Raw genomic sequence first — 57,553 nt, forward strand, 5'->3', positions numbered from 1 at the left:
ACACTTTACTACACTACAAGTTTCTTTCTTCCCCTTGTACTCTATTTCTCTCCAGACTGGGAAGTTTCCCGTCCTCTTTGTTACCTTCATACACATTTACAGTGTCTGCAAACCAACCATTAATCCATGAGGCCAAGTGCTAAGTGGACATTTTGCTGAGGAAATACTCAAAGTTTAAATGTCACCTCAGCAGGGCAGGAATGTTTTGCCATCCGTGTGCTCTGCAGCTGCAGTGGAACAAAAGCCCTCATATTAATGAGACCTCTCCCTTTCATAGGCATTTTCATATTTGTCTTTACCGGCTCACGCAAACACACACTAACATACGCACGTACAGTATGCACACACAAACACGCACTCCCTGTCTCTGGCTTCTAGCTCTCTCCTCATCGCAGAGCCAGATCAAAGCCCTGCCTTGTCTTTGTGAATACAGCACTACCTTGCTTTATTTATTTATATCCCGCCTGGCCTGTCTTGAACCTTTTAATCAAAAAGCGGCGAGAAAAGGTGTATTAAAAGGATTTTCCGGCTACCGCCAGTAATAAGAGGGGTCACCTCACCTCATCTTCCCTGCGAGGAGCCTTGTCTTTGAAGTCTGATATCACTAACATTAAGGAAACAATGGACCAGCAATATGAAAGTGTTGTAGATATTCATTGATCCTGGCTAAATTCCCCCACTGGTAGTGCTCTGGCTGACAAAGTGTCATCAAAAAGCAGATTAAGAATGAATTTGTGCTCCGCAGGCTTGGTCCAGATGGCTGATGGTGATTGTATTTCATAATTAATCAGGAATACTCCCAAAAGATTGCAGCTCAGTGAATTTTCACATGTTTTAAGGAAGTATTTTCCAATTTAAGGGTCTGGACCATAAATTGTAGCTACTCCGCTTCCTCCCACTATCCAGAAATGATGCAGAAATATCCCGGTTACTAACGCTGCCATTTTGAGCAGAATTCTGCGCAGTACCAATTGGTGGACGGAGCCGCAGCATCAAGGTCCTGCCGATACACATTGTCGAAACAAAAACTCAAAACTTACTAAAAACAAACTTACAAAGTGCCTAAATGACAGAAACCATCTTTGACTTTTTGGTTTGGTCCATTTCCCATCTGCTAACATGGAGGAGGCAGGATTTATGTACTATTCTGGAGCCAGCCAACAGATGGCGAACAAGACACTTTTGCTTAATTTTTTGGGAGCAGTCATGTTGTCCATTTTTATATACAGTCTATATACTGGACCCTATGGGTCAATAGATAAAAGGGGTTATGGGATTAAACAAAAATCGGAATAAAAGTTGTATTTAAAAAAAATATATGTATTTTTGAGATATTCTGAGATATTTGTCCTTAGAAATAACATCAACACCTGCACTCAGACATTTTCCTGCTGTATTCTTACATAATTTCCGAAAGATGTCCAGAGCAGAGTCAGTGTGAGAGAAGAAAATCTCTGACTTGAATTGCTACCAACTGAAAGATGATGACGGGAAGTAGATACCACTTCATATTGAGGGTTCACAAGCAGAAAAGGCTGCTAACCTGTTTTCAGGAGGTTTTGATTCACTGAGAGGAGTTGTTGCCCTGTTTTCTCAGAGATCACCAGACCAACAGGCAACATATCGATGTCTGAACGTGACTGATATATGGACAGGATCAGTTTATGTGTCCATTGGCTTCTATTGATTATCTCAGTCAATACTGTTCTGGTCTTGGCACTCTGCTGGTAGAGTAAAATCCAATCCAGTCGCCTGCCCCCCCCTCCCCCCGAATCCATATAAGGTCGGACCTTGCAAAAGAAACCTTTTTTTAAAAAGTGTAATAAAGCACTTACTGTGCATTCTATCGATATTATTTCTTCCATTTGCAGCAAATTCCTAGCTGTTATTTTCATGAAGCAGCTCACGCTAACATTTCTCAACAAAGTGTGAGCAATCAACTGAGTGGCGTCACTGATTGTGAAGAACAGCATCTTTAAATGTTAAGCTGTTAGAGTCGCCTGCAGTTCCTGCCAACACAGGATAGAAGTGGTTGAAATTGTTTTCTGGTGCCCTTTTAAAGTAATTAATAATTGTTAGTGCTGCATTGTGTCTCTCAGACGTGTTCACAATGACAGCCGGGGAGGGGTGTTCCCCTCAAAGGTCACGTTATGGGCCTCCAAGGATACTGAAATGTGATGGTTTACTGTCTTTTGCACTCTATTGCAGTACAGATGCTCTACTGTACATATTTATATTTTTCTTACCTTGCATAAAAAAATTGTCTTTCAGTGACGCAGATATTGGAGGTTTCCCTTTAATGTTTACCTAAGCACGCTTGAATATCTGCAAAGGTTATAGCATGAACAGACATTTGAAGAATATTGACAGCGTTTTTTATCTGCCATGTTAGTTATGCTCCTCATTTCTATTCGTGCTTTGAACATCTGCTGGTGTACGCCCCGCATAGACAGAGTGATACAGAACTGTTAACAGTTTGCTGCCGGTCATTGCTGCTGTCACATGGCTGTATATTTCCGGAGCTAAATACAGGCATAGAACATGACCATCATTATTTCATTCTTGATGGGTGTACGAACATTACGCCCTACATGCTCTACTTATTGTCAGGACGAGTGTATGCCAGGAAATAATAACTCACAAACACCGAAGCAAATTCACTTGAGCAAACTTCTCATTCTCCACACTCATCTCCAACACCAACTTTTCTCAACATATTGCTGCTGGAGGCGAAACATGTAACATTTGACCCATGACATACGAATTTTATAGATCATATGTGAAGCTATATGTTAAACTGGGACACAGAGGACTCAAGTGCTGAGACACAAGGTTAAGTTAAAAAACTGTACTTGGAAAAAGGAAGTCAACCTCTGAGGCAAAAGACGAGGTTGGAATTCAAAGCTCGGTCACAGATGGAGACAAGGTTGCCACATCCTTCGGAGGCTGCATTTGAGGACCGACTGCGTCACCGCACCGCAACTAGACTGTCCCATTTCGAAAGCTACTTCGAATGCGGCCAACAAATGTGTCCTTCCATCCCAGAGAAACCAAGGCTACAACGGGTGGATCTTTACCGGCCCAAACTATCCCAGAATTCATTGTGATTCAGTGACCATGTTTGAGCCGTGTTTCAAAGAGGTAATGGCGCCGGAAACTGATGAGATGTCAGCGTGTGCCGACACTGCCGAGAAAGACATCTGGAGATGCTTTAAAAAAATACATGCATGGTTCATATTCGTGTACACCATCACAACAAGCATGCATAAAGACAGACACAGGAATCCGGCTGATTATTACCGCAATGCCTAAAACTGTCACTTACTGACAAAATTATCGGACATTAAGGCATCGTGCGGCAAAATTAAATGCGATAATTATCAAACATCTGGCAAGGCTGTAGGCGGGGTAGGTAATCAATGGGGAGCGGAAAAACAGACAATGGCAGGAAGTAAAACAATCTTAAATGAGAGACAAGGGTAAGTGACAAAATAAAACAGGAAGTAACTAAAAATAAATGTATTTGTTTGTGTATTAATCAAGCAAAGGAAGCTCAGATTTGATATGTGATACATCAAAAGTAGCTATCAAAGCTCTGTTTTTGTCGTCCCACATTACAGTGAGTTTCTTCACACACCTCTGGAGCTGATATATCTCTGGCTAATCTTTGGTGCTCCTCAGTGGGGGTGGAAAGATGCATGTTGACAATCTCCCTCCGAGCTCCAAATCCTGGAACGAGCTCAGACGAACCTTTCACGTGCGCAGTCGCAATCAGCAACCTGTCACTCTAATATCTGTAAAGCAGCACGGTACTTGCATGAGTCTGGGCATCAAACTGCAACAAACAGACCATCAGCAGATCTGTGACACGTCAAGTTTCTTTCTTCCCAAACAGTCAAGCTGCATCAGGCCTCAGAAAACTCAACTGCCATAAATAAATAAACATGAAAAGCATGTGGCACTGAGAGACTCAGTCTCCGTCTACTTTGCTAACGTTTCTCAACAGCTTCAGATAAATGACTATTTTTGGATGTTAAGTACTCACTATTCCCTGATTCAGACTGAGCACCAGTACTAGAGAAGAGGAAGTCTGTAAGTGAGTGTTTTATAGGGGCGGAGTAGTAATGGCACAGTTGCAAACAAAACTAGATGTACCGTTATAATGTTATAAAGGAATAATTTGGCATATTATGATTAGAAATATGCTTATATTCTCACTTGATGAAATATTTGTCTGGTAAATATGAGGCTACCGCTCTTCCTCTCTACCACACTAAGAACATTTTGGATCAAATTTGTCTGATGGTTTGTCGGGGACAGAATCAGACAGCATATTTTCTTTTGAAGATAGAATATCAACCTGTGTTGAGTATGAAAAAAAATGATGAAGGCTGTAGCCACGCTCTTCTGTATTTATTAACAGAGATAAATCATCTTTTTTCCAGCTTCAAAAATCCCACTGCAATGTGTGTTCTCACCTTCATTCATGTGTGCAGCTGTGGGTGTATTTGTGTGTGTACTGCACACTGCACTGCATCCAGCTCAAGCTCTTCAGCCCTATTATTATCATGCCAAGGTCAGAGGAGTGGGAAACATAGCAGAGGAAGACAGATAAGACTGATAGTACGGTTAGAGAAATCAGATTACTGCATTTCCACTGACTGATAGCCAGCGGAGCCGAAATGTAAAAGCCCAAGTTATGTCAGTATTGAATAAAATCATGTGTTGTTTCTCCGTCGTGCCTGAACCCTGCACTTCTGAATCCCTTTACATCAGCCGAACGCGGCCGTGAGACGCGAAGCAGAGCTCTGCATGATGATACACAGCTGCAAGAACACATCAGCTGACGGCCATAAAGAACAACCACACACGTCTGGGGAGATAAACCCATTAACCACTAAATAGCTTTTAGGCGACTCTCATGTACAGTGTGTATGCATGTGTGACCTGGAGGAAATGAGGGAGAGAGAGAGAGAGAGAAGGGGGTGGGTATTGATAAATGAAGCCAAACTGCAATTGAAACACATGCACTTCCAAGAAACATTACAGAACTCGTTCTCGCATGGCAATTTTGCACATTTGGTGCCTCTGATCAACTGTATGGACATGAAGAAATACTGATAAAATTGTGATTCTTTCCCTTTTTCATCTCTTGCCTGTTCTCCTCTTTCGTCTCTTCAGCTGAGGAATGTGAAGAGGAAAAAAAGACACAACAATACAACAACCAGTACAACAATCTCTTACCTATGTTGCTTTGTTAGTTCCAATCAACAGAACCGGGATCTCAGCAGAGGTGTGCTTGTTGGGATTTTTATCTGGATGACACAATAGTTTGCTTCTGTTTTAAAATGAATGTTGTATTGCCCACCTTTTTTTTTACTTCTTGTATTCCTATTATTTTTTTGCCATGAATCGTAACTTCGAAGCAATAAATTTGCATCTGTGAAAATAATAATATATTTCTGACTTCAGTTCTATGAATATGCATCTTGAACTGTCTGAGTGAATAGTTTCTTGTTAATCAAGAGGTATATGCATTCGGAGGATATTTTTTTTCTTATCATTATACATTTTCTGATAGAGACAGTGCTCATCTGTTGTCCCGAGCCTGTTCTCACAAGGCAACTTGAAATATTAAAATATAATTACAAATATCTATGGATAGTTCGTATGCATTATACATACCATCCAAACTAACGGCACAACAAACCCATGATTGAAATGCTATGGTCTATTTAAAAAACAAACAAACAAGTTTATAACCCATGATAAAAATGCATTATCAAAGTCAATCAATATAATGCAAACTCATCGCATATTTGCAAACACGTCCATCTCCAGATTTTTCTCATGTGACAGCAGCAGCTGCCACCTGCTGTACTTAAATACTTTGGATGGCTTCTAGATGAACTACCTGACTTCTAAGAAGTGCTAAATTATTTACCATTTTTGCAAGAGTAGCTTCAAGATGTGATATAAACAATATTGCAGTTTCTCTTAGCCCTATGAATCCTGGATGGATTATGCAGCCGTGGATATCACAGTTTCTCTGATCTCTGAAAATCCTGAAGGATTATACAGCTGGCATACGAGGCTTCAAAGAATATAGGAGAGCTTTAAAAACTGCGACGCAGCAACTTGTGTGATGTGCCATCAAAGACTAACTGAATTAGACTTGTGCAGTTTTGCGATGTAATGAAATTAAAAGGGACGTACCTGAGACCAGACATTAAATTGTTGATATTTGTTGTAAACCACAAATTATATCCTTAAATTAAGTATCAGTGCTGCATGTGACACTTTGTGCACCATTAAGATTCATCTTTCTCTCTGTCATCTGGCTCGGCTTTTAACGTTATCGCGATTAAAAGGCGAAACACCTGATGACGCCATGGTACAACTGAAGATTATTATTTTCATCATAACAACCAGTCTGACAGAGCTTAAATATGATGGTTACCTCTCCCTTTTTTGTGGGGGACTTTTAGGAACCTTTAATGTCTTAGACAGTTGCAAAGGTGATAGATTTGATTTCACCTTTTTCAAGCGGGACGCCAGTCTCTCTCTCTCTCTCTCTCTCTCTCTCTCTCTCTCTCTCTCTCTCTCTCTCTCTCTCTCTCTCTCTCTCTCTCTCTCTCTCTCTCTCTCTCTCTCTCTCTCTCTCTCTCTCTCTCTCTCTCTCTCTCTCTCTCTCTCTCTCTCTCTCTCTCTCTGACACAGTCTCTGGACCCGGAAGGAAGTACGACACATTCAAAATTTCTAGGGAGGAATTTTCTAGGTATTATTACTAAGCTGTTTGTTCAGTATGTATCGTGCATAGAGTGCAGCAGTGTGTTTGAAGTTATAGTACATTCTTTCAGGCATAATGGCATTCAAATCAATATCCTCCCCTCTAACACACACACACCTTTTTTGTAGTTTCATAAACGTGTCGGAGATGGACCTCCATTAACCGTGACAAATAACAGTTTTTAATGTCCTTTCCTTTGTCGATATATTCCCTTGGAAGCTGATTGGCCGCGAGTCACAACAAGGGCGGGCTCATACCTTGTCTGCCGTCGGTGATTGGTTGTTTCACGGTGGAAGGAAGACGGATCTACGTTCCTCATTGGGGAGAATCATCAGACGGCCCTTCGCCGGATTGGTCCGTACAGCTGGCGGGAGAAGTTTCCCTCAAAGTTTTGAATTTTCAAACTGGGTTCTTGATTCGCCACCGACCTGCAGGCGGCTGTTGTTCGGAGTTAGCACCGAGCCGGTGATACAAGTAGTTTAATACGCGTTTTTCGGTAAAAAAACAAGAAGAATGTCGGACCCACTGAAGGTAACTACGCTCATGTTTGTATTTTGCTGCTCGCGCACGGTGAAGCTAGCTAACAGCTAGTTCTAGTGCTGGCCGAACGATTAACTCCATGCTAACGGACAAAGATAGCTAGCTGAAGTCGTACAGTAGCTTAAAGCATGGACGTAATTACTGTTGTCGATGTTTTAGAAAAGCAAATATAGACCATGTAAAATGCACCGGTCAAAAAAACTGCATTTCTCCATGTGTGCATTGAGGAAAGAAGAGTCGTCCTCTCCCAGACATGTGGTCAAAGCAAATGATTTACATTAAGCAGCTAGTTAGCTAACGCCACAGGTATATATTACATTACATTTCATTTAGCTAACGCCACGGGTATATATTGATGTACTTGGATTTCTACTGCGTGTCAACAACGTCTTTGCTCAGCGGTGTTTACAAACTGGTGCAAATGGTGCTTGTTACTGTAATGTACAGTTATAACAAGCGAAATAAAAACCTAATTCTATTTCCCCTTCTGTTGTGGCAGTGAGCAACTCGATGAATCAGATCCCAGCAGACTGCGCATGGATTATTATTTGCGTTTACCTAATGGCCTGAGTTTTCCTCCATGTCCACATTAACATTGAAGATTCAAATAATTGATAGGAGACGGTTTGAGCATTGTCTGACACTGCAGATGTTGTTTTGTTAACACAGATAGAATTTAAAAAACAGGAAATTCACATCGCATTTCACTGTCACTTGCAGCAAACGTTCTTTGAGAACAAGCCGCTGGAAAAGACAAAGAAAGATCCCAAGAGGATGTCGGTGGAGAGGATCTATCAGAAGAAGACTCAGCTGGAGCACATCTTGCTCCGGCCGGACTCCTACATAGGCTCAGTGGAGCCTGTCACCCAAGTAAGAAGTCGCACAGCAACAACACCTGTGTCTTTTTAAAGTGTAGTGCTTCTCGAGCTAACTTCTATTAATTTTTAGACCTCCCCATATATCTCACTTGAGCTAATGTAACTTATGCACTCGCTGCAAAGTTGCATGATGTCAATAACAAGATTAAAGCCTCAAAGGTTCATATTATACGAATTGATGCATCTTTATCCTTTTTTTCTTTAGCAAATGTGGGTGTATGATGAGGGTGTTGGAATGAACTGCCGTGATGTCATGTTTGTTCCCGGTCTTTACAAGATTTTTGATGAGATCCTTGGTGAGTGAACAGCTCTCATACTTTTAGATGGTGCACATTCTCAAAAGACAACATTTTTGCCATCCCACTGTGGACCTACTATAATGAATCTATTTGTTTTTACATTCTTCCTACAGTTAATGCAGCTGACAATAAGCAGAGGGACAAGCGCATGTCCACCATCAAAGTCAATATTGATGTGTGAGTATTATGACAATGTACACCCAGAATATTTTATCTTCTTACCCCAGTGTCTCCTGCAGTCCAAGTTGTCAAGAAACAACTCTGTGTATTCCTAGAAGAATATAATGAAATATGTTTGTATGTTTTCCCTCTCAGTGAAAACAACACCATCAGTGTGTGGAATAATGGGAAGGGTATTCCTGTGGTGCAGCACAAGGTGGAGAAGGTCTTTGTGCCTGCGCTCATCTTCGGACAGCTCCTCACCTCCAGTAACTATGATGACGACGAGAAGAAAGTCACCGGTGAGACTAGTTGTGAAACAATCATTTTCTTTTGATGACAGTGCCCATGCGACATATCCATTGATGAACGTTAAAGAAAATACAATGTTTGAAGAACCTGGGTTTTATTTAAGTAGTTTTGTTCATCTTGCCTATTGGTCATGATAGCATTTATCTCACCATTGACCTTTCTCAGATATTGGCCTGTGATAAAAATGCTAGACAACTACATTACAATTTACAAAAAACAATAATATCTAAAACATTTATTAGTAAGTTAAAATTGCAAGAAATTCTCCCTGAATGTATTATGAGGTGGCCGAAGGTCCTTAAATTCACAATGGTTGGGTCGTTGGGACCTTGATTGTTTCTCTGCTGTGCCGGACCGAAGTATTGTTAGTTTTAGCATGCGTTGCATCATTTGTCTGTTTCTGGTCAAGGTGAATACATTTAACTAAAGCCGTTCTAGCCAGCCTAGCTAGTTTATGAACATTGTGAAATGCAACTTTATCGATAAGTGGCTTGAGAATGACAAGTACAAGTGGTGGTAAATGCCTGAAAGTACGTATGAAGCAAACTGTGCTGTGTCAAATTGTCCTTTTAACATGGGACCGTGCGGATCAACGTGGTGGAGTCTAACAGACATAAATGTGTTTACTTTGAAGAAGAATATTTTCTATTTTTATGTGTTTCCATTGCACATTTGAATTGTTAATAGCTGTAGACACACTAAATTAGAATTATATGGGCGCCATTAAAGTGCAGACATAGGGCTTGAAAAACTGAACACTGGGTAGTAAACAGAATTTAGAGTCACATATAGAGCTTAGAATAAACTTGCCACTGCCAGGTTTGGTGTTTTATCAGAAGAACCTTTTCCAGACCAGCATCCTAATCCTCATCTCTTCACCAACACTTGTTTTTTAGGTGGACGTAATGGATATGGTGCAAAGCTTTGCAATATCTTCAGCACAAAGTTCACTGTGGAGACTGCCTGTAAAGAGTCAAAGAAATACTTCAAGCAGGTGAGGAGTAGACGAAACTATGTTTTTCTCTTTTCTGTTTATCTTCAACCATATGGGAAAATTTTTATTTTTACTGTATGTCCGTGTTTTCTACAGACTTGGTACGACAACATGGGCAGGACAGAAGATGCTAACATCAAACCCTTTGAAGGAGAGGAATACACATGCATCACCTTCAGGCCAGATCTAGCCAAGTTCAAGATGAGCATCTTGGACAAAGATACGGTGGCACTAATGACCAGGAGGGCCTACGACATTGCTGGAGCCGCTAAGGGTGTCCGTGTGTTCTTCAATGGCAAGAAGCTGCCAGTAAGTTATTTGACTGTTTCCGTTTTTTAGAAAGTATTCAGACTACTATACTATATATTATTTGGGGCATTTATGAAATCCTTTTTTTAACATCTTGAATTGTTACAGAGCTTTGATGTCAGATGTATTTTAAATGATACAAACAGCAATAACCACATCCCTCTCTCTACCATTTCTAACTGCCCATCTATTGAGCTTGTTTATGTGCGAGGGACAGTGCTCATTAATCAACACACTAAATACTTTCAATTAGCCAGAGTTGGCTGTATGAGCTAATCTTCATCCATTGTCCCTAGCCAGTTTTTACAAGGCAATCGGAAATATAATGTTCTATTTTATATAATTACAAATATCTACGGATAATTCCTGTGCATTATAGATACCATCCAAACCAACTTTACAACAAACCCATAATTAAAACACCAGATCCCCAAAAAACAATCAAATAACTCAGAATTAAAAACTATTATGGGAATAAAACATACAATGCAACACTTAGAATACAAAGCCTCAAATATACATGTAAACTAAACAACATGAGATAAATTGGAATAGTCACATGTTTGGTTTGCTTTAAGCCACATCTTAAGTTTATATGTAAAGGTTAGATTAGCTCTTTGGATTTTGCTGATAATCACATAAACTTGTATATTAATTGTTCTCCAGGTTACGGACTTCCGAAGCTACGTGGACATGTATGTGAAGGACAAGGTGGATGAGCTTGGTCAGGCCCTCACCATCATCCACGAGTCTTTGGCTGGGCGCTGGGAGGTCTGCCTCACCATGAGCGAGAAGGGTTTCCAGCAAGTCAGCTTTGTCAACAGTATTGCCACGACCAAGGTAATGCTTCATTGTAGTGCGTTAACTGTGTGTTTGTGTGTTGCAGAGTGATTGATACATGAGTCCGGGTTGTGACCCTAATGCCATACCATCATTTAATTTTTTTAAGTGATCTATTGGAATACTGATTGTCAATTCTAATTTGATGTATTTCGTCGGCCCTGATAGAATTCAATTCTTAAAGCAGCTATGAAGCATTTTATGGCTGACTGAACTAGTAGACCAGGGTTCTCTGGCAGCTGAGTACAAGTTTGGCTTCTCTCCCAGTCACTTAGCGTCACTGTGATTAAGACTTATGACATTTATTCTGTAAAAGGGATCTAATGTTTGTCCTTTGGACCTCAGGGCGGGAGGCACGTCGACTATGTGGCTGAACAGGTGGTCGGGAAGCTTATTGAAGTGGTGAAGAAAAAGAACAAAGCTGGGGTGACCGTCAAGCCTTTTCAGGTACAGTCATCATACATATATATATTGTATAATGAAGCTGGAATTGAGTGATTATTGTTATTATATTGAGATAATAAAATATTCAGTTTAACAAAAGATATGACATAGTATTCTTCACTCCTTCTCCATGCAGGTGAAGAACCACATGTGGCTGTTTGTCAACTGCCTGATTGAGAACCCCACCTTTGACTCTCAGACCAAAGAGAACATGACACTGCAGCACAAGAACTTTGGATCCACCTGTCATCTCACTGACAAGTTCATCAAACAGGTGCTAATAAAAAAAACAATGGTGTTTTATTGTTTACCTCAAAGGTGTATTTCTTCAGATTCCTGATTACCCTTCATTTCTGTTCCCAACAGGCCACATCCTGTGGGATTGTGGAAAGTATAATGAACTGGGTGAAGTTCAAAGCTCAATCGCAGCTCAATAAGAAATGCTCAGCTGTCAAGCACACAAAAATCAAAGGGGTGCCAAAACTAGATGATGCTAATGATGCAGGTACTGTCTACCAAACTCATTCTTTCCTCTTTAAATACAGTTTGGCCATTTCAAATGACAAATGATCGGTAATAACCATGTTCTCTGGCAGGTGGGAGGAACTCCATTAGCTGCACGCTGATCCTTACTGAGGGAGACTCAGCCAAGACACTGGCTGTGTCTGGGCTCGGAGTTGTCGGCAGGGACCGCTATGGCGTCTTTCCACTGAGGGGGAAAATGCTCAATGTCCGGGAGGCCACTCACAAACAGGTGAGGCCCAGCAGAAATGTGTCAGCTATTAGATGGCAGCATACTGTTTTTGCAGATCCATAAAGATTCTTAAATGGTGTCTTGGAACACCATTATAATGGGTTCAATCAAAGAAAACCACATTTAGTTTGATAATTAGAATTGAATATTTTGAGGTAAAGGAGGAATATGTCTTTTCATTTCCTGAATAGTAATTTTTAATCATGTAATTCTTTAAGTTTAGCCAACAGCTGAAAGTGAAAATTGTTTGACTCTTCCCTCTCAGATTATGGAGAACGCCGAGATAAACAGCATCATTAAGATCCTCGGCCTTCAGTACAAGAAGAACTACAGCGACCCAGAATCCCTCAAGACTCTGCGTTATGGCAAGCTCATGATCATGACAGATCAGGTGTGCTTTCATCATCTACCGATGTGTCTGATTTACTTAACCAATATTTGTTCTATTGATTTGAAAACCTTTTTAATGACCAATGTTTAGTGGTTAAGTTTATTACTTGCATTTATTACATTAATATGAATGGACTTTACTGTCTTCCTGTGACAGGATCTAGATGGCTCCCACATTAAGGGCTTGCTGATCAACTTCATCCACCATAACTGGCCGTCTTTGCTGCGCCATAACTTCCTGGAAGAGTTCATCACCCCCATCATCAAGGTACCAAAATTCACTGGATGTGTTGGTTTAAAATCTTGGTTGTAGAGGCCAGTAAATCACAGGGATAAATAGTTTGGTTGTATGACTTGTTCTGCTCTAATCACTTTATTATAATTATTATTATAAATATTATTATTGTTATTATATTATTCAAAGTTGGAAAATAATGTGGAGATGTACTAGATAACTGAATCATTGTAGATTTTCTGCCCTGATAGTCTTTCTATATGTATTCTGCTTGAATTTACAACAACACTGCCATCTGGTGGCAAAAGCCTGTAACACTCTAACTGTCTTTTTATTGAATACATGTAAAATGTTGACATAACAGAATGTGAAGACAAAGTGTTTGAAGATGTCTTTTATTTCTCTCTCTGTAGGCGTCTTTCAAGAAAAGTCAGCAGTCTTTCTACAGTATCCCTGAGTTCGATGAGTGGAAGGAAAGTCAGGCCAACCACAAATCTTGGAAAATCAAATACTACAAAGGTTTGTTACAAAACCCCTGTGTGGTAGTAAGATAGACAAGTAAGCAACTCTTTACACCTGACTATTGTCATGGTTATAGTTTTGTGTATTCATAATTCATCTAAGAAACGATCTCACTTTGTGGACTTTGTCCACACAGGTTTGGGAACCAGCACATCGCAGGAAGCCAAGGAGTATTTCTGTGATATGGAGAGACACCGTATCCCATTCAAGTACTCTGGTCCTGAAGACGATGAAGCTATCACCCTTGTAAGATGTTGCACATCTCTTACTCATTTTCATAGTGTGATTTGCGTCTTGGGGCATCACAACAATCTTGGCAAACATTTTTGACATCACATAATGTACACCCACATGATACAATTTTATTCATCACGAATTACTTGCGAGGATACAATTAGTGTTTGGAATGTAAATAATTCAATTCTTGTCTCTCTTTTTGTTAGGCCTTTAGCAAAAAGAAAGTGGATGAGCGGAAAGAATGGCTGACCAATTTCATGAACAACAGGCGCCAGCGCAGAGAGCACAACCTGCCTGAGGTAACGTCCCAGCCACTGTCAACCATTATGGGATTTTAGTTCTGTTTTCAGTGAAGATTTACTGTATGTTTTGTTGTCTCTTCTCAGGACTACCTGTACGGTCAGGCCACAAAGTCCCTCTCCTATAACGACTTTGTCAACAAGGAGCTGGTACTGTTCTCCAACTCTGACAACGAGAGGTCACTTCCCTGCCTGGTGGATGGTGCGTGAAATGATCATGTTCACAATAAACAAAGAAATGTAACTCATTAGAAATACTGAGAGTCTAACGTGTGTGTGTGTGTGTCAGGTCTTAAGCCTGGCCAGAGGAAGGTGTTGTTCTGTTGCTTCAAGAGAAACGACAAGCGTGAAGTCAAGGTGGCCCAGTTGGCTGGCTCAATTGCTGAGATGTCTGCGTACCACCATGGAGAGGTGAGATAACTTCCCACTTTAATGAGCTTGTGACTCAGTTTACAACACAGACGACTTTTGTTAACTTGCTTTCTTTAGCTGTTCAGACATGTCCTGCGGATAAAGTCAGGAGAATTGGATACAGAGTTTACCCACAGTCCTCCTTTCACACATGCACAACACAGCGGGAGGTTCTCAGCACAGACGCTTTCACAACAGCCACAAATCCTCTGCATTATTCAGGCGAGAGGTGGAGATTTTCTTGTCAACACACAGACACCGGTGTCGGCTCTTATCGCCACAAACTCACTAGACATTTTTGTCTGTGTCTTCTTCGTGTATGACACCAGTTTTTCACAGGGAGGTATTTGTTTTCTTTTTTTGCGTCTGTCACTGTTAGAAGCCTCATTAACCTCCCCCGCTCGCTTATTTAAACTTATTTAGTTTCATTAACTCTAGTGATGTATTTCTTCACAACTCTTCTCATTTCCAGGTCTCTCTGATGATGACCATTGTTGGTTTGGCCCAGAACTTTGTGGGAAGCAACAACATGAACCTGCTGCAGCCTCAGGGTCAGTTTGGAACCAGGTTGCACGGTGGCAAGGACTCTGCCAGCCCTCGTTACATCTTCACCATGCTCAGGTCAGCCGACTCCTCGCATCTACAAAATAGTCTGAAGCCTTTGGCCTCCGGCAGTAATCTACCTGGTTTCAGAATGTACAGGAATTCAGAATTTCATGGTTTATTTAGTCTGATTTAACATAAAAATCCTTCTACCTTTCTGTCTCTCCAGCCCTCTGGCCCGCCTTGTTTTCCCACCTGTGGACGACAACCTGCTCAAGTACAACTTTGATGACAACCAGCGCGTGGAGCCAGAGTGGTACATGCCCATCATCCCCACTGTGCTGGTGAATGGATCCGAGGGTATCGGCACAGGCTGGGCCAGCAGGATCCCGAACTTCAACATAAGAGAGATCGTCACCAACATCCACCGAATGCTCAACGGCGAGGAGCCGCTGCCCATGGTGAGGACAGGAAGTGTCTGTTGTTGCTCTCTAAAACGATTTTCTGATGTATAAAACAGATGATGAGGGGGATTCTTTTTTTTTTTGCATAGCTTCCAAACTACAAAGGCTTCAAAGGCACAATTGAGCAGGTGTTGGACAACCAGTACATGAACACCGGCGAGGTCGCCATCATTGATTCCACCAGCATCGAGATATCTGAATTGCCCGTCAAAACCTGGACACAGGTCAGTTTTTTTAAACTTCATCCTTCTTAAGTAAGTTCCATCGTGTACATATTTATTTAGCGGTTAGGGCTTTGATTACCTCTATATGTCATTTCATGTTATTCTGTGTGACTTAGACCTACAAGGAGAACGTGCTGGAGCCAATGTTGAATGGCACAGAGAAGGCTCCTCCTCTGATCACCGACTACAGGGAGTACCACACCGACACCACTGTGCGCTTTGTGGTCCAGATGACAGAAGAGAAGCTGAGGGAGGCGGAAGCTGCCGGCCTCCATAAAGTCTTCAAACTGCAGAGTCCCCTCACCTGCAATTCTATGGTAATGGCTGCCACATACATGCGCACACCTTATATTCCCAAAAGAGAGAAAAGGTCTTATTGCTATCAAGTTTCGTGCACTTCTGAAAAACATCCCCTGTTTTCAAATTGTTTTTTTTTTTCTCTTTTTTTTTTTCTCTTTTTTTATAGGTTCTGTTTGACCATGTTGGCAGCCTGAAGAAGTACGAGTCTGTGCAGGATATTCTCAAGGACTTCTTTGAGTTGAGGATGAAGTACTATTTGCTGAGAAAGGACTGGTTGGTCGGCATGCTGGGGGCAGAGAGCGCCAGACTCACCAATCAGGCCCGCTTCATCCTGGAGAAAATCGAGGGCACCCTGGTCATTGGTTAGTGGCATGTTGCAAGTTTTTATTTAAAGTACACCATGTGGCAAGTTATTGTTAGGAAGCCTCAATTTAGAGGATAACTTTTGCCATTATTGTTAAGACCTAGACTGTGTTTGTGTATCAACACTGTTTACCTACTTGTAGAGAACAAGCCAAAGAAGGAGCTGATCCGCATGCTGCAGGAGATGGGCTACGACTCAGACCCAGTCAAGGCTTGGAAACAGGCTCAAGAGAAGGTGAGTCACTTTGATCCAAATGGTTTTCAGTGAGGAATGTTGAATAGTCAGCCCCCACTTGTGCAAAACCAATTATTTATTTGTTTTCATGCTTTTAGAATGAGGAGGAGCTGGAGGAGGGTGAGGAGGAGGAAGGAGCAGAGAAGGAAGACCCCAGTGCGCCGGATTACAACTACCTACTCAGCATGCCCATGTGGTTCCTGTCCAAAGAGAAGAAGGAGGAGCTGTGCAAACAGAGGGATGCTAAGGTCTGATGTTCAGCTCTGCCACAAGCTCACTGATGGTCAAAATCCAAACTTTTAAATTGGACTCTATCATCTAAACTTTGCCGGTTTTTCACTCAACTGCTGTTCTACAGATGACCGAGCTGAGCACCCTGAAGAAGAAGATTCCAGCAGACTTATGGAGGGAAGACCTTGCTGCTTTCTCTGAGGAACTAGTGGTATTGACTCTTAATTTTTCTCTTGGTTTCTTCTCTCATAATGTGGCTAATTGACATATCATTATATCCATATTGAGTGTTGATCTACGCTTTGAAACTCTGATTACATTCAGTGTTGTCAGCGTCAAACTTTTCCCTCCTTAATCATCTTCTGCTCTTGTTCTTCCTTACTCTCAGCGCGTTGAGGCAAAAGAAAAGGAGAGTAACATCATGCCTGCCACAAAGGGGACTGGAAAAGGCAGAGCCGTGAAGGTGAAGGTGAAGCAGGAGACTCTGCCCACTCCCCAGGGCCGCCGCGTCATCCCACGGGTTACCAGTGCCATGAAAGCTGAGGCCAACAAGAAGGCTGATCTCAAGAAAGGAGAAGGCAAGAGGGGCAAGAAGATCAAGGTACGTCTCTTCAAATTTCGTGTCTCTTGAACATCCTTATTTGTGAATTGGGGTGGTAGTTGAATCCTCCAAACCCTGTCTGTATCTTGCTGTAGCACAATCCCCAACTGAATGTAAGATGGTGCTTGACTTTGTTTCTGTGATTGCAGAGTGAAGATGTTGTGTTGAAGATGGAGTTTGGCGACGATGCAGAGAACGCAGAGCCAGATGAGGAGCTTGGCTTGGCTGCACGACTGGAAAAGAAAACAAAAACTCAGTCAAAAGAAAAAGGTGGAGAAAAATGTTACCCTACAATGTTTTAGTGCAGAAGCCAACACGGAGCATGTGACTTTCTGTTTGCGTCAGCTCTGATGTACAACCCACGGTGTTGTTTTTTTTAAGGGTTTTTTGAAAGCCAAAATTGCGATTTCACAAAATCAGTTTCACACATGCACAAATCATTTTGCTGCTCAGAGATGAGACATGACAAATACCCACAACTTCTGAATTTATTGGCAGCAATTACTCCACATTTGTAGGGACGGATTCCAGACTGACTCTGGTGATGTGTTGCCATAGTGCTTAAGCTAGCAAAATAATATTTAGTTGGTATGTTTGTGCATTTGTTGCATTTGCAGCTTTATTTTGAAATCGCTGACTGTTCGCTAAAAATTTGCGAACAGTAGTGGACCATTATTAGGATTTTGTTTAGGGTGTCAGTAAAATAATACACTTTCATCTCAAAGTATTGTTAAAAAAAGCGTGATTGCGTTTATATTAAATCTAACTTTAAAAAAAAACGTATTTCTCTTCAGCCGCATCAAAGATAGGCAAGCAGACCACCATTCAGTTCAAGCCTGTTGCCAAGAAGCCCAAGAAGGACCCGTGGTCGGAGAACGAGTCTGAAGATCTGTCCAATGGTGACGCGGAGGAGGTGGTTGCCGCCAGGGAACGCGTTGAGCGTAAAACTAAATGTGAGTCTGACCCTAATCCCCCTCATCACTAAGAGTTAAGACGAGTGTATTGTGACATTTCTCATCGTATGAAAATGCTCTATTTCAGCTATCTGCATGCTCATACACTCTGCATAATCAGCAGATTGTTGTTTTTTAAGCGCTTCCCTTACCCAGACCATGAGACGAGATGTGAACATTCCAGACTTGTTTTGGTATTTTGAATTACAACACAGATGGAACTCATTTCCTGAGTTCTTCCTCTCTTATCTCAATCTACTTCTAACTTGATGACTGATCTATTATGAGCTAGATTCTTGTATAAACCCCCACCCCCCCCAAAAGAAATTGGATTAATAAAAAACAATACATACATTTGTAAAATCAACCCTTTCTGTTTCTTACCTCCTCAGCTGCAGTAAAGTACAGCGTCTCTGACAGTGAAGATGACTTTGATGACTGGGGGAAGAAGGATGCTCCAAAAGGGAAAGCGGTTATCAGTAGTGACGATGACAGCTTCGCCCCAGACCCCAGCACCATGGTCGACAGCGAAATGGACTCTCCAGCGCCACCACCCAAAGTCCCAGAACCTGCGTGAGTATGAGACAACAGCCTCGATCAATAAAGCTTCTTTCACATTGAGTTTCTTTCTGTTTATTTACCTCATATTTCATAATTTCTATGCAGGAAGAAAGTGACAGAGTGCAAATCAACTGTGAAAAAGGCTGAGACCAAGTCAAGCTGTAAGTATTTTCACAGCAGAACTCTGATGAGTCTGATAAAATGTTGAGCCTGATATTCAACTGTTTTCTCTTTGTGGGTCTGTTCAGCTCAGTCCGATGATCAGGTGCCTGCGTCCAAGGCTCCAGTTCAACGCAAAACCAAAGAGGCTGCGCCCAAGAAAGCTGCAGCTGCCAAGAAACCAGCTGCTCCCAAGAAGAAGGCTGCAGGTATTTATGTTTATTTCATAAAAACGGACTATTCACATTGAATAGTCCAACGTGTAAATGTGCCAGATTTAGCCATGCAGGCTAGTTTATAACTGCAGGTTGAATAAACATACAAATTACACATTAACACGTGTATGATAAACACAGAATTTCATGCAGAGACTTGGCATGAATAAAGAATAAATGACATTTACAAAGGAAAGCAGAAGGTACAAAACTACAAATGATTGGTAAAACAATAATATGTGAAGTTAGAAAGTGGAAAAAAGTAATAAAAAAAGAAAACACGCGTGTAAGTATGAGGAGCTTAGTGCTGCTAGTATCATACAGGAAAAAGAGCAAATGTATGGTTTTAATTGGAAAAGTTTTAATTAATTTTATTATTTAATTAGATTTATTTTTCACATAAAATTATAGTAACAGTAACGACCCTCACAAAAGTTAAATTGTAATATGTGTGATATATTTCTTAAAATCGTATAGATTAGAAACTTAAGGTGAGTGTTGCATCCTTAGCTAATTACCATATTTGAGTGTGGTTTGTTTTTCTTGTTCATTTCTCTTAGATGCGAAGCAGCCGTCGATCCTGGACGCTCTCTCTAAGCCCAAACCTTCCTCCAAAACTGCTGCCAAGCCCATCCCTTCGTTTGACTCCAGTGATTCAGAAGCTGATGTTAAAGTTACAATGGCGAAGCCCGTTCTCAAGCGGAAACAAGTCGTCAGCTCCGACTCCGACTGCAGCTCCGACAACCTCATGTCACGCCTCATGACCAAAACGAAGGCCGGCAGCAAGGTCAGCTTTCACACTGAATTCAGAGTTTTCCATTGAAGCCTCTAGAGGCTTATTTAGGGATTTTTAAGTCTCTTAACACCTTGTTTGTGCCTGAATATTTTCTCTGGTACAGAAAACGAAGAAATGGGACGAGGATGACAGCTTCCAGGTTTCAGATCAGGAGGCGGCAGAACCTCCCAAAGCCACAGCACCGCGGGAGAAGCCCTCACGTGGCCGCAAACCTGTGACCTACATTCTGGACTCTGACTCAGATGAAGACTTTTAAATTTTGCCTCCAAGTTAAACTTATTTTTTATTTCAAGATTAAAGACAAGTTCTTTAGTAAGTTTAACACATATGTTGTGCCATGTGGTTAAAACGGCTTCACTTTAATCACTAGAAGTATGGTGGCTGTACACAACCGGGGCCTGAACACGTCCTGTAGAGGCTCAAATTTCAGATTTGTTGCACATTAAAGAAAACAGAATTTTAAAAACATATTTGTTTGTGGTTTGTTGACCTGGTTCTGTGTGTTGGTCAAGTTTTAAGCCTTAAAATGTATTACTTGAAAGTTCCTCTTTTTGTAATCCCATGATGTTTTGTCCTGTAAATATTTCAATGGCTGTTCGTTTTTATATGTAGAAAAATAAAGCTAACATGTTTGTACTGATTTGTTTTCTCGTGGAATTTCAATTTGCATGAAAATCTTGCTCGACCGCTAACGTCTCATGAACCATGTCGCCAATTGTGTCTGTACAAGTCAGGTTCTCATGAGTGTGTGTGTGTGTGTGTGTGTGTGTGTAAGGAGGGGAGGAGCATCTGTGACATGTAGTAGATTCACTGAGGAACGGGTCATTTGGAAATATGAATGGGTGAGTATCATTTTAATTCAGAAGTTAGCGACAAACTTTATAGCTTATGTTTTTTATTCACAAGTTCTGTTTGATCATTGACAGTTGAAGCGATAAGTTATCGGTATAATTAGCCACAATAAAAGTTAATCAGTTGTGATAATCACACAGCATGGTGTTAACAGTAAATGCAGTGGTTTTAATGAAGCTGGTCAGTGTTGTCTTTGATTTACTGGGAAGTTGTGACTGAACAAATCCTAAACTTAGAACCACTGAGCTGAAAAACTGCCAGACGTGTTGTGATGCCAGTGATTGCAAATCAGAGCTTGCTTCAGTCGTTTTTTACATTTTCTCGTGTGAGCCCCTGTGACCAGGGAAGCCGGTGGTACAGCTTAGAACAGATCCTTCCTGCCATTTAGGAAGCGCTTTGAAAATGCTCATCAAGATTTAGCCTTTCTCTGGGTAAACATCACTTCTGTTAGGGACTCTAGTGGGTGAGGAATTTCCTTAAACCGCCGCCGCCCTGTCAATTATAAGCAGCGGCAAGACCACAATCACAGGCCATTTGGAGCGAGTGAGAGCAACACAAGTCAGGGTGGACATGAGCTTAACGTCTGGGTTGGATGTGATTTTATTCCTTTGAGTCATACCTGTGTGGCAGGAGATAAACGAGAAGAGCCCCAGAAGGGATTTTTTTGGGCTTATCAGAGGTTTAGGTTCAGGGTGTCTCTGAAACACCTTTTGCTGAACCTGTTCTGTGATCTGATCGCATCTGAGTCGAGTTTCAGACTCAACCAGCCGGTGTTTTTCCACAGGTTGCAGCTTGTAAGTGACTGAGACTGACTTCATCTTGCTTAAGCCCTCACAACTCCAAATAAAAACCCATACTATATGTCCAGGCCAGGGTTGCTGTTTTATTCCTTGAATTGCTGTTATTGCAGGTTGTATAATCATATTTTACTTTTGGTTCCAGGTCTTTGGACTCTGAGGCGCTATCACTGACTCAGACGCAGGAGCCGGGGACCAAACTTTGACCTGCAGATCAGTCTCACATTGAGTCATGAATTTGGGATAACAGGATACTGTAGTTTCTGTTTTCAGCCAGAGGCAGCTTTCACTCTGAGAAGGAAAGGTGGATAAATCACCGGACTCCCAAGGATCCATACCCAGGACACTGCTGCAATCATGGGGGAATGGGGCTACCTCGGCGGACTCTTCGACGCCCTCCAGGCCCACTCGCCGATGCTTGGCCGTTTCTGGCTCTTGCTCATGCTCGTGTTCAGGATACTGATCCTGGGAACCGTCGCCAGTGACTTGTTCGATGACGAGCAGGAGGAGTTTGCCTGCAACACCCTCCAGCCGGGCTGCAAGCAGGTGTGCTACGACATGGCCTTCCCCATCTCCCAGTACCGATTCTGGGTGTTCCACATTGTCCTCATCGCCACCCCATCTCTGGTCTTCCTCATGTACGCCATGCACCACCACAACAAGAGGGAAAGATGCTCCCAATCCAGCATAACCAGCAGCCAGCAGCAAAGAGAGGACCGGCGCATACGGAGGCTCTACATCGTCAACGTGGCCTTTCGCATAGTGGCAGAAGTTGGCTTCCTGGTGGGCCAATGGCAGCTGTACGGCTTCAAGGTGGAGGCCCAGTTCCCCTGTAGCCGCTTTCCCTGCCCTTACACAGTGGACTGCTTCACCTCCCGCCCTGCAGAGAAAACCATCTTCCTCTGCTTCTACTTCATTGTAGGGGTGATAGCAGCCGTTGCCAGCTGTGCTGAGTTTCTCTATGGCTCCATGAAGTGGTTTTGCAAGGGCCAGAATCCCTTCCCCAAAGAGCGCTCCTGCGACTGCCAGAACCTCCAAAACTACAAGCAAGAGGAGGAGGAGGAGGAGCTGGCCAAAGGAAGGAAGGGGTCACAGAGTGCGCCCGGCAGCGTGAGGCTGAAGGGAGGTTCGCAGAAGAGCAGTCGAAAGGTCTCCAAGCACAGGGGCAGCAAACTTGTGAGCTGCAAGACATTCATGGTGTGAGAGAGAGAGAGAGAGAGAGAGAGAGAGAGAGAGAGAGAGAGAGAGAGAGAGAGCCTTGGGGCTGTCGTCGTGTACGGTCGTCTTTCTCTTTGTTAATGTATTGTTAAGTATCTTTTTAATTCCTGTAATTCATTGCATTTCATTCTTAAAGAGTTGAGGAGTTGTTTATGATGACACATCATGAGGAAATGCTCGAGAGACAAGACTGATGATAAGACGGATGCGTGCCAGATATTCATTACAGACGACAAACGACAGAGGAGGGAAACCGTGTGGATTACTCTCGTTACACAGTGTAACAATGACTTGATCTTTGTTTTAAAGAGAACTGATTGCACATCCTTGTATCACATCCTGTGTGATGGGAAAACAAACCCTGAAGCAGTATTTAGAGAACACTGTGTCATTCTAGTGGTTTTGCACATTGAAGTCAGAATTTATAAATGACATTAACTGTCTCTGAAACCTGGAAACCACCTTTATTTAAACTCTTTCTTAGGAACTATGCTTATTCATTTTCCTGCAGCAGCCACAGTTGGTCAGCTTGAAAGACTGGAGACAGGAGATATAATGAAAATGTCTAAACTCTTCATGTGGATTCATCTGGTGACAGAGGGACTTTGAGTTAAACTGAACTAAGACACTAAACATTTGCGCAGTAATTTTACTAAGGTCTTACGTTTGTCTATCTACATTTATCAATGTAAGATCGACCATGTTTGATATTTTGGTACAACTTTATAATAATGCACCATTTATAATAAAGGGTTTTAGCTAATTGTTATTGTTAATAGTTAAAAATGTATTTGATAAAACTCTAAAGATCAGTCATAAGCCATAATTAAAATCAACTTTTGCATTACCAGGTTGTGAAAAGTGCCTTTTTGACTTAACCTCTGATTGGACCGACACCGTCTGCGCTAAAAGGGATTTTCACAATTTTTTTAACCCAAACGTTATAATGGCTTGTAACTGGTCTATAAATCAATAATAACAATAATAGATCATGAATATTAACAAACTAATTTGTGATAACCTGCAAACCTCTCATAAAAGGTTTATCAAAAGCAGTTTATTACAATGGTAATTCACTTTTCAGTCAATCCCATTAAAATGGCTGATTCAGGTTTGTAATATTTCAGGTTTGTAACATTTGTAACCATGTTTAAATGTATGAACAAATATTGATTTCTTCTCTACTGTGAAGTTCACGTTCCCACAATTCAGTTGTCAGCTAAAATGATATCATGCAACGGCTGCAAAAAAATGGTGGAAACACTTTTATCCTTCGATTTTAATTTTAAATTCAAAGAGGAATTACACTGTGATGTCTCTCTGCTCTAAACGGCTTTGTCATGTGCATCAGTGTGAATGAAAAAACATGAACCTGTTGTGGAGGAGGTTTTAATGTCTCCTGGTGACTGTGCAGATCTGAATATAGAGTTTAGAAGACTGTTTTCACATTCATCTGTTGAAGAGGGGAAATCTTGAACCTCAGTTTAACACAAACACGTTAATACAAACATTATATATCATTTACAACACAATGTATCTTTGTATGCAGCTGGAACATGTGTCCAGCACTTAAACTATATATTAAACAATTTGCTGCAGATTCATAGATTTTGTATTTTTCAATATGTGAATATTTTTCTACAACTAAGTATATTCAACTTTTTGTGGTTGACCATCCATCCATCCATTATCTATGCCAATTATCTGACTTAGAGATACAAATATACAACCATTCACTCTCACATATCATATCTAATTAACTTAAACCGAAAAACATGAATACAAAATACATACATCCAATTTAAAGCGCTTGTGGTGTGTGGTAGAAAGCGTTTATGACTTCTATGAAAACCAAACCCATAAGTTATACGAAAGATAAAGTACAAAACAAACATAGCCTGTATCATTTATATATTAATGCTAAAGAGAAATAAACAATATCAAATCCAAAATACCAATTCAAGCAGAGTGTTTTCATATCTCTAAAAAAAATCTGGATCTGAAACTTGAATTTGCTAGGTTCTGCTTTCGACTCAAATAGAGAAATATTTTAACATTTTATATAAAGCTTGTACTTGTACCCTGAAATGAAGATTTGTGAGTTGTGTGCACTTCTGTTTTCAGGCCTATTTCTTTGTACAGTCACAGGTTTATTCAGGCACTTTTTCTTCAAGGCTTTTGAATATGTTATGTAAGCTTTATGTAGGTTACTGTGATCCTGTTGTCACGTTGCACCAAATCTCCATATCCCTCTCTTTTACCGTTTTTAAGTTTTTATCTCCCAAAGCAAATCAACCTCCTGCAGAACAACCGTCGTATCACGTGCACGAAACATGAAAATACATCGTAAAACCACCACGTTAGTTCAGTAAAGCACATAACCTTGCATGTAGGTGCACTTGGTTGACAGTAGGTGGCAGCAGAGGAGCAGGAAATGACGCTGGCGTGAATAATGAAGCTTTCATCCTCGGCGAGATGACTTCATCCGCTGCCACACTATTCCTCTGACAGCGTCCACCACTCGGAGTCATCCCGGGGGCATCTGACACCGAGGCTGGCGACCCACGCGTCCTGAAACAATGTCATGTTTCATTCAGCCGTTCCACCTTTAAAAAAAAAAAAACACTCACAGCTCCATGTGACTGGGGATGAGCTGAATCTGTTGCTTTTTGATGATCACTTCCATATTTACGACGCAAGGAAAACGTGATCAACCTTTGACAGCTCCAGAGGTCACTGATCCAAGTGACTCATCAGAATACAAAGTCCTCTGAATACCCTGCAAACAGGTTTATTTCTGACTCACACACACACACACACACACACACACCTCCTGCTGTTCCCTGGACGCATCATATATGCAGATTGCATAGCGGTGCGGGCTCTTTGATGTGCATAGAACAGAATTCTAGATGTGTTTTATATAACCGCTCCAGAGGGAAGGAAAGCGGAGTCGAAGAGGATTAGCATCAAAACTTTTCCCCATTTCCTTTCGTGTGCCTGCGTCTCTACCTCTTCAAGTCTGCCTTGTCAAACTGGAAGTCTGCCTGTTTCTCTCTCTGTCTATATCTTCTTCTCCCCAGACGTTCTCTCTCTCTCTCTCTCTTTTTCTTTTTCTTCTTCTTCTCTTTTTTTTCCATGCCTCTCCATTCTTCGCTCCATCTTTTCTGAATCCGGGGAGGCCTCGCTGCTGGAGTCTGTCTCACAGAAAATGTAGGTCATCTGTTTTCAGAGACTCCCTTCACACCAACACCAGAGGAGGGAGGGAAAAGTGATAACATCTTTCTGTGCTGCACACATGCACGCACGCACGCACGCACGCACGCACGCACGCACACGCACACACAGTCATGTCTAAATGACTTCAGAGGACATTCTAATTCATTCCATTGATATCCGTGAGAATTACTCAAACCTTAACCATAGTTACTACTTACCAAAACCTAACCTCAACCCAAACCTAAACCTAACTTTAACTAAAACTTAACCTAAAGCTAATCTTTACCCTAAACCTAACTTTGATCTAAACCTAAACTGAACCTACTCCTTGACCTTAACATAAAGCAAAACTCAACCTTAATCAACTTTAAACTAGAACCTGACCTAACCTAAATCCTAACCTTAACCTAACCACAAACCTTAAACTAACCTTAACCTTAACCCAAGCTTAACCTAATACAAAATGTTAACCTTAACCTAAGAGTAAACCTAACCTTAACCTATAGTAAATCCTAACCTTAACCTTACATTAAACCTAAAACTAACCTTAACCCAAGCTTAACCTAAAACTAAATCCTAACCCTAACCTAACCTTAATCTCAACCAAGGCTTAATTTCAAGCTAAACCTAACCATAACCAAAAACTTATCCAAACCTTACCTCAACCTTACCCTTGACCTTAAACTCAACCTTAACCTTAACCCTTTCCGTTTATATCTCAACCTAAACCAAAACCTAAACCAAAACCTAAAACCAACCTTAACCTAATCCTAAACATCCTCACCATAAAATAATTTACGTTGTGGGGACTAGATTTTTGTCCCCATAAGGAAGACAAGTCACCATAAAGTTACTGTAGCAAACAGTTCTAGGTCCCCACAATGTCAGTAATACCTGGACCACACACACACAGGCAGCTCCAGCAATGTCTCATTCAAGGTGAAGGGAGTAGAGAGAGGAAGTGGTGTGTGTGTGTGTGTGTGTGTGTGTGTGTGTGTGTGTGTGTGTGTGTGTGTGTGTGTGTGTGTGTGTGTGTGTGTGTGTGTTTGTGTGCGTGCGTGCGTGTGTGTCCGCTCCACTGGGGGCTCTGTCAACACTCACCTGAGCTAACTGACAGCCCCACATGCCGCCTCTCTGAGCATCTCACCTTCTGCTGAGTCACACAGGGACGGCACTAAGAAGACTGTGTTTTTCAGGACGCATCATTCCCGTAGTTTGCTCCACACAGATAAGATTAACAACTCACTCTGCTGCATTACGCTTTGATTTGGTTTATTCACGGCACAGTGCCCAGTCCGTCTCAACAGCTTGTTTACTGGCCTGACTTTGGCTAAACTTGTGACCCAATAGTGTTGACTCCAGTCAAAGTGAAGAAAACACTAAACATAATTTAAGAAAAAATGAACGACAACAATTTGATATAATTTGCAAGGAGGTTTCCTGGAAATATAATGTCATGTTAAAAGATGATAGTAGAAAATAAACAGTTCAGTGAAAGTACCCTCTTCTTTTACTTGAGTTCATATTAAAAAACACAATAAATGATATATAGTTATGAGCTGATGTTGCTAAATGTTCATAGAAAAAGTGGCTCGATAAGACAAAGCACGTTTATGTATCTGCTGACCTGCTGTGGTGGAACGCTGCGATAATTTCAAACTCAATTTTACGCTTATTTTGGAAAAGGCGAGTTGTGCTGTCAGTGATTTACTGTTAATTGTCAGAGTGCCAATTGAACACTTTTTCCATTTTCCCTGTAATTGGTTCCACATTAAATGGTCATTTATAGAAAGCGTCCTGAGAAACTGCAGCAAACATCATCAGTTTCTTTCCAGAAAAATGAAAAGGGAAACGATAGAGCATGTTAAAAAAGCCAATTCAAATAAAATTCCAATGTGGGCATTGGTGCACGCTCTGTTAGCTTTCATTCTGCTTCACTTTCCATGAGTGGCTATCAGATGTTAAGATGCTCTCCCTGATGTCTACAAACTCCCGTCCTTATATCTTGATGTGATGGTTTATTTAATTATTAACAGGGTCAGATTAACCCATCAGGGGGGAAAAATAAGGCATAAATTCCAATTTACACCTAGTTCTTACATCACTCTTGGGTCAGAAGCGCATTTTGAAAAATACAAAAAAAACTGGGCAGGTAACTCACAGGGCGAGGGAGGCCTGGCTGAATGTCAGTGTCACTGTCAGTCACGTCGTTGGGCCATATGTAAAATGAAGAGCGACACAGAATCGCAAGGCGCCTGTGCTACAGAGGGCTCTTTAGAATCCCCTGAAGTGGGCATCAGTGTGGTGGAGGACCATGGTGGTCAGGAGCCCAAAGCCGGAGCTCTTGAAGTTGAGGCAGTGCAGGTGCAGGAGAGGGTAGAGACCCGACTCTGAGTGATAATGTTCATTTAGAGGGTTAGTGAATGTTTGAATAAGTTAAAGCCATGTAACTACCATGAATATCTTTGTAGGTCTGACAAAGAAGTCCAACGAATCAAAAGGAGGACTAGAGTCAGTGGGTTCCATCCTGTGGGAAATATTTGTGCATCAGAGGAAAACACCAGTGTATCACAAAAGTCTGGAGGATCCTCTGGGGACCATAAATGTCGAAACTAAATTGAATGTCAATCCATAAATAAGTGGTTTAGATATCTCTGTCTATGCGAAAGCTGTGACCTGACATTTATCATATGATGTCAACACATGTATGGATGTTGTGTGTGAGCGGAGGTGTACACGCTGCAGAGGATCGTCCTTTATGACCATCTGTGGCACTGACGATGACATATGCGTTTCTGCGACCTCTGACCCCCGACACACAACTCGCCACAGAGCCGGTTGTGTGTCGTCGAGGACGGCACAGCGGCTTATATCTCTGTCTTCCTCCCTCGAAGCCGCTGAAGCGTGCCGGGCAAGTTTATGGCGTCGCCCAGGAGCTAGGGGTCACCGCACATCACACCTCGCCACTCCATCTCATTTTCCCCCCGTTAGCCATCCATCTGTCCCGCCACCACCCCCCAGCCCCCTCCCGTGCCACAGGGCGCGCTGCAGTGTGAAAGCAGCATTTACAGTGAAATATTCCTGCTGCCTCCACTCTTCCGACTCTTCCTCCATTCCTCCATCTGCTTTCTTCACTTCTTCCTGTCCTCCTATGCCTGGGGAGGGTGGGGGGGGGGGGTGGGGCTCTCAAGGAAAATATTGTGTAATAGAAAAGCCTTTGGGCTCTCGGCCACAGAGCCATGTTCCATACAGTGACCACAGACAAGAGAGGAGGACTGCTCTGCTCCCTGCCAACACAATGACTCTGTCTGACGAGGAGGATGCGTCTTGGCCGCTCTCTTCGTCTCCCAGTGTTGTGTGAGATGTGTTTGATGGCGGTAAAGTAAATTGTTTTGGTTCATTTGTAGCTCTGTGAAGTCAGCACATCTGGGTTCGGAGAGCTTCTTTCCATAACAAGACATCGCCTGGGTCGCTGATGCGGCAGGGCCCAGAACATCGGGTTGCAATATTCTCCCAACATGAATGCACAGTGTGCGGGGACAGACGGACTTCATCTGGCTCTGATTTCAACCGTCTCCAATCGTTATTTCCATTTAGTGCACATTCTTCTGAGAAACGGAAAAGGAAATTACTTTTCCTCTGTGATGATTTTATCCACAAATGGCTGATGGGATGGGATGGATGGATGGATGGATGGCTGGCTGGGTGGATGGATGGATGGATAGATGTAAAGTTGGGAGGTTGAGCACTCTCCACTGGTTTCTGTCAAACCTCCATCGGTGCTCACTTGTATTGGACGTCCTTGCGGTCCTCGTGGGAGATTACAAATTGTGTGTGTGTGTGTGTGTGTGTGTGTGTGTGTGTGTGTGTGTGTGTGTGTGTGTGTGTGTGTGTGTGTGTGTGTGTGCACTCAAGTGAAGGCCCTGTGTGTCCTTGTGAAATGTGTGTGTGTGTGTGTGAGTGTGTGTGCTTCACCCCGTGTGTGCAGAGCTGTCCAGAGTGGTGTGCTCAGCAGTCGTGCTTGGCTGCACACTAACACGATGTGACAGGGCAGAAATACCAGTACCAACCGCGCTCTCGCCCACCCACCGTCACACCAGCTCTCCTACCCGACACACTCACCATCAACCCCTCCCCCCACCCCCTCGCCCACATCACCATCACCCCACCCCGCCCGCACACCGCGCCCCCTCCCCATTGGCTGTCTACTTCCGTCACTCCACGTCTTCTGCTCGGAGACAGAACCATAAGCCCTCCGCGTTCCCCCTCCCCCTCCTCATATCACCTCACCCGGAACCCCCCCTCCCTCCCCCTGTATGCCTTGCTTACGTGGGGTCCTAGTGTGCATCAGTGAGTGACGTGGTATCAAATGGGACATATTATGCAATGTCCCATTATGTAACGCTACATTTTCATATGCTCATCCGCCCAGCCCCTTGAGACGAGTTCCTCTGCTTGCTCAGTCTTTCTTCCAATATCCTCCTGCTGGTTTGTTTGCCTCCCAAACGATGAGCCAAGGTGACAGTCACAGCAGGAGACGAGTCATATGACATTTGCGACTGGCGCAGTTTGAACCGTGACCTCTGCTCCTTTGCAGCTGGTGAGTTCATGCTGACAGGACAAGGAGGAATCTCAAATGCCACACCATCTTCTCATCTCAACGTCCTGGTGTCATAGAACAAGGAGACACCTTCCTTTAAACCTTCAGCTCCAGGCTCTGGTGAAAGTTGACCTCGTCACTCAGCACCTTGCTTCATATTTATACCATTACACATTTACACGCCCCGGTGCTGCTGGATCAAGGCCCAGTCTCTGAGCCACTGAGCAGCTCCACTGAAGCGGTTTGAGTTTTCAGTGCCTTGCTCAAGGACATTTCAACTTCTTGTCGAGTGAGGAGCGGGCTGCTGAAGACTTTTCAACAGTTCTTTTAGTTAATAACAACTAAAAATGTAATTGAAAAAACTGTAAAAGATATAACTCTAAATCCTTCACTATTCACCCACTCAGGTACACACACACACACAGTCGTGTCTCCATGGCTGCAGAGGACATCACATTGACTAACATCTATTTCCTGGAGACCTACTCTAACCCTTAACCATAGTTACCACTTGCCTAACCATCAAAACATGTTTTCAATTTAAAATCGCATGATTTACATTATGGGGAAAAATGTAGAAATAAATTAAGTTTGAAAGTAAATCTAAATGTAAGCGTGACTCAGAGTGTACAGCCGGAAGAGAACACAGCTGGTGTGTATGTGTCTCAGTGTGTATGCAGGTCAAATTGACCTGAAAAATATCTGTGGGGGCGTTGCAGCATGTGTACATTGAATTAAGTTTTTTTTCCCATGCACACACAAACCCAGCCAGGCCCATGGAGTTTCAGCTTGAGTGTGTTTTTCATCCTTGTCTTATTTTTCCTCCAGTGAACATTTGAAAAAGGTCAGTTTGCACCACGCCAGGTTAAGTAAACACCTGAGCACTTCCTCCACCATGTTGACAGCAAAGATGGCAGCCTGAGAGAGGAGGAGAGGGGATTCAAGCCACAGTTAAAGCGACAGCATCCCTCCCTCCTCCTGCCACTTTGACCTTTTACACAGCAGAATCTATATTAAGACTGAACACCCTGTTTTTATTTTCTTTCTGCATCACTCTCGCTCTCACCTCTCCTCCCCTCTGTGGGCTTACGTGTTCTTTCTCCCCCCTCCTCGTCCTCCTCCATCTCTCCTCGCCTCCCTCCGCTCTGTGTTTTTTCTCTATCCTCGGGGAGACAGCTGCATGCACGAGCCTTGTGGATCACTGCGCTTCAAGACACCGTCTCTAAAAATTGCTCCGTTTTTCCACAAAGCATTTTAAAGCGCTGCATGAGCAGGAGGGCCGGCTTCGACATGATGCTGCAGATTCCTGCCTCGAGTTTGCTCCGCGAGCTGACGTTTGAGTCACAAAGACAGATCAGGCTTTGATGCATTATTGATTTAATATGATTTTCTTGTCCCAGTCACACATCATTAATTCACATTTGGTTTTTTAAAGTAGTTTAAAGGAGGCAGTTTTGGGTCATAACATCATTCTACGTGAATTTTCTATTTCTAATGTGTAAAAAATTGAACAGCGGCGATGCAAAGCTCGTCTCTTCCAGGTTTCATCTACATTAGTGTAAGTTTCACAGCAGCACAGCCCTGGAGGCATCCATCTTGGATCTTCTCCAGTCCAGTAGAGGCGTTGATGGAGGGGCGGGTTGGTGGTGGGGGGGGGGCTGGTGGAGACTACATTTTGGCTCCCTTCCAGTCCAGTGGGCATGAAGCAGGCCTCAGAGGCTCCTGGGATTTCCCTTTACACCAAACCCCTCTGCCCTCCATTAACCAATTAGAGGAGAGAATTGCTTAACTGGACATATAAAAGTCTGCGTGCAGGCTGCAGGGGGGAAAAAAATCAGGAGTAACGGGAGTCACGGAGAAGAAGCGTCATGGGAAAGTAGATGATGGAGCGTGGGTACGGAGAGGGAGAAAACGGTGGAATGCAAATGCAAAAACACAGACGACATCATGAGGTAGCAGCCCTCAGTCGACTCCGATGCATCTGATTCATCCGTCGCACATTCCACCCTCGAATGTGTGCTGCCGAACGCACAGGCCCGTGATAGATGTCTATGAGCTAATGTCAATTTTCTTGTGTGAATTTACTGTCAGTGGATGATGAATGCACTCAATATCGCTGGTTATTCATCTCATATATTTCTCTGCAACAGACTCCCAGTGCAGCACAATGTCTCGTGTGCACCAATAGGGGTCGACATTGCCCAGCTTGTCACTGGGGCGATGAGGCCAGGAGGAGAGAGAGCAAGAGAGAGAGAGAGAGAGAGAGAGAGCTCCCCTTTGAAAACTACTGGAGCATGATGTGGTGTAACGCTGCATTGTTGCCATAGGTCTGTCAGAGTGAGTGTGACAGAAACAAAGACATCTTTCTGTGTGTGTGTTCGTCTGAATTTTACAGGTTCATGCATAAACAAGTAGTGTTTTGTGTGCAGATGCTAAGTTCAGAGAGTGCACGGCCTGCACGCCGCAGATGAAATCAGGTGACAGGTGAAGGACGCCGCACATACGCACAGTGTCACTTCACCCTCGTCGTCAGCCTTTTATGTATGTGCCTGTGTGCGCCCGTCCTTGTCCTGGCCATGCTCCTGTAAGAGACCCACATCAATTCATACGGGCCTCTTGCCCTTTTCCCGGGGCTGCCTGGGAAATGTAATGTGACATGTGGGATGAGCAAGACGGGGCGAGGGGCGAGGAGGAGGAGGAGGAGGAGGAGGAAGAGGGGATAGGTGAGGTTGTTGTAGGTGGATTCCGGAGAAATGCACAAGGTAAGGCTGTCGAGTACAGACACAGACAGGCTGCGTTCTGAGAAACTCAGCCAGTGTGAGACAGAGCCTCTAAACAGGAAGCTATACCGTAGATTGAGAGATGTAAACTCCACAAAAACATCCATCCTTCCATAATCTATGCTTATTCTGTAAGGGTGGCATGGGAGGCTGGGGTACACCTTCAGCAGCATACTGCAGGACACAAACAACCATTCACACTCACATTCACACCTATATTCAAATTAGAGTGTCCAATAATCCCAATCTGCATGTTAAGAGGAAGCAGGAGAAAACCCACGCAGACACGAGGAGAAGTGCAAACTCCAAACGGACAGGCCCCTGGTCAAAGACCCACTGCACCACTGTGCCGCCCTGCACAAAAACAACAGAGCATTAATACTTCATTAACAACAAATATTCAAAGTTCGAAACAAAACTGACAAAGTAGCACAACAATTCTGACACCGATGTATTTTTTATTATAAACTGATAAATCCTGGAAGGCTCCTCGCCTTGTTGGACGACCTTGGATTAAATTGAAATTTGCTCGATTGCTTTTAGGCACCAAACAGGAACTATGTTGGTTTATTGACAACATGGGCTTGTTAGCATTCACTGTGAGTATGTTAGAATGTAGCTCAAGGCCATAATAATAATAATGAATAATAATAATTTCATTTATATAGCACCTTTCAAACTTTAAATACAGCTCAAAGTGCTTTAAAAACATAAATATGATCAAACTTTTAATTAATTTTGAATGTTTTCTCCTGTTACTATACAGTATTTTGTATTTTTCTGAAGTTTTGTTCAAGGTTATGTATTGTGTCGTCAAATGCAGTGTATTGTATTTGTTGTGGGACATAGACAAGCAAAAGATATAAAAGATTTCCATTTATTGCTGCATAATTGAATTTTGAAATAAATAAATAAATTCTAGTAAAAGCATATTACTAACATGCAAACAAGTTGTTATTAGAATCAACAAGTAACACATATAAAAAGCCGATTAAACCAGAAACAATAAAATGATACAGCCAAATCAAATAGGATCAATTCAGAATCCAAATCGAGCAGTGGCTTAAATCAGCTACAGAGGAAAACAATCTGGTAAAACACAAGGTTCTTGATCAAACACAAGAGAAAACGAGAGTATAAAAAATAAAGTTACACACAGTTTGATTTTCAGATATGCAGAGATAGTGTGCTCCATAGTTTTTGAACCATACATTTAAACCTTACTATGTAAAGTGCTTTGAGATAATGTATGTTGTGAGTTGGCGCTATACAAATAGAATTGAATAGAACTGAATATGTTCTCTAACAGCCCAACAGAACTGACAACATGCATGTGGACTCCTGTAGTAATGTTAATGTGTGGTTGCAGTTTCAGCAGCTTTCAGCAGCTTTAAAAACGTCCTTGCATGTCCACTAGTACCAGATGAGAGGTGACATGTAACGGACCTGCACCTTGTTCTGTACCAGGAGCTGCAGCTCGAGGGAGAAACTTTGGAGGGAAAAAAAAAAACGGACGTGTTTGTTACTTCACTCCAGCTATTTAATTCCATCAGTGCATTCGGATACAGTAGCTTGTGGTGAGCAGACACTTGTGTCTGTAATGGGCAGCAGATGAGAAAGAGGGTGAGGAGGAGGGGTGACAGCGAGAAGGAAAATGAGAGAAGGTGAAATCTATTAGTGTGACAGGCTTCCTATAAAGCTGGAGACCTCGGGGGGGGGGGGGACACACTCCGAATGCTTAGTGCGACACCAAGAGAGGGAGGGAGAGGAAGGGGCAGAGTCAAAGACATACAAGATGAGACAAGAGGCTGAAATTAAAGGAAGTAAAAGAAGTGACAGAAACAGAAGGAGAATTATTCGTGTGAAACCTCCGAAGGGATTCCTGACTTTGTGGGAAAGCAAATTCACTGTGTGTGTGTGTGTGTGTGTGTGTGTGTGTGTGTGTGTGTGTGTGTGTGTGTGTGTGTGTGTGTGTGTGTGTGGAAAGTGTGTAGAATGCATGTACATTGATGTGCGTGCATGTTACCCCCCCTCTCTCCCTCTTTTCTGAGCGCTACCAGGATGAGTGTGCTCCATATGTATGTCAGCTCCAATCACTCATTCAAACAGGGGGGGAGGAGGAAGAGGAAAGGGGGGATGCGTTGGGGGAGGCTCATTCATGTCCACATCAGTCTGTGGCGACCACTATGTTTTCAGACAAAAACTGTCCACACGAGCATTTTGGTTCCGTAAAACACACATCATGTGACCACTAATGTACACTGGGCCCGTTCGTGCCCCTGGACACGGGAATTGTCGCAGATCGCTTGAATAAGAGCAAGTCTCCTACACAGGAAAGCAGTTGATCATTGTAAAATGCAGAATTAAACAGCACAACAGCTGTTAGCAAAGAAAACAGGGTTGTAATTAACATTCTAGTCCTAAATTTCCCTCGGGATCAATAAAGTATCTATCTATCTATCAATCGATTGATCTATCTATCTTTCTATCTATCTATCTATCTATCTATCTATCTATCTATCTATCTATCTTCTACACTGGTGGCGGAGGCTGATTCTGGTTGTTTTTTGATGTGATAGGAGCCTGAAGAATCAGTAAAGGCTACGTCCTGAACGAAAAGACCCACGTCATCGCCATTGATTCCAATTATCTAAATTTCTACCTGTAAAATGCACCCCTGGAGTTTTCAAACTAAAACGCAGCCAGCAGCGTTTTCAACTTCCTCCGTCTTAGCGTCTCTGAAACTCTGCAGTGGTATGGACGTCAGGCGTATCCGTAACAGAGTTGACGTAGTAGTGTGGATGTAGCCTGAGCATCTCAGACCTGAGACCTGAGAGGTGCTGTAATTTTTAGGTAGGAGGTGATAGATGAGAGAGGAGGAAGGTGTCGTTAGGGGAGGGAGCGAAGGTTGGACGGCATTAATATTCTTTTAGTGGTTTCAGCTTGTGAGGAGAATCACTGCTAAGCTACATTCCGCCCTCCTTTACTTTCCCGATCTCTCTTTCTCTTCTCTTTTCTTTCCTTCCTCTTCATATTTCTCTCCTCTCACTCGATTATTGTTTCCCCGCTGCCAGTTCCCCTCTCCCTCTACACGCTGCCCCACCCATGTGTACTTTGACACCAAAACCCCCCCGAGCCTTCAGTGTCCTAGACCCCAGTCATGTGACGCTGACCTGCTATGTTTTACAAGGCTGCAGTGCATTGAAGGGGGGCCTCCGAGGAAAAGGGCTGCGTTCACCAGCGGCAGGAAACAAAGCACAATTCGGAGAGGAGTGTGTGTGTGTGTGGATATATGGGGGTGGGGGAGGGGGGTCAGGAAGCAGTATTTCAAGGGATGGAACTCCACTATAAAAGTTTGACATGAAGAAGCACAGAGTATTCAAGCGAGTCCGTGTTCAAACGTGCTGCGTTGTTGTCTGCCTGGGATGGAAAGTCTTTGATCAGAGCGACTTGGATTTTTTCCACCTGGCTGACGTTAGATATTTCAACTTTTATTGACATGCTTAGATGAGCTCTGGCCTTAATCTCCTCTCTCCTTTTCTATCCCTTTCCCTCGTCGTTCTCTCTTCCTCTCTCTCCATCCGCATTAAATCTCACGCATCCTCTCCTCCTCTCCTCTCCTCCACTCCCTCCCTCTCTCTCACTCCCCTCTTCTCCAATTCTAGTTTATTCCCAAATGAATTGACCTTCGCTATCGCTCAGCCCTGCAGAGCCGTAACTCTGCTCTCGCTCGCTCTGTGGCCGTAATCTACGGCCGGAGACGCAGACGGATCCTGTTGCCTCCCACGCACAAGTACACGCATGCACCAGTACAGCATATGCACAAAAGGGGACTTCTCACAGCACAGTAAGTAAGCCTATATGAAGGAATGACCATGGATGCTTACAGGCAAGCATGGAGACACACACACACACACATCTGTGTCATTCCTGGGAGATTTGAGACCATTAAATGAGAGCAGCCCTGTCCAGACTCTCAGATCGCTGCCGTTACCCCCTCTTTGTTCCCCAAACCAGGAACAGCTGTGCTCCTCCACAGTTGTAAGTCACTCACTCAGTGGAAATTTAAAAGCCATTAACCGAGCCCCTCATTGCTACCCCACCCCTTTGTGTGCATGAGTGTGTGTGTGTGTGTGTGTGTCTGTCTTGCTTATCTGCTCCTACACACAGACACACTTTTGTATGCACACTTGTGTGTACGCGCTGAAAGTCGAAATACCTCGCAGTGCATTCGACGCAGCGTCTCTTAAAGAGGCCTCTCTTGTCGAATCAGGAGGTTTTCAAGTAGAACATTTTGGGCCAAAGCGCGGACGGTCGTGCTGTGATCCGCCTCCCACACCTTGAACGCTCCGCTGCGTCCCAGCCGTGAGTAGCTGGGAGGGGTCACGCTGGGTCATGTTGTCTTTGAGCGTGAAACAACAAAAACAAGGCCCCGCTGAAATAGCTCGCCGCTTGTCCACTTTCTTGGCTTAGCCGGCGCATTACTGTGCCAGGAAAGAACAACAAGCCCGGAGCCTTTCATAAGGCGAGCCCTTCGAGCTCATTATATAGACGCAGGCGCAGCTGCATGCTTGAACACACACAGCAAGCAGATGTTCACAGAAACAGAGACAGAGAGACAAGGAAAGGAGGAGATAAAGGAAATGGGGAGCGGGACCGTAACATGGATAGTGGACATTCGGATGCCAAAAGTTAAATCTATGGTTCTTTCCGCTGTTTTTCTTTTGTCTCCTCCCCCTCCTTCCCTCCCTCCTCTATCTCCTGTGGAGATCTCTCATTTCCTGCAGGCCCAATGTTGATTTCATACTAGAGCTCAGGGCTTAGAGTGGGAGTCTGTGAGATGGGTAAGGGGGAACATGGGGAGGAGAAGTGTGGTGGTATTTGGGTTCGGGCCAAAAACAACCTTCACCTCCACTTCTCTCAACTGCTCTGCTGATTTTTTAAATGTAAGCAAGCGAGCAGACGTTTTTCTTTACTTGCTTGACAATCACACACCTCAACACCTGGGAGAGGCCACAGTGCAACTACAGTCTGTAGTTGGACTCTTCCTGTGGAGACTTTACTAGTCAGCACGTTTGTGAATTGTTTTTATCGCAGATTCCATAACGTGTCTTGCTCAAGAGCACCTCAACAGCAGTTTAAGGAGAGCAGAGTTCACTGCATTCATTCTTCCAGTGGAGATTTTTCGAGTCAGCCGGGTCATCCTCTTTTTAATAAAATCCCAAATTCAATCCCTGGAGTTAAATTTATAAAAACTTAATGTCCTCTGTTATCTTTGCTTCATTTGTTGTTGACAAAGATTAACTAGCTGTACTTAGTATTTTAGCATTTAAAGACTTTATGAACCAATGATAACATGACTGCTCCCCAAAAATGAAGCCAATATAGCACCACCTGGTGGCTGATGGCAGTGTAGGTCATGAATCCCATCTCCTCCATGTAAGTGGATGGGACGTGGTCCAAACTAGAACGTCAAAGTATACGTCAAATAATTGTTTCTGCCATTTCTAGTTAGTTACTATTGATTAGTTATTTGATGTCATAAAAATGGGGTTAAAAATCATGATTGACAGCTGAGACTGACTCACGATTAGTTGAGCTGTATCTCTAAATTGGTACTGCACAGACTCCAAATGTGCAAGATGGCAGCATTCTTATGTGGGATATTTTGGCTTCATATCTGGACAGTGTGAGGAAGTACAGACACGTCATCCATCTTTATATACATGCTATGGCTCTGTCACATTACTGATGGCAAAATAGCATTTAAAGTAAAAGTTTAGTAAAGGGTTACATGTTTCCGGTGCCACTGCCAGTTAGCTTGGCTTGAACCGAAAACAACAGCAGAAAATAACAGGCTTTGTCTAAAGGCAACAAAATCCACTCAGCGGCACTTTTAAATATCTTTAATACAAATATATGTCTTTGAGTGTTAAAGGTGCTGGAAGGCAGATTTTCTTGACTCACTGTTTTCAGTCGTTATTCAATGCTAAGCTAAGTAAAGATAACCTAAATGACTATTCTATAAAACTATTTTGTTTTTAATTCCAGAGGCAGAAATGTTTACTTCAGTTATATATTAAAATATGTACTAATTGTGCCACAGTTGGTTGTTTCAGGAACATAATGATTCATAAAACAGGTTCCATTCATCAGTTTTAGTGTGAAAAACGTGATTCAGTGTAAATCCCGACATTACACTATACCTCCTAGTCATCATGACCTTATAAAATCCAAGACCTCTGTGGGTATAAATGACACATAGTCTGATGGAGGAACTTGCCTAGGTTAGAGTTTCATAGTGCCAGTTTCTATGTGGTGTCACTTTGACCTTTTCTAGTCGCAGCAGATAACTTTGTCAGCATACAAAACCACAATGAGTCACATGCATGAAAACTCACAGCTCTCCACACCGTTTTTTTTTTTTTTTTTTTCACCTTTTGCTCTGTGTATTTATGTTACCAGCGGTAACCAAGGAAGAGAAAAAAGGGCTGAGTTAGGCTGCGGCCTCTTTCTGGCCTAGACGCCGATAACACACAAAGTTAGACTCACATGCACGACAGGTTCTAACGCTCCAATAACTGTGTGGCACAAGGGCAATTTCTGCTCTTCACTTCCTCTCTCGTATTGTTCACAGAGATGAGGCCTTCTAGACATGAACAGCTGCAGACCCCAGCTTTCACTTCCCCTTTTATGAAACCACACATGTATCTGTTACCACAACAAGTTCCCCAAACGTGGCCTCCCATGCTCTCTGTACCTCCCCCCATGCCAACACATGCACACGTGTGCCTGCAGGCGGACTCAGAAAAAACGTCTGCCACCAAGTTCCCCATGAGACAGTCCAGTGGACGAGTTTGTAAAGGCTGTCCTTCATGTCCATTGTTGTGAAGTAATGACGTTTGCAGATCTGCGAAAAGCATTGAAGGGTTTTGTAAGGTTTTGTGAGATTTTCAAAAAACATTTTGAGAGGGGAAAATGTGTTTTTTTAGTGTTGAAGGGCGGTGTCAGAAACCTGCACTTCCTGTACGTCTCTCAACGTTAGTTCTTCACCTTTTTGCACTCACTATAGCTAACCACAGCACACATACCTAATTTGGCATACTGTTGCTACCATGGACCCCAAAACACACACACACACACACACACACACACACACACACACACACACACACACACACACACACACACACACACACACACACACACACACACACACACACACATATACACACACATATACACACAGAGTGGCATTGCGTGACTGAGGCTTCACACCTCTCTTTCTCTCTTTCACTCAACGAAAGCATGAAAAAATCCCTCACCCAAAGTAATGTGAGAAGTGTGTCTGTGTGTCTGTGTGTCTGTGTGTCTATGGCTGTGTGTGTGTGTGTGTGTGTGTGTGTGTGTGTGTGTGTGTGTGTGTGTGTGTGTGTGTGTGTGTGTGTGTGTTTGTGTGTGTGTGTGTGTGTGTGTGTGTGTGTGTGTGTGTGTGTGTGTGTGTGTGTGTGTGTGTGTGTGTGTGCTTCTGGGGCACAGACTGCCATGCCCTTGTTTGGCCTCTGTCTTTAGCTGTTTTCAGAAATACGGAGAATTGGCTACGGACTTTACCCGCAGTTTGCCTTTCAGACATGCACAACACAGCGGGAGGTTCTCTGCACAGACGTGTTCACAACAGCATCAAATCCTCTGCATTATTCAGGTGAGAGGTGAAGCAGCTGGGGGCAGCAGGCAGAGACAGGAAGTGACGTATTAACTCCACTGCGGAGATCATATGATAATGTGTACAGCACCTCGACTGTCGCCTCTTATCACCACAAACTCTCTTGACATCTTCGGCGGTTTTCTTCTACTACAGTCTGTTAGCGCACAGTCTGCAACTTCACAGTCTGCGACTTCACAGCTTTGTTTATAAGCAGCCAGAAGACGCGCCTACACATTCACCCTGTATCTTGAGAACACAGCGAGTAATTTGTGAATGAACTCATCCTCCTTGTTGTCTCTCATAGTGTTCTCTTGGGATATCTGTTAAAAACCAATGCAATGCAAAGGTGTGGGCTGAACAATAGTTTCTGGATGATCTCATTCCCTCTACCAGCACTCCTGTCATGGAGACGGTTTGTGCATGATTAGGAAATAAAAACAACCAAGATTAAAAAAAATCTATCAGCAAGTTACCTCAAGCCTGTTTCTGCAGCTGGGAGCTGTTGATCCACTGCACCTCTGCCCACAGGCTGAAAACCTCTGTGTTGTGGTGGGGAGAGGTGGCCATGTGGCTAATTGAGCTGTTCCCAGGTCAGCCTGTGACAGCGTGCCACCCTGTGCCAAGGTGTTGGGGTTTCCCAGGGCTCAGTAATAGATGCTTTTAGACCCCGTAAAGTGTGTCCAATTGCCCTGCCCCGCTGGCACACAGAGCGGGACAAGGGAAGGACGGAGTGGTCACACTTATCCCAGCGGAAAGATGTTGGGTCAAGTGAGCCTTTTGATAACTTGGGAGATGTGGATTCAGTGAGTAGTTGTGCATGCTGAGTGTGGTTATATGAAAGGGGGGAAAAGTCTACATCCATGCTACGACTATCGTTTCATTTTCAAACAAAAATTTTCTCTGTCCACATGAATGCATCAGTTTTAATATCACATGACTGTTCATGTCCACAGGGCTACACAGATGTCTCAAACAATCGCTTGTCTCCTTTACATGCAAGCAGTTGTATTATTGTAAAATGCAGAATTTAACTGCGCTACAGCTGTTAGCAAAGACAACAGGGTCAACAACGCTTGTAATTGATTATGCGTGTTGCGTTCTTCACTGGTAGCCAAGGCTAATGCCGGTTGTTTTCTTCTGAACGGGGGTCATGTGATAGGAGCCTGACCAATCAGCAAAGGTTAAGTCGTGACTGAAAGGACAAAATCAGCAAGTGGACGTGAGAGTCTACATCATGGTTTCCAAACATCTCCGTTTCTGTCCGTCCAGATCAAAACACAGCCCCCGAGTCTTCAAACTAAAAGGGTTTCAACAGCGTTTCTAAACTTCTCAGTTTTTGTGGCTTGATGCGTTTTTTTCAAACAAAAACCAATTAATATGGATGTAGCCAAAGATGCAAAATAAAATGCACTCAAGTGGGGAAGCAACATTATCACTACACTGCTGTTTGTGGGTACAGGGTAAATATTCTTCTCATGGCGTAAAAGAAATACAATCGCATTATTTGTGATTTGATGCTATAACGTCATGATTGGCAGCTGAGACTCGCTTGTGATTGGTCGAGATCGGTATTGACAGTATTTCTGACTCTGGCTCCAAATGTGCAAGATGGCAGCTTTCGTATCCGCGATATTTTGGCGTCATTTCTGGAAAGTGGATGGAAGAGGAGCCGCGTCGTCCATCTTTACATACAGTCTATAGCATTACCATGCTAAACTTAGCATTCAGCTGGATGCAGTGCTGTGTCGATGTACAAACTCAATGAGTGTCCTTCGGCCTTGTCACAAACATGGGAAGCAAATCTCTGTCACCTCTGACTCTCATTGACAAATTTCGTGATTAAATTTACTAACACTGTCTTTTTGGCTAATATAAAATGTGATTTGATCTTGAGGCATAAATATTATTTCCTCTACTGGAGCTGCACTCAGACTTTTAATCAAATCACCATGACAGTAGTTAATGGGTGATCAAACAGATGTAGCAGAAAACTGATTCTCACTTGCTCTTTCCCAGAAGCAGTCGACCATGTCTGATCCTCCTACATCAATGAACAACAGCTTGTTTTGCACTTTCACAGCTTTATTTCTCAGTTGTTCGGCCTCTTCCCTCAAACGCGTTTTCTGCGGCAGTGGAGAAACGAAGAGAAACTTGTGCAAATTTCCGTCTTAATAACGTCAGGGCTTTCCACTGAAATTCCAGCAGCGTTTCACAGAGAAGTGGAACCAGCTCGACATGATCGCTGGAAGCCGCATCTCGAATGACATATGCTGCAAGTACAAATAGACATTGGAAGCATTCATATATCAAAACAGTAATTTCCTGCATAGTTTCAGTGTATGTATGAGTTTAACTTTCTTTTTTCTGTGTTTCTGGGGAGTGACGGGGTGGGGGGTAAAGCTGGAGGGAGCTTTGCCGGCTGTGAGGGATCAGTTTCAGGATTGTAAACATGGCTGGGTGCCCCCCCTCCACCCCAACTCTTTCCCAACCCTGAAAAGTGCCTCTTTTGAAATGCTTGAGCCTTTGGGTGTGCCCCCCCCCCCCCCAAAAGAAAACCCATCCCACCCAGCACAACCCCCCCCCTCTTTTCCTCTTCGTGTTTCCTGTTGAGCTGGCTAGACTCCTTTGACAGATTTACAACTCCGGGGTCAAAGTTTTCCGACGGCAGCAGATAAATCTTACACGGCCCCCTCCCCTACCTCCTTCACCTGATAAAAAGACACCCACTCTGAACAGCCGCCCTGCGCTGCCCACACACTACACACACACACACACACACACACACACACCCCTACCCCACATCCTTTCATGTGTCAAGTGCCAAAGTTCTGTGTCTATGTACATGAACATGTGTGAGGACGCCTGCGTTTATATGTTCTGGAAGAGATGTGTGCAGATGCCTTTGTGCATGTGTGTGTGTGTGCTCTTGTACAGATATCTTTGTGTTGACCATTTTGAGCCTACAACCTACGGAGTGAGGACATTTGGGGTAGGTGAGGACATTTTGGCCAGTCCTCAATTTCTGACCCACCTTTAATGGACTGTTTGAATGGACTAGGGAGTGCATTATGCCAATGAGTGTCCTCACTAAGACAGAAGTACAAACATGAGTGTGTGTGTGTGTGTGTGTGTGTGTGTGTGTGTGTGTGTGTGTGTGTGTGTGTGTGTGTGTGCACTGGAGGATAAGTGCCTTGCAGTTTTGCGGTCAACAGAAAGAAATGCAGGACATTGTTCTGAAACCATAGAGGCAGGTTCCAATTTTTTTTCCTTCTTCTTCTTTTCCCTCCATCATATTTTTATGTTTTGGTCCCAGTGTGATGCTGAGTATTTTTGTCTCCTCTCCTCCTCCTCCCCTCGATAGATAAGAAGAGCAGGAGTGTGCGCCATTGCACCATCACGCCATCATGCCATCATGCCATAATTTGTATTTGCTACCCCCTCTCTCTCTCTCTCTCTCTCTCTCTCACACACACACACACACACTCACTATATCCATCCCTCTGTCTCTCTCTCTCTCTCTGTCTCTCTCGCTCATCCCACCCACTGTAACATCAATTTCTATTCATTCAACTTCCTTTTATCAGCATAAACATCTTCAGCTCCACAGAAACGAAGACAAGTATTGAGGGACACAGCCCAAAAAATAAAAACCCACACAGATCTTGGGGCCATGTCTCTCCCACTCTTTCTCTCTCCCACTCTTTCTCTCTCCCACTCTTTCCTTCCCCCGTATCTACTCTGGTCTCTGTTCCATCCCCACGTTACTAAGCGTTTGTCATTTTTCATTCCGAGAAGCAGCACATGGAAAATAACTTGGATGGTTCTCCTGTCCTTTGATCATACACCATGAACAAACTGAAGAGAGAAAAGGACCTTGGTTGTATATATTTTTGATTTAATCACAGACATTTTCGTTATTATAAAGTGTAACAAAATGGAATGTAGCATATATAGTGTATAGAGACCTTGGCTCAGCCTTGGTCTGCTCAAGTGTGCTGAAAAAGTATCTTTCTCACTGAAGGCCTTGTGTAGCCCATGCTGTTTTATTGAGTAAGTGGAGAACAGGCTCCCTTTTTTCCCTTTCCTTGAGCTCCTTGAGCCTCGCAGCCTTGTAAGTCGCTATCGACTTTCCTCTAATTTTAACCTTACAGTAATATCATATTCTTTATAGCCTGCAACAACAAACATTCCCCAATATACACACACATTCTTCCCGTGGCGTCGGATCAATGGACATGATTGATTTGGTGGTGCACTGGCAGCCGGTCCTGATCAATGTTAGCTTGGCTGACGGCCGCAGACCGTACGTCACTGTCGCTCACAATGTGTGTCGGAGTATGGGTGAGTGAGGCTTCTGTTACTCCCATCGCTGATAGATAGATTTTTTTCTTTTTTTTGTAGTAGTATCATATTGAACATATTTGGCTTTGGTCATAATGTTGCAGACGGGTGAAAAGTGATTGGAGAGGTTTCCGTGTTTTACTTTTAGACTGTTGTTTTGGGCGTTTTTGCCTTCATTTAATAGCAGGCAATAAAAACGGAGACAGGAAACCAGGAGAGAGACTGAGGTCACATCCATACGACTGCAAGTATGTTTTTGTTTGAAAAGTTGAAAAGCTTTTTTAAACCAAAACGATCTCTGTCCACACAAGTGTGCTGGCTCTGTATCAGTTTTAATCCTTGCCCATACAAACACGCTGAAAACACATATCGTGTGAATGGGAATTGTCGCAGATTGCTCGAATAATAGTTAATCGCATGTAAGCAGTTGTATCAGTCAAACTTTAACTGCACAACAGTTGTTAAGTTTGTAAGCTTTAGTATAGATGTTGCTTTTTACACTGGCAGCCAAGCCTGTTGTTGGTTGTTTTCTTCTGGAAGGCGTCATGTGATAGGACCACAATGAATCAGCGAAGGCTATGTTGAGACCAAAAAAGACGCGGCCTTGAGTGTCTACGTCATCGTTTTCAAACATCTCAGTTTCAGCCCATCAACCCTGGACGACCGGCGTATCTGTAGCAGAGTTGATGCATTTTCAAACAACAATGTAGTAGTGAGGATGTAACCTGAGGAGTATGACTGGCAAAGGAGGTCCCAAGCCGGAGGGCAACCCAGAATGATGTAGGTACAGTATGTGGTACGCTGTCAGGACATTTCACGTCCAGCTAAAGAATCACTATAAAACTTTTCAGAAAGAAGTGCACTGGATATTAGGCAGCTATCGATCAGTTTCCTTGCTGTAAGGTCCTGACTTCAGAGACACCAGTTCTTGTTCCTCTCCTCCAGGCATCAGATAAAAGTGATGAACTACAACTAAACCCACGTGAGTCAACTTCCTCAGAAAAAGTCAAAGCGTATACACACTTTCGTTACTGAGACACACCCTGTCCACGGATCATCCTGTTTTGCAAACTTAGTTCACACAAACACACACACACACACACACACACACACACACACACACACACACACACACACACACACACACACACACACACACACACACACACACACACACACACACACACACACAAACACCCGCAGACCGCGAGCGAACTATCAGATTTGCAGTGTAGCACATCAAATATTACAAAACATCACATGCCTTGTGAAACACTTCATGCGCTGCAGCGTACGCTTTGTCAAGCAGTGACCTTGAATACTTAAGAGGCCCCTCGGTGCAGGTTTCTCCCCCAGTGCTCTTCACACACCAGTGCCGGGTGGGATGAGTGATATGATGGCAGGAGAGGAAGAGAGGAGCGGAGGGACTCAGCCAGTGACAGAGAGGAGGGTTAAAACAGATAAAGGAGAGGAAACGAGGTAAAGGGAGGCGGTGGGCGGGGGGGTTGAGTGGTACCATCTGACTCTCTCTGGGGAAATCTTATCATGGCGTAGTTGGGGGGAGGTGACTTTCTACTGGAGCGAAAGATTGGGATGAACAGATCCAAAGTAGGGGGGGCTTCAGGGGATTAACAAATGAACAAACTTGTTGTCCTGTCCTCCACTCTCCCTCTTTTCCCCTCTCCGTCCCATCATCCTCCTCTCCTGCCAACAGGACATGCTCTATATATCCGGCTGGGTCCCCACATAACCTCTCTGGAGTTTTTATGGTCAGCGTGTCTTTTCACAAGACCTGTTATTGGATTACAGTTCGCTCCAAAGACTCCCTTCTCCTGCTCTCATGTTCTGTACTCCCTCTCTGTCTATTACCGGTCGTGCTACTCATTCCTGCTCTCCTTTAAACCACTCTCTCTCCCTCGCTCTTGTTCTAAGCGTCTCTGTATTTGTTCTTGTCCTCAGGGATACGGTGCAGGGATGGACAGAGAAGGGAGGAAGACAGAGAAAGAGAGCTAATGCAGCCATTTAGTCTGCTTCAGTTTGAATATTTTTTTTTTCTCTCTCTCTTGGCTCTGCACACCTTGTGCTGTTCCACTGGTGCTATAATGGTCATAATATCAAGCGACAGGCCGGGTTTCCACTCCGATAAGCCCGTGTCCTTAAAACAGGGGACAAACGAGGAAGCGAGTGGATGACAGTGAGAGGGAGGGATGGGAAAAGAGGGGGATATCAAAAAATAATGAGATGTGTAGAGGGCGGGGTGGTGGGTCAGGGGGAAGAGGGAGGAGAGGATAAAATATACATTCGGCTCACTTCCTCCCCCCTGAGCAGCACAGAGGTCGACTTTTCTATGAGAGATCCTGTGACCTTTCAGAGCAAAACTTTGATGTTAACTTTGCATGATGTGTTTGGCTGCTCCAATGTGGTGGGAGAGAGAGAGAGAGGGAGAGAGAGAGAGAGAGAGAGAGAGCATGGACTGTATTCCTGAAACTAGGCCAGTCACTGTCTAGAAATTTGGACTCATGTTCCCGTTTCCAACCATTTCCCGGAGGAGCTAGCCTGCCTGTCGTCTGCTCGCTCGGCCAGTTCTCTGTCTGCTGCGCTGCCTTCGCCGTCCTCGTCTGTTGTTTCCAGATTTTCTGTTGTATGATGCTCCTGCAGGATGATAAGTTAATAGATTATATGAATCACCAAATAAGAATTGGGTTTGCATCTCTTGAAGGGCAAGGCTTGTGATATTTTAGATCTACGGTGGCCGAGACGTAGACACACAAGAGCATTAACGGAAAACAGGAATGCAAAAGCCACACAACGGAAACACAACTACAACGGAAGTGAGCGACAATTGATGTTGACAATGAAACGAGCAGAGTTACGTACTGCGGTCCAGCCATAGATGTGTGGGTCAAGTCAGTCACTGCATAAAATTAGATGCTTGTCTTTTTGAGGTATTACGGTACAGGTGCTTGGAGCAAACAAATAGGAAGAACGCACCTGTGCCGTATTAGCTCACAGAGACTAGCATCATAAGCAGCGACTGATTTATCCAGGTTTACACACACGCCACAGCACTTGACCACAGCAAGTAAGTCTGCTCGTTTCATGGTCAACATTTGTTGTCACTCACTTCTGTTGTTGTTTTAGAGATATAGAAAAACTACTATTCAAACAAGAATGCCAAATATTTCCTGGTTGCAGCCTCTGAAACATGTTTCCCATTTTTTTATATAATTCTAAACTGAATATCTTCTGGACTCATATTTACCTCTGCCAAAGAGGTTAGGTTTTCACCCTTGTACATTTGTTTGTAGGTTGCTTTGTTTGTATGTTTTTTGGTTTGTTGGTTTGTATGTGTGGGTGTTTGTTTGTTTGTTTGTTTGTTTGTTTGTTTGTGAGCAAGATAACACAAACAACTGTGCGGATTCTCATGAAACTTGGTGAAGGGATGTGGTGTGGGTCAGCGAAGAACCTCATTAAATTTCCCTGCCTATCCATATCAGGGGGCAGATCTAGGAATTTATTTATTTCACATTGAGAAATAGGGGATTTGTTTTTGACATCTTCACTGTTGTCTCAGGGAATAATTCATGGCTCTTGATGAAATAAAAAAATTTGGCACATTAAGCAAACTGATATATATGAGTGTGTGAAATTTGGTGCAGCTTGAATAAATTGAAGGGGACTGTTGAGTAATGATTGCATGTCATTTGAGATTAGATTAATTAGGATGATTACTGGCAGATCTTAATACTGGAAATTATCCTAATTTTTTTTTTAATCCCATTTGACAACTTCATACATGACACACTGAGGCAAAAGCTTGCCTCGGGTGTTCCCCTGATAAACAACAACAAGAACCACATTGCGTTGCCGGAGTTGCATTGCATACTGTGCTGTGTTACATGCACGTCACATGTTTTGGTGCCTGTTTGATCTTTGTCCTTTGTCCTGCTCTACAATAATCTTCGACACACACACGTGCACACAGCACATGCAGTTATCTCTCTGTGCTCAACTCCTAGCTTCAGTGCCTTTATCTGCCTGCTTCTTGAGGGCACGGACACAATAGCATGTACCACCTGCACAGTATAATAAAAAGTAACCCAATACAACACCACAGGAAAAGTATGGGCTTGCAGGCTGAATCGGTGCTTATCTGATGCAGTTTTAACAATAACTCAGCATAGTAATCTTCACAAAGGCGGTGTTTATTGCAGGGCTACTGCGGTGAATCGCAATAGCTTTTGCAGGTGTTCGTTCCACCCATGTGTATATCTTTTTATAGCACCCAGCAGGTAGTGTTACCTCAGTGTTCTTGCAGTTTCCTTGTTGGAGAATATTTATTTCTGAAGTCAGCGGAGGAGACATAAAAAGTGACAGAGATGTAGGGCGCACAATGAAAGAAGGCCATCTCTCAATCCACATTTAGAGCAAAGGGGTTGGGACCTTCAGGTGTTGCGGCCTCTTTCCTGACCCGGGCTGCTGCTACCAAACCTCTTATATCATTGCTCATCTGCTTGGGCAGGGTGAAGTCAGCTTGCTGATGGGAGGGGGGGGAGCCGTGTGATGGAGGGCCCGGGCACAGACATAAAAGTCTTGTGTTGACATCTGCCGGCCTACCTATGCCTCCGCCCCGCCTGGCACTGCCAGTCCATTAGCATCATGTTGCGCCTGGCACTAATCCAGCCAGGACAGTGCGACCTTAATCTCTGTCACTGAGCCGCTAACACATCTGGCTATCTCTAGATACAAGAGTCAGGCTGGTTGCTCCCGTGTGCCCTGTGGGCGGCGTCATAATCCCTGACTGTTTTTGCAGCCTCCTCACAACATCACTATAGGTTAGCCCTCATTAAACTGCACTTCCTAATCAGCTCTGACATAATGAGTGGCTCAGACTTGTTGTGGATTAACATGGACACACGGCGCTGTTCCAACCTGACGATACTCTTATAAATCGATGCCCCTTTTTGCCACATACAGGATCTTGCCACTCTTTCTAGAGATGCTGTGGTCCAGACTGGTCCCATCTTTGAAAAGGTAACTCGTGCTAGGAACCTTGTAAACAGCAGTTCTGTTTTGTTTTCCTGCTAACGTTCATTGGCTTAAGTACAATGTCAATAAGCTCAGTGAGTAATCCACTTACAAGTACTGTCACCTTGGCTATCAAACTGTAATGCCAGACAGACGCTGCAAGGATTTGGTCCCATTTTAGTCCCAAACCTGTCGCGCTCTGCTAATTTAAAAAAGGGCACAGAGTGTTCGCCAGACGATTTGGATTTCTGTCATGTCAGAAATTTTGGCAACTCTCTTGTGTGAGCATTTCCATGGTCAAGTTCCCCAAATGTATATGCTGATATAAGCAGAGCAGACAATATTCTCTGTATCTTCCTGCCATTTGGGTCCTCATACTTTTCATTCTTGCTCTCGTTTCATCGAAGAATCCCACAAAGTAATGCTGGCCTTCTCTTTTCCTGTCAACACTGAGGATGCAGATTTCTTTGGAACGCGACTAAACAGACTTTGAGCTTTGTGCTTATGTTTGGTGCGAGCTCTCGGTCGCTTGAGCCGTGCGTGAGCTGAGAAGTTTATACGTGCAGGAGAGCAGATTGAAATGTGATGTGTGAGATTACACAATCAATAAGAATCTCACAGGGTCTGCCCAGTTTTAGAAAATTAACTGTCTGCCCACAGGGGACATTTTCGTTTAGAGTCTAATTGGGATAATTGCACAGCCACAGCCCCCGGTGGTATCCTGCCAGCTTTGGATGCTTTATATTGACACAGCTGATAAAGAATTGGTTCTGCAAAGAGAAACACGATGTTACTTTATGTATTAATTCATTTTAAAAGGCATCACAATTATGTATTATGAAATTGTCTGCAAACAGTATATGACACTGAGAGAGTCAGCAAATATAGATAAGAAACTTCCTCCTTTCTTCACCCTTAGACTCCGACAAACCACATGGCCAGTGGCCAACAGAGACAACAAGTCTTAATGGCTATTTCCCAAAAGGTCCATTATCAAATGTGTTTATTTATGTTCTTATACTCAAGAAAAAAAATCTTTTATGTACACAGGAACAAAATAAATCAAAAAGTTTCAGTATCTCTACTCGTGCCAAAATTCCTGGTATTACTTGATACTGTATCTACACACTCAATAAACTTTACTGTGTTGTCCTTGGTGACAAGAGATAAGGTTAGGCAATAATATGCAAGCAAGCTGCAGCAGTTCTCTTGCTGCCCTTGTGTTGTGTTTTGAGATCAGCTTCCTCCCAACGACATGCAGATTGGGGTTAAATTAACTGGAGGCTCTAAATTGACCGTAGGTGTGAATGTGAGTATCATTGGCTGTTTCTCTCTCTATGTCAGCGCTGTGATAGGCTGGAGACCGGTCCAGGGTGCACGCCACCTCTCTCCCAATTACAGCTGGGATGCTCCAGCTCCCCTAAGGATTAAGTGGTATTGATAATGGGTGGATAATAGATCATGGAACACTAACCTGCAGCGTTCTCACAACAGAAAAGAAGTTATAAAGATTTTCTGCTTTACTTTTCTCTTTACTACAGTGTGACTGATTAAGCTACGAGTCATCAGGGGCACATTATGGTGACTTTTACACAGGAAACCTAAAGAAAGAGAGAGCAAGAAATTTGGGTGGTGATAAACGACCAAAACCTCAAACTTCCTCCCCCGAGTTCAAATTATTAGTCGCTCTCTCACAAAGGAAAGACACACTTGATGCCCAGCTTGGCAGCTAGAAGTTTTCTCAGTTACCCTCCTCCGTCCTTAGTTTATTAACATTTTCAGAAGCCTATATTACATAATTTTTTTTCTTGCTTTAAGGCCAGACCCCTTCTGTGAGTGAGTGCAGGGCAGGTTTTTTAAAAGATCCGTTTTATTTACACTCCAGCAGAGTTTACTTTACATTCACCGCCCTCTGAGACGGTCTCCTGCTCAGCCATGCGTCGCACCCTTCAATTCTCATCACTCGCAGGTTTTCCTGTTTGTTCCTGTTGTTTCCCCTGTTTTTGTCTCAGCATGACACAGTAATCAATAAGCAATTAAAAAAGGCAACATGGCAGACGGATTACATGCTTTAGCCTCCTTAGTTCCAGTGTATGTTTAGCCTTCTCAGGGATGTGTTGCACTGTGTGTTTGAGGCCTTATATTCACATTATTGGACAAAAAAACACAAATATAGCTCAAAGATTACTTATGAAAGCGTACCACACTGCTTTAAGCATTAGTTTCTGCCATCGCAGGTATGATAAGGGAGTGTTTTTATTGACATTGTCACGTTCTTCGCCATTTTCCTGACATTCGAAGAAGTTGACAACTTCTTTGAGTAGCGTTTAAAGCTGCGGCTCACGATCAGTCTTGAAGGAGGAGGAAGACGAGCCAGCTCAAGGTCAGATGACACTCAGCAGTAATCTTAACCAGGAAGAGGTGTTGAAACCACCCATCCTGTGTGTGAGGGAATAGCTGCTGATGGTTGGCAAGGAATTCACACACACACACACACACACACACACACACACACACACACACACACACACACACACACACACACACACACACACACACACACACACACACACACACAGGCACATGCACCATGCAGTCACAGTTTCCCAGCCTTCACATTAACAGAGTTGCATTGGTTGCATGACATGAGCACTCGCCCACCATTACAGACGTACTCACGTACCTGAGGAGCAGATCAAGCACCTGACGGTTTAAACTGTGTTGTCTGTTTGGTGGGATTGAGATGTGTTTATGCAGTGGGTTCACCCCCTCCCTGCACCGTGTGTGTGTTTGTGTGTGTGTGTGGACTGTTTTATCACAATGCTGACACTTCATCAGATAGACCTTTGACCCTGGTAGATGGCCAACCAGAGGATCGATGTCCTCCATCTGTCGGATCTAGTCCAAACCCAGAACCTCTGATATGACAAACCTGCCACCTTGGATGTCTTCTGGGAGAAGCTTCAGAGGGTGGAGGTGTGTATGAGGTGAATGTTTGTTTGTGTAAAGGCACTTTTCCACTAATACCCATTTAATCTGGCTTTTGTTCGCGATGGGAATGTTTACCATCGGCATTCACCCCTGGATCAAATGACTCTGCAGTAGACGCAGGTTTTTACCGGCTCCAGCTCCAGTGACGCAAACATGACACCTGGGTGAAAGAGCTAATTTCGTCCTCTTCTTTATTTTGCCAGTCTAGACGCTGACACTGCACCTCTTCTTAGCCATGTTACGATGCAAAGGAGTCATTCACCTTCTTTAGCGGCTTTACCCACGTTTATAAAACCTTTGCGATACCCGTTAATTTTGGTGTAAAAGAGGTTCAAGTTTAGAAAGAAGAGAGAAAGAAAAAGATCTTCATGTGACATTTTGTGCGTCCTTGAATGACTGATGATATTTTATGCTGTTAAAATTCATGGTAAGTGTGAGTGTAAAATTCTACACTTCCCTGCATTAAAGCGAGTTTCTGGGTGTCTCTGTTTTTGCATGTGTGTGGTACAAGCCCAGGAAAAAGTATGAGTGTGGTATGTTTTGCATTAATGCAGGGGATGAAAAAAAAAAGAAAGAAAGAAAGAAAAAATCACTTCTGGCGAAGTCCAGAAACTTCCACTTCTCCCCTCTCTGCCTCTCTCCCTCTCTCCCTCTTCTCCTCCTTTCTCTAACACTATTCGCATTTTACAGGCTGCCATTTCCACTAAATTAGTGCCCAGGGTTTTAATTGCAGTTTATGAAGCTCATTTATTGGCACAAGAGTCAGTGTTTGTGTGATCTGGCATCTAGCGAGGCAGGCCTAGTCCTCTCCAAGCCTCCCTGCGGTTTTGCATTTCTTCCCCCCTCTGTTGTTTTTTTTCTCCCCCCTCCTTCTTTTCTTTTTAACACCAGAATGTTGTTGGGCTTAACCATACACGCTGCTGTTTTTATAGAGAATTAGCACTTCTCTACCCAGCACTGGCTGTGCGGCTCCACGCTGGAAGTGTTGCCTTTAAATCAACCCATCCCCTTTAAAACCGCACAGGCACGTGCCAAGAGTCGCACATTTACCATGCGCAGCGTTTCTCGATTCATCAAAGCACCGACACCGCTAAGTAATGTTGTGGTAGCAAAACATGATACACAATAAATGTAGCATGTCGTTTATGATCGTTACGCATGCCATAGGTTATAGCGCTGGTGATCCTTATAGAAAGAGCCGCCATTGTGATGACCCGTGACAATCTCGCTCTCTCCGAATTTCTCTTTCACTTCCCCACTCTCTCTCTCTCTCCTCTGCATCGTCCCCTCCCTGGCATTCCAGTGACACCCTGGAGGCTAATTAAGCCTTAATTACATTTGTTGGAATTGATTTGTGATTTAGACTTTCCTCTGTTGTTCCAGCTCATTGGCCCCCATAGTAATGTCATTAATGCACCATTATTTTCACGGGCGGTCTAATTAAAGGGACATACTCTCTGGGCTTCCTCTGATGAGACGCTGGGATGGGAAACATGATGGCGACTGGCACCCCGATGATTCCAAAATGGAAGACGCGGTGGGAGGCAGAGGGTGTAACATAACCGTATGTGCGGGTATGAAGGCGCTGTGCGGATGAAGGCTGCCAGGTGGTTAGTTCGGGATGGAAATCTAATTCATGGTGCATGACATGTCATTATCATATGACGTGTTTGTTTGGATTAGATGATGAGGAGATGGAGATGCATGCATGAGATTACAGCACTACCAGCTGTAAAGGAATAGTTTTGAGAAATAGGTTGCAGAGAGATGGGAAGACCAATACCACAATCATCGATGGTCAATATGAAATAGGAAGAATTAATCAATCTAGAGAAATGTGTGCTGCAGAGGTTTGATGTTTCCCCTTATTTCTAGTCTGTAGGCTAAGCTAAGATCAATCCCGGAGCCCATCGGCTATCATCTGATGACGAATTATCTTCTTCCATTCATTGCATTCTGTTAACAGTCCGACTAGTTTCTTGTATCACACGAGTTGAATGTTTCTCCACACAAAACACAAACAGAGAAACTTTTTGTAGGTGTTTTAGGTCCAGACCACATTTTAACTAATCGTTATTAACAGCTATCTGCATATGAATGCAGCTTTAATTAAAATGCAGAAAGCCGATGCATTTCGGTCGATGTTGTCCAACTCTTTTGCTCCCTACACGGGCTGTTTACCTGCAGGCAACCGAAGCCTGCTCAAACTCAAATGAGTACTTGGCAAAGGTATGGATCTTTCAGGCTCTCAACAAGAGAGTAGATCGAGGACATTCTCAAAATGAAGATAACTCCCGACCTTGAAATCACAATAACAAAGATCTTACTTTTTCACATGCAGCACTTGGTGCTTGTGCATTTTCAGTTTTCTCTACTAGATAAAAAGAGAAGCGGAAATTTGATGGGAAGAGGTGGAAATGAAAGACACACAAATATGACCCTGTTGCACATTCATCTATATTTCCCTCTGGATACGTTCCCAGGCCTTAAAAAACTCTGTCTCAATGGGCGACCCGAGCAACTGAGCATCAGAGCACTTGCTAAGGAAGCGAACGCACGCTTGATTCCCCTTTGCAGAAATAAAAAGCAGAATTTGGAGTTGCCGATTGTTTGTGCTTCTTTTAAAACACTGGTCTTTCCTTAGGGAGGCTTGTGGGAGGGAGGGGGGAGAAAAAAGGGAGAGGGGGTTTTGCGGTGCATTCACATGTGGAAGCTCAAAGCGGTAACAATCTTTCCCAGCCTGCTCTGGCCTCATATGGCCTATGGTATCCTGCTCAGAGCCTCACAGCACAAGACTATTCCCTGTCTCTCTCTATTTCTCTGGCTGCTCCTCTCTCTCTGTGTCTCTGCTCACGAACACGCCGCCTGCCACTCTCCTCTGCCCTCGATTTTTAGTGCACTTCTATCAGCATGTACCCTCTCTGTCTGCTATGATTGTGTATAATGAGACCCGGGCCAAAATGCTGGCTGGCAGGCTGACGGGTGTGTCAGACAACTGCTTCACAGTTGGCCAGGCTGGTGAGAGAGGGGGAAGTATAGAGGGAAGGAGAGAAGGAGAGACTAAAAGGCAGAGGGAGGGAACGACAGAGCTGGAGATAGAGAGGGAGAACAGGGAATGGGGTCACTTGAGTTTGTTGCTCATAGGATATCAAGCAGCTCACTCCCTCCACCCCATTTGGTAGCTTGGCTGCGCTGTTGCCTCCCTCCCTATCTCATCAAAACCGCCATCTTTGGGAGTTTTACTACAACAACAATGTCCTTCATAAAACGATCCAGCAGCCCCGCTTCAGAATCCCGGCTTAATCGTGCCATGTAAACAATGATGATGAAGTTCAAGCGAAGCATTAAGTAAGCTTAAGTCTTGTATTTCTTTTATATGGCATTGGCAGAGCTCAGCAGATGATATTAAATGCCCCGAGACGCGGCTGATAAACAAGAAATGTTCTGCTTTGTTACAGGTTGCTTTGCAGGGGATGAAAACCGCCAAGAAACCCGTCTGTTGGGCAACGCAGAGAGAAGTTAACCGTGTCGGGAGTATGAACTGACCCTCACAAAGGTGTTTTCCTTAACTTTGTCAGTTCCCTGCGATTGCTGAGTCATCTGGAAAAAGCAGCGCTCTCACATTCTTTATTCTTGGGTAATGCAGCATAAGAGGACTTCCATTTTTAGCCTTAAGGCAAATTACATTAAGCCACAGTTCAGTGAGCCCTAATGCTTTGAAAGTAACAAAAATCGACGGAGAGGGATGAAAGTTTTTTGATACTGCTCAGACATTCTCCCGGCGAGGCCTCATTTATACCTCCTCCCTGCCGCTGAGCGGGAAAAGAATGGGTTAAACCTGTCTGCAGCCCACATCTGGGAATCATTTGAAACATTCCAGAAGGCTTACCACATGTTTTCAGATGGACTTAGTCCTGCGAAAGGCTCGGCTGTCAGAGGTTTGAAAAATCATCTTTTTTTTTCG

The 57,553-nt window shown here is 43.5% G+C and overlaps 2 protein-coding genes and 1 long non-coding RNA gene across 4 annotated transcripts; all 3 read left to right on the forward strand.

The window, feature by feature from the left end:
• Positions 1 to 7,128: 7,128 nt before the first annotated feature.
• On the forward strand, positions 7,129 to 20,698 carry top2a (DNA topoisomerase II alpha). 2 transcript variants are annotated; one of them, XM_034570602.1, is made up of 35 exons: positions 7,129 to 7,321; positions 8,051 to 8,200; positions 8,414 to 8,504; positions 8,621 to 8,684; positions 8,823 to 8,968; positions 9,875 to 9,972; positions 10,069 to 10,281; positions 10,948 to 11,121; positions 11,467 to 11,568; positions 11,702 to 11,839; positions 11,932 to 12,070; positions 12,162 to 12,319; positions 12,585 to 12,710; positions 12,867 to 12,977; positions 13,358 to 13,463; positions 13,603 to 13,712; positions 13,910 to 14,002; positions 14,090 to 14,204; positions 14,292 to 14,413; positions 14,886 to 15,034; positions 15,186 to 15,417; positions 15,510 to 15,644; positions 15,761 to 15,961; positions 16,111 to 16,306; positions 16,451 to 16,542; positions 16,641 to 16,790; positions 16,901 to 16,984; positions 17,162 to 17,374; positions 17,524 to 17,644; positions 18,169 to 18,327; positions 18,720 to 18,900; positions 18,994 to 19,049; positions 19,137 to 19,256; positions 19,823 to 20,049; positions 20,162 to 20,698. In XM_034570602.1, the coding sequence occupies exons 1-35, from the start codon at positions 7,304 to 7,306 to the stop codon at positions 20,312 to 20,314; spliced, it is 4,743 nt and encodes a 1,580-aa protein (XP_034426493.1). In that variant the 5' UTR covers positions 7,129 to 7,303; the 3' UTR covers positions 20,315 to 20,698. The 2 variants fall into 2 exon arrangements, with proteins under 2 accessions (XP_034426493.1, XP_034426494.1); XM_034570603.1 differs by having other exon boundaries at positions 18,720 to 18,886; positions 19,001 to 19,049.
• A 1,204-nt stretch (positions 20,699 to 21,902) lies between these two features.
• LOC117752881 (gap junction delta-3 protein-like) lies at positions 21,903 to 23,140 on the forward strand. Its single transcript, XM_034570604.1, has 2 exons — positions 21,903 to 22,908; positions 22,943 to 23,140. Coding segments are annotated over exons 1-2 (846 nt in total). The 5' UTR covers positions 21,903 to 22,064; the 3' UTR covers positions 22,945 to 23,140.
• Positions 23,141 to 23,702: 562 nt separating this feature from the next.
• LOC117752882 lies at positions 23,703 to 34,921 on the forward strand. Its single transcript, XR_004612160.1, has 3 exons — positions 23,703 to 23,823; positions 27,632 to 27,641; positions 34,910 to 34,921. It is a non-coding gene; the product is annotated as an uncharacterized LOC117752882 (long non-coding RNA).
• Positions 34,922 to 57,553: the final 22,632 nt, after the last annotated feature.

This window comes from Hippoglossus hippoglossus, chromosome 19 (assembly GCF_009819705.1).
Source record: "Hippoglossus hippoglossus isolate fHipHip1 chromosome 19, fHipHip1.pri, whole genome shotgun sequence".
Taxonomy (NCBI): Eukaryota; Metazoa; Chordata; class Actinopteri; order Pleuronectiformes; family Pleuronectidae; genus Hippoglossus; species Hippoglossus hippoglossus.

Coding starts and splice junctions, on each gene's coding strand:
- top2a (XM_034570602.1), top strand. Junction 12,711..12,866: donor TCATGATCATGACAGATCAG/GTGTGCTTTCAT, acceptor TTCCTGTGACAG/GATCTAGATGGCTCCCACAT. Junction 18,328..18,719: donor CGTTGAGCGTAAAACTAAAT/GTGAGTCTGACC, acceptor TTACCTCCTCAG/CTGCAGTAAAGTACAGCGTC.
- LOC117752881 (XM_034570604.1), top strand. CDS start 22,065: ATGGGGGAATGGGGCTACCTCGGCGGACTCTTCGACGCCCTCCAGGCC.